The sequence below is a fragment of the Homo sapiens genome, chromosome 9, assembly GCF_000001405.40.
Source record: "Homo sapiens chromosome 9, GRCh38.p14 Primary Assembly".
In the NCBI taxonomy this organism is placed as follows: domain Eukaryota; kingdom Metazoa; phylum Chordata; class Mammalia; order Primates; family Hominidae; genus Homo; species Homo sapiens.
This window is the reverse complement of record NC_000009.12, coordinates 7,540,238-7,612,326: the sequence shown is the minus strand read 5'-3', so window position 1 is coordinate 7,612,326 and position 72,089 is coordinate 7,540,238. Positions and strand designations below refer to the sequence as shown.

The following is a 72,089-nucleotide window of genomic DNA, read 5'->3' as shown; positions in this document are numbered from 1 at the left end:
GGTAAAATTAATATTGTGAAAATGACCATACTGCCAAAAGCAATCTGCAAATTCAATGCAATTCCCATCAAAATACCACCATCATTCTTCACAGAATTAGGAAACAAAAATTCTAAAATTTATTTTTTGGAATTTAGAAACAAAAAGGAACCCACACAGTCAAAGTAAGACTAAGTAAAGTAAAAAGAACAAATCTGGAGGCATTAATTTACCTGATTTCAAACTACACTATAAGACCATACTCACCAAAACAGCATGGTCCTGTTATAAAAATAGGCACATAGACCAATGAAGCAGAATAGAGAACCCAGAAATAAATCCAAATAGTTACAGCCAACTGAACTTCAACAAAGCAAACAAAAACATAAAGTGAGGAAAGGACATCCTTTTCAACAAATGGTGCTAGGATCATTGACTAGCCACATGTAGGAGAATGAAACTGGATCCTCATCTCTCACCTTATACAAAAACCAACTCAAGGTGGATTAAGGATTTAAATCTAAGACCTGAAACTATAAAAATTCTAGAAGATAACATCGGAAAAACCCTTCTAGACATTGGCTTAGGCAAGGATTTCGTGACCAAGAACCCAAAAGCAAATGCAATTAAAACAAAGATAAATTTCTAGGACTTGATTAAACTAAAGAACTTTTGCATGGCAAAGGGAACAATCAGCAGAGTAAACAGACAACCCACAGAGTGAGAGAAAATCTTTACAATCAATACATCTGAAGAGGACTGATATCCAGAATCTACAACAAATTCAAGCAAATCAGTAAGAAAAAACAATCCCATCAAAAAGTGGGCTAAGGACATGAATAGACAATTCTCAAAAGAAGATAGACAAATGGCCAACAAACATATGCAAAAATGCTTAACATCACTAATGATATGGGGAATGCAAATCAAAACCACAATGCGATACCACTTTACTCCTGCAAGAATGGCTATAATCAAAAAAATAGATGTCGGCATAGATGCAGTGAACAGGAAATACTTCTACACTGCTAGTGAGAATGTAAATTAGTACAACCACTATGGAAAACAGTGTGAAGATTCCTTAAAGAACTAAAAGTAGAACTACCATTAGATCAAGCAATCCCACTACTCGGTATTACTCAGAGGAAAAGAAGTCATTATATGAAAAGGTTACTTGGACATGCATGTTTATAGCAGCACAATTCACAGTTGAAAAAACATGGAACCAACCCAAATGCCCATCAATCAACAAATGGATAAAGAAACTGTGGTGTATATATATATATACATGATGGAATACCACTTAGCCGTAAAAAGGAATGAATAGCACTCACAGCGACCTGGATGGGATCGGAGATTATTATTCTAAGTGAAATAACACAGCAATGGAAAACCAAACATCGTATGTTCTCGTTCATAAGTGGGAGCTAAGCTAGGAGAATGCAAAGGCATAAGAATGACACAGTGGACTTTGGGGACTCAGTGAGAAAGGGTGGGAAAGGGGTGAGGGATAAAAGACTACAAATTGGGTGCAGTGTATACTGCTTAGGTGATGTGTGCACCAAAATCTCACAAATCACCACTAAAGAGCTTACTCATGTAACCAAAAACTGCCTGTTCCCCAATAACCTATGGAAATTTAAAAATTGTGGTTGTAAATATAAATGGATATCAATCAATCAATCACATTATTTGTGTGTTCTTCTGCAGCTATATCTACTGCTTCAGTGCAGGAGGAAATAGGTTGTTTTCTTACCCTGAGCTAGCTCAATTTTTTCCAAGGAACATAACACTGCTCACATTAAAGTACGTCTCAATGGAAATTTATGGGGAAGTACAGATGTATCTTATGTGATAAGTGAACCAGGAGTAGAAGGTCAGGACTTAAGTAACTATCTCCATCTCTTCAAGACCGTTTGATCCTCATGTATGATTTTTGCATTATATATATTCTTTTCTCTCTGTGCCAACCGGATTTTTGTTCTTTTTTGTATAATTGGCAGAAAGTGATTGTCCCTGCCCAGGATAAGCTTCCAGCTCCAAAGCCCAGCAGTACCAATTCCAGATTTCTAAAAAGAAAAACCAGATTAGCTTAGCTTGGGACAGAATTTTGGAGAGCAAAGGTTAAGGAGAAAAGTTTCACAGAGCAGATAAATTAATTGATCTGAATTCCTCAACAAGAGTAATTTGGTATGATTCTGAATATTTATGGTCAATCCAAAATATTTAGCACTGCAGAAATAGAATACTGAAGTAAATTTATATTTCATAGAATTTCATATAATTAGATAATTGAGTTTTAGCAGGGAGAGGGCTACTAAAATAGTGATTTCCGCTTTCCCCTGAATCCCAATGGCCTTCTAATATTGCAGCCTTCGTAGAGCACCATATCTTTAGGATTTCCTCCAACACCAAAACCCATCTCAAGGAACTCCTGGAGAAAATGGTCCACAGAGCATGAGTAATCTCAGTAAGAAATGCCCTAAGGACTTTTGTAGTGTGCTTTATGATCTCAGTACTTATATATCCTGCTCAGACCTAATTCAGAGGGTTGCTGCATCCAGCAATCAGTCTCCAATAAGAAAAACAATCCAGAAGATGGGCTGAGGCAGCCGGGTGTGGTGGCTCACGCCTGTAATCCCAGCTCTCAGGGAGGCAAGAGGCGGGAGGACAGCTTGAGCCCAGAAGTGGAAGACCTGCCTGGGCAATATAGCGAGACCCCATTCTCCAGAAAAAGGAAAAAAAAAAAAAAGACAAAAAAAAAAAAATAAGCGTAACTCCCCTCAGAAGACGGGCTGAGGCATCCAGGACTTACAATGGCGTTTCTGAATGAACAGTAAATTTAAACTGGGAGAACACGTGCAGTTCATTTAGATTAATAGCAATGGAACAGCATTGTGTGTTTAGGAAGAATTTTCTTAAAAATGCAAAGAATTTTTGTTTGCTCAATATCATGTTTTTTATTGCAAATATTATGAGTACTAATAATACAAGAACTTTCGTCCAGTACTGTGAGAGTGGCAGAAGGACTTTTAGCAAGTGTGATACAGATTTATGAAGTAACAATACTGATTCTCTAAGGCATGTAAGAATAAACAAGGGAGATACCTTAGGGTCTCCAAAAATGTGAGATGGAGATGGTTATTGGATCCCAATACACTAAAAGAAGTATCTGTTTATACTACCTTTTATAAATGCAGATGTATCAGTATACTGTTTTTCAATTAAAAAAAAAAGATGATTCCTCAAGATACACTTGAAAACCAGACCATATGTGCTCTGAAAAGACTAATATATCATCTTGGCTATAAACAGATCCCAAACTGTGTCTGCCCAGCATCTTTGCTATTATTGAAGACAAGCAGGGTAAACCAGCTCCACAGTCTGCCCCAAGAAATAACTTCCAGTTAGAAAATATTCACTCACCAGCCCTTTCCCCGCCTTAAGACAAAGCTGGTAAAACTATTAGGTATCAAAGTTCTCAGGAAAAGTGGTCTGAAATATGTAAAGCACAATTCCAAAGTAATCTTAATATTATTTAGACAGATATGGCCAGCAACCTTATTTGGATTAGAGGCAGAAGGAATTAGACCTGTAAGGTGGTAGAGATGAGGAGGACCTAACCCAGAACTGGTAATGGTTGTCTCAAAAGGTACATCCCTTGGAAGGCAGCCAAGGCCTTGAGATGGGGAAAAAAAAAATGGAGAGGCTTCCAAGAACACTCCATCACAGTGGTAACTGAGGAATGTGTTGAAACATTAAATGCATGTCCCAGTCTTCTCTAAGATCAGGAGAAAAGTGAAGCAATAGTATAAACATTTGTTAGGATGACTTAAGTGAGCCGATAGATGATAAATGAATATAGGCAAGCCTTATGATGATCTCAAGTATGTATAGAAATAAAACCTCAAAGGATTTTAGCATTATAAAGCTGAATCAGTGACCACAAACCAAAGTATTGTTATTCTTGTGTGATGGTCCAACCATGTTCTGGGCCACCTCCATACATGTGAATTTAATCACCATTCATTGTCAAGTTGAGGAAGACCTTTTGTAATACTGGGTTAAAGGCAGGGAATTTCAAGGTACTGAAAATTGTTTCAATAGGCACTAAACTCTGAACAGGCAGGAAGGCCATTATAGTGATGATAATGATAAAACTCAGGGCTGTAGACACATACTAATGGACCTCTCCTGATGAAAGAGCCACATTTCGTATGCATGAAGGAGATGAACATCTAACTTTGTAATTGGCCTACATTTCAGGGATGGGGAAAGTATTTAAATGATTTCTGGTCATGAGATAATTTGACAGAAAAGAGGGAATGGAGATATCTATTTCCCAGTTTAGATTTTTTTTTTGGCAAGTTCATTTTTCTCAGTCCATAAGGGAAAACTATCCCTCTCTAGCCCCCAGTCACATCCTGACTTGATGTCCACGCTATCCGACTGCCTCATTCTTTAGGGGGAAAGTTATGAACCCAGCATAATCAATGACTTTACCTTGAGAAAAGCCAGCATGCAGTTGGATGGATTATTTTTTCCCCTCCCCACCCATGTGTTCTGTAAGAATTCCACCACCAGAACTGTGAATCATTTCCTACAAGTCTTAGGAGATATGGTCTGCAGTACTTTAATTCCTCTTCATTGTATTGCTTATTTCACAGCCTCTTGATGAGACGTTGGTTAAGCTCATCTCATTCTCCAATTCCAAAGGAAAGAGGTTAGAAAAGGATGACAGGTTACATCATTCACCACTGATTTCTCAAATTAATACAAGGTGAAGCCAAGTCAGTGGTAATGAGTGTTCCTTTCCAACCAGAAACTATTTCATTCCTGCATTCAGCAAGCATTTGCTCACTGTGATGTGAACACTATTATTTGATACTTCATTGGTTTCCCCTGCCAAGTCACTTTTTATCGCCATTTTTGGATTTGGATGTATTTCCTATCCTATTTGTTGAAGAATTTCTTTACTAGAAGTAACTGGGTAAAATATGCAACAGAGCTGTGGCAGCTGTAGCCCACTACCCTCTTCCAAGGGACAGCATTCAAACTCCAATTCAATGATTCCTAAGTGACCACAAAGAGGCTCTGTCACTGCCCCACAGAGTCCTAACTTTTCTTTGCCTCCACGCAAGCCTACACACACGCATGACCACATACACACTACTCAGAGCACTTTATGTCCATTTTCTAATTCACCCCTCCCCATAGCTAGGCACCATTTTTATCGTCTTTATAGAAGAAACAATAAACCAATGTGCCACACCCAGGATCACATGGCTAGCAGGTGGCAGAGCTGGATTTAAGCCATTATTTTTAGCTGTTTTTAACCAGCACACTCTCCTAATTGTCTCTTTAAAATCTTTTCCTCAGCCTCTTATTTTGTGAATGAAAGACTTGGGTACAGAAAAGTGAAACCAACTTTCACAAGAGCCCAAGGCTTCTTGAATCCCAGGCTGGATCTTTCTCTCTGATTTAGTATTGCTTTCCTCATGTTTGCTCAACCACTGAGGTTCTTGGAAAAGATGTATGTTGTTACCACAGCATTCCAGTGTATTCTACTGAAGACAGTTGCAGTGTAATTAAATAGAATGTCTATAATAATAAAAGCCATCTCTTTTCATGCACTATCCAGCCCACTTGCAATACAGAAAGGGTTTGATCCCAGGAAAAAAAAACATATGCAACTGTGTGATTCATGTCAAGGAAGGCCCGGCCAGTTTTTCTGATGGTCTTGGAGGAAGAAAGCATTTCCATTTCTTCCTCCTAAATAGCCTCTGAAATAGAAGTGCTGTTTTTCTTGAGTAAGACAAGGTACATTTTTTGAGGCCAATGGCCACATCTGAATGATATTGAACAGGACGCTGGAAATCATTGATGTAGTCAACCAGCCAAATGGCCCCATAGGCAGCATAGTATTTTCTGAGAGGTGCAGAGAGAGACATTGGTCATTTTCCTGCAATCAGGAGAGCACTTTCAGAGTTGACCTCCGCGTGTGTTTGTGTATGTGTGTGTGTGTCTGTCTGTCTGTCTTCGTGCAGGCACAGTCCAGGAGAAAAGGGGGTATAAAGAGAAAGAGGACAAGAACCATCTGAGGCAAAGAAGTCATCTCTGCCATGTGTTTGCCTTCAGGGAATACAGAGTTTGTGGTTCTCTCAGCATTTTCGTCTAGAATTTTATTTTGGTGTATAAAATTCTATAAATAAATGGATGGAGTGGGGTATGTGAGGGCAGGAGACAAGAATTGTCTTGGAGAGATAGAAATGTTTATATTACAGAAGCAATGACCTGTTTCACACATTTTGCTGATTTTTGTTTAAAAAGTGTATTTGTAATAAACACATTACTTCTACAGGTCATGCCAACTATTTTCCTGTACTAAACCACATTTTTTTCTGTGCTAACACCACACACTGACACACGCACATACACACGACATTCAAAACCCTTTATAAGACAACTGATCCTATCATGCCACTCCTGTAACACATGCCCCAAGCATCCTATATTCCAGCAAGACAAAACTTCTCACTGTTCCCTGAATGCCAAGGTTTTGGCCTTTCCTCTGCTCATGCCATTTTGGGCACTTTGGATGTCCTTTCCCTTTTTGAGGCTAGAAAATCCTACCCGTATTTCAAAGCCCAACTTAAGTACCACTTCTCTATGAATGCTTCCCCCGACCCCCATCTCCCTTGTGCTTTACCTCATTCCATATTTCCTCACAGATACAAGCATATGGCCCTGACAGATAAACTATGGCTGGCTGTACATGTCTGCCTCTCCATGCTACTGCAGCTCCATCCCTATTCTGCATATTTAAAATTCCTACAGAGCAAAGGCTGTGTATACATTCTTGTAACCTACTTCATTCACCCCCACTTATTTCTTGATACCTAATAAATAGGAAGTCTTTCAAGCAGACTTGTTGAATGATTGATTGGACTGATTGATTTGTATTAATAAATTTACATATTTACTCCCTAGCTATAACAATGAAAATATATTGAACTAATCCAATCCCCTGCCTGAAAGCAGTTATGGCGATGCTTCCTTTCACTTCCTCTCTTCTATGATAATGAGTGAAATCAAATGAAACACAACCATTTAAAACCTCCATCCTTAAGTTCAGCATCTATGCTGGTTGTTTTTTATTTGCCCCTATAAATCCATCTCTGCCCTTTTCTACCCTGCTCTGTACTCTAGAGGACTAAACTTTAGGAATTGCATCATCTAGGCTGTTTTGCCCTATAGCTTTTGGCTAATGGGTTCAGCTAATGGGAAACACTGCCAGGGCAGGGGAAAAAAGAGAGGTCAGAGCATTTATTTCCCTCCCTAACTGCTGGAATATAGCTGGGCAGTGGCGGCATTTCCTTATGTGGGCCCACAGCTCTTATAGGTAGCCTCTCTTACTTGTTGTTTTAGTTTTCTGTTGCTACTGAAACAAATTAGCACAAACTTGGTGGCTTAAAACAATATAAATGTATTATCTTACAGTTCTGTAGGTCAGATGTCTGACAGAAGTCTTGATGGACTGAAATCAAACTGTTGGCAAGGCTGCACTCTGAACTGGAGGCTCTTGAGAATTCTGCTTTACCATTCTCAGCTTGTTGGGTCTGCCCATGTTCCTTGGCTCATGGCCCCTTTCTTCCATCTTCAAAGCCAACAACGTTGCCTCTCTCTGGCCTTTCTTTCTTCATCACATCTCTGGCCATAGCAGGGAAACGTTCTTTTCCTTTAATGACTTAAGTGATTAAATTAGGCCCATCTGCATAATTCAGGATAATGTCCTTATCTGAAAGTCCTCAACCTTAATCACATGTGCAAAGTCTCTTTTGCCATGTAAGGCAGCATATTCACAGACCCTGAGGATTACGGCACAGACATCTTCAAGGAGCCATTCTTCTGTCTATCACACTTGGGTTTAGCTTACTGTTCCCTTTATTTGCCTAGACGTGTCAATGGCTTCTTGACGTTGTTAATCCCTGGGGCCTCGTTATTCTGTGTTGGTTCCCTTACGATACCCTCAGCTTTACACACAGTTTCTTCATTAAATTCTCTTCAGTCAGCCCTCTGAGCATGCTGTATGATTCCTGCAAGGACCCAAACTGAACCCACAATGCTCAATCACCCACCACAGATAAAACTGTGTAGCTGGAGTCCTACTGGAATCCCAGCAGGCAATATTAGGTTTTCTGCTACAAGGTCACTGATGATCCCCTTAGAGAAACCAGCTGTCTGGATAAACTGGGACCAGTTTCACCCACCACTTACTTTCCTTGTCATAACTGTGTAGGTGAAGAGTTGAAATGGGTTTTTGTACCTGGGAAATATGAAGAGGTGGCTCACTCAGCAAAGCTAATAGCTGGGCAGCTTCATTACTTTGGGGACCATTTAAAGACCAACTAGCTCCTCCTGCACAACCAGAAGAAAAAAATATTCAAATTTCTGCTGAAAAATCAATAAAGTCAGGGCCCTGAAATGTCTGAGAGCAAAGCAAGTAAGGTTCACTCCAAAGCATGCTTCATCCCCAAAGACTCTCTCCTCAGCTTTCCATCTCAGCACAATTAACTTCAAGGATTAAGAGCATCTACTTTGGCAGGAAATAAACCTGGGTTTAAATCCCAGCTCTGTGGCTTGGATAAATTATTTAACATCTCCAAGCCTCAGTCTTCTTATCTGTAAAATGGAGATAGTGTCTACAGGATTGCTGAAAGATTGAATAGGCTACATAGATATTCACATTGTGTCTAATAAGAATACATTACATTACATACATAAAAATATATTTTTACAATTAACTAGTAGTGTTAAATCCTGCCAATTCTTTAAGGCCAACTTCAAACCCTCACCTCTAAGAATTCTTCCTAGATCCCTCCAAACTTCAGAGATCTTCCTTTCCTTTAAATTCTTACAATCCTTGCAGATATTGCAGTAGACAATTTGGCAGCTATTTACAGTAACGACCATAGTCTCCTTCAGAGTGAGAACTGTGTCTTCGCTGGCATCTCCTTTTGTGCCTAACCTAATGGTGGGCATAGAATAGACGCTCAGGAACTATTTTTCAATTCATGACCTTCCAGATGGATTGCCATTATGAAGGGTATATTTTCTCAACTTTTATTCCAGCTTTTCCTGGCTCTATTTGCCATTCTGAAGTCAGAGGAGAAAGTAATACAGCGTCCAACTGTACAAGAAAACATAGAACCTTCCTCTTCTTTTAAACTTAGAGAGGTGTCTTCACAGTTTTCCAAGCCATGGAGGGTGTTCCTAATTTTACATGTTCTGCTCTAATAGACCATTTTTCAAGACATGTGCTATAATTCTGACTTCAGGAAAAATGACATCTTCTATACTCCTTATATTAATCAAGGTAGTCTACATTACGCTAAAGGAACAAATTATCCCAAATCTCAATCACTTAAAAGCTGAGATAATGTAACAAAAGTTTATTTCTCTTTAGTGAAACAACCTGCTGAAGGTTCAGGGAAACCGTCTCCACACAGCCCCTCATCAATCCAGGCTGATGCAAGATTCTCCATCCTCAAGCTGCACTATCTAGAACATGCCATCTCTTCAGTTGTAAACAGTGCAAGAAGACAACACTGGAGATTCTTGCACTAACAATTAAGTCCTAGGTCCAAATGTGACACACATCACTTCGGCTTAACAACCCCTTGGTCAGAACAAGAGTCACATGTCCCTGCTTAATGGCAAAGGGCATGGAAAATTGGTATCGTTGCACTGGCCTGGAAAGAGAGGAGAACCAGACTGAGGGGAGCATTGGAAGTCTTTACTACACTTCTTAAAACACTTGTTCAACTCTAGCTTGTATGACAATCTTCTCTCCTCCTGGACTGCAGACTCTTTGAGGGCAGAGATCCTAACCAATTCATCTCTAGTTCCACTCCCCTCTCCCTCAATGCCTCACTAGCAAAATCTCTAGCACACTATCCAAGTGTATTTATCAAGTACATTTTTTAAATTTACCAAATAGTTATTGAATGCTTCCCACGTGCCTGGCACTGTTCTAGGTGATGAATATATGGCCCTGAACAAAATGTACACCTATCTCCAAGCTCATAAAACTTAGATTTTAGTGTGAAAGGAAAACAAACCGAAGAAGTAGACAAAATGTATGATTAGGTGGCTGTTGATAAGTGCTATGGAGAAAAATAAAGCAAGGAAAGGGGTTACTAAATATGTATGTGGCAGAGGTTTGGGCAGATAATGACTGTGTGGAGCCAAACAGGGAGGAGAGTTGACCAGGGAGAACTGTGCTTCTTTTGGTGACATAAACAAGGAGAAAGGGTATAATAAGGTGAGTTTTCATGGTCTCAAGAAAGATGGCAATGGTGAGGCTGTGAGTATCGGGTGTGAAAAGAGGAAGAGATCGGAGTCTTGCCAGCTCATGAAGAGTTTGGGAGTTCCCTTTCCACTCCTGCAAATACTAATAAGGAGGCCAGGAAACAGTTGGCTTTTCTGATTGTCTTTTTGGCTTACAGAGAGAGGTATGGAGTCTAACAAGAGGGCATTTTAACAGGAGCTTGTGGGTGAATTTAAATGATTTTTTTCTGTCATACATTTTCAGGCACTTTTTAAAATTTCTTTTTTTCACTTAAATTAAAAATTCTAATAACATCTGTAGAGTTCATTAAAATGTCTCTTTTTAAGGCTATTAGCTGTTTCTCCGTGTTCTCTCTTCACCCTAGTGTGAAATTTCTGCCTTATGATTTGTTGGAGAAAAGACTTAAAAATCTGTGAATTAAAGACCTCTTTGAAGAATGCTCCTACTGTTTTGGTGTTTCTTTCATTTTTCTTTCATGCTTTAAAACTCTTTACCCCACCCAGATAATCATATGGACTATGGTACTTATGAATGCCACATTGATATGTGTTATTAACACATAGATAGTGTTAATTCAACTATCTATGGCATGTGGGTAATCTTTGTTAAGCTCCTAATAACTATAAATGTTTCATTAAAAGAATGGATCTTCAGAACTTCCAATCTTTTTTATTAACATCTATACTGCTTAAATCTTCCTCACAACGAGAGGGATAGAGTAGGAAGGCAGGTGGCTTAAGCCCTGTCTGAGCTCTATTATTGAAGTTTCTTGAATGTTCTGGAACTCACTTTCCTCTTCTGAAAGGTTAAGTTGGTGACTTTTACTCTGATTGGTAAATCATTATTATAATCAGTTTTATAGTAATTATATTTTTATTACTCTTTACAGGCATTGTACTAGACATATGAATTACTTTTTTATTGCGGTCAAAAACACATAACATAAAAGTTACCAACTTAATGATTTTTAAGTGCACAATACAGTAGTATTAATATAAACACATTGTATAACAGAACTCTGGAACTTTTTCATCCTGCAAAATTGAAACTATATATCCATTAAGCAACTCCCATTTACCTCTTGCCCCAACCCCTGGCAACCACCATTTTACTTTATGTTTCTAAGAGTTTGACTATTTTAGATACTTCATATATGTGGAATTATGTAGTGTTTGTCTTTTGTGACTGGCTTATTTCAATTACCATAATTTGTTCAAGGGTGATCCATGTAGAAGCATGTGACATTATTTCCTTCTTTTTGTGAGACTGAAAATATTTCATTATATGTATATGATACATTTTCTTTATTCATCTGTTGATGAACATTTAGGTTGTTTCCATCTCTTGGCTATTGTGAATAGTGCTGCCATGAACACCAATGTGCAAGTATCTCTTGGAGATCCTTTTTCAAATATTTTAGATACCCAGAAGTGATATTGCTGGATCACATATTATTTCTAACTTTTAAAATAACCTCCACAGTTTCCTATAGTAGCTACACCATTTTATATTCCCACCAACAGTGTACAAGTGTTCTAATTTCTCCACATTCTCACTACCACTTGTTATTTTTTGTTTTAGTGATGGCAGCCATTCTAACAGGTGTGAAGCAATATCTCATTGTGGTTTTAATTTGCATTTCCCTAATTATTACTGATGTTGGGTATCTTTCAACACACTTATTGACCATTTTTATATTTTATTTGGAGAAGTGCTTGCCCAATTCCTTTTTTTTTTTAACTGGATTGTTTCTATTTTTGTTAAGATATAGGAGTCCTTTATATATTCTGGATAATACCCCCCCATCAGACTTATGGTTTGCAAGTATTTCCTCCCATGCTTTTTCACTCACTTGTTTGCTTCCTTTGCTGTGCAGAAGTTGTTCCATTTGCTGTAGTCCCATTTGTCTATTTTCACTTTTGTTGTCTGTGCTGTTGGCGTCATAGCCAAGAAATCATTGCCAAATTCAATAGCTCAAACTTTTCCCCCATGTTCTCTTCTAGAAGTCTTATAGCTTCAGTTCTCATTTTTAGATCTTTAATCCACTTTGAATTCATTTTTGTATATAGTGTAAGATAAGGGCCCAGTTTCATTTATCTGCCTGTAAACATCCAGTCGTTCCAGCACCATTTTTTGAAGAGACTACCCTTTCCCCATTGTGTAGCCTTGACACTTTTATTGAGGATCATTTGATCGTGTACATGAGGATTTATTTCAGGGCTCTCTACGCTGTTCCATTGGCCTTTATGTGTCTTAATGTCATTATCATGCTGTTTTAAATATTGCAGATTTTAAATGTTTTGAAATCAGAAAGTGTGAGGCATCCAGGTTTTTCTATCTCAAGATTGTTTTGACTATTTGGGGCCTTTAGTAATCCCAGATTAATTTTTGAAATTTTTTGCAATTTCTGCAAAAAAAAAAAAAAAAAACGCTGTTGAGATTTTAATAGGGATTGTATTGAATCTATAGATCACTTTGGGTAGTATAAACATTTTAACAACATGAATTCTTTCCAAGCAGGAACACAAAATATCTTGCCATTTATTTGTCTTTTTCCAACTTATCAATATTTCAGTTTTGGATGTAAATTTTTCAGTTTGGTTAAGATTATTTTTAGGTATTTTAATTTTTTGATGCTATTTTAAATGTAATTTTTAAAAAAATTTCCTTTTAGATTGTTCATTGTTAGTTTATAGAACTTTAACTGTTTTTTTTGTGTTAAATTTTAATTCTGCAACTTTGCTAAATTTATTACTTCTGACAGGTTTTGTGTGAAATGTGTGTAATACCTTTAGGGTTTTCTACATACAAGATCACGTTGTCTACAAACAAAGAACATTTTGCTGCTTCTTTTCCTATTGGGTGCTTTTATTTCTTTTTCTTGCCGTACTGTTCTGAATAGGATTTTGAGTATTATGTTGAGTAGAAGTGGTGAGAACAGGGATCCTTACTTTGTTCCTGCTTTTGAGAAAATGGTTTTAGCTTTTTGCCATTTTGAGTATGATGCTAGCGGTGGGCCTTTTACCTACGGCATCTATTAAGTTGAAGTAAAATATTTCTATTCTTAGTTTGTTGTTATCATAAAAGAATATTAAATTTTGTCACGATTTTCTGTATTAATCTGTTAATGTAATGTATTACATTGATGAATTTTCATGTTCAAACTAAATCCCACTTAGTCATAATATATAATCCTTTTAATATATTGTTGGATTTCATTTGCTAATGTTTTGTTGAAGATTTTTATGTCAACGTTCATCAGGGATATTGGCCTGCAGTAGTTTTCTTTCTCATATCTTTTTCTGACTTTGGCATCAGGGTGGTGCTGCTCTTATAGAATGAGTTTGAAAATGTTCCCTCCTTTTCAATATTTTGGAAGAGTTTAAGAAGAATTGGTGGTAGTTCTTTTTTTGTTGTTATTTAGTTTTTATTTCATAATCATAAACTTAACTCTGCAATCCAGCTAGGCATGGAAGGGAACAAGGAAAACATGGAACCCAAAGGGAACTGCAGCGAGAGCACAAACATTCTAGGATATTGAGAGCAAATGGGGTGGAGGGGTGCTCTCCTGAGCTACAGAAGGAATGGTCTGTTGGTTAAGATAAAACACAAGTCAAACTTACTAGAGTTGTCTGCAGTCAGCAATGCTGATCTTCTTGCTGGTCTTGCCACTCCTGGACCAAAGCGCTCCATGGCCTCCACAATATTCATGCCTACTTTCACCTTGCTGAAGACCACATGCTTGCCATCCAACCACTCAGTCTTGGCAGTGCAGATGAAAAAACTGGGAACCGTTTGTGTTGGGTTCAGCATTTGCCATGGGCAAGATGCCAGGACCTGTATGCTTTAGGATGAAGTTCTCATCATCAAATTTCTCCCCATAGATTGACTTGCTGCCAGTGCCATTATGATGTGTGAAGTCACCACCCTGACACATAAAACCTGGAATAATTTTGTGAAAGCAGGAACCCTTATAAGCAAATCCTTTCTCTCCAGTGCTCAGAGCATGAAAGTTTCCTGCTGTCTTTGGAAACTTGTCTGCAAACAGCTCCAAGGAGACGCGGTCCAAGGGCCCGCCATCCACGGCGATGTCGAAGAACACGGCGGGGTTGACGATGGCTGATACTACAGGGCACCCGATAGCAGAGGCGTCTGCAAAGCTGGTGGTAGTTCTTTAAAAGTCTAATAGGATTCTCCAGTGATGTCATTCAGTCATGGGCATTTACTTTGTTTTTCTGGATTCTTGATGTGTGTTTTTTTGGTTTTAAATTTCAACTTTTATTTTAGACACAGGGGTACATTGGCAGGTTTGTTACATAGAAATTTTGCATGATGCTGAGATTAGGGGTCTGATTCCCATCACCCAGACAGTGAGCATAGTACCTAATAGGTGTGGTTTTTTTTTTTTTTAACACACGACCCCTTCTCCCTCCTCCCTGTAGTAGCCTGCTTTCTCTATTATTCCTATATCATGTTTATGTGTGCTCAATGATTAGCTCAATTGTAAGTGAAAACATGTGGTATTTGTGGTATTTGGTTTTCTGTTTCTGTGTTACTTTGCTTAGAATTATAGCCTCCAGCTGCATCCATGTTTGTGCAAAGGACATGATTTCATTCTTCTTCTTCTTTTTTTTTTTTTTTTTTTTTTTTTGAGATGGAGTCTTGCTCTGTCACCCAGGCTGGAGTGCAGTGATGTGATCTCAGCTCACTGCAACCTCTGCCTCCTGGGTTCAGGCGATTCTCCTGCCTCAGCCTCCTGAGTAGCTGGGATTACAGGCGCGCACCACTACGCCAGGCTAATTTTTGTATTTTTAGTAGAACCGGAGTTTTACCATGTTGCAGGCTGGTCTCGGACTCCTGACCTCGTAATCCACCCACCTTGGACTCCCAAGGTGCTAGGATTACAGACATGAGCCACTGCGCCCAGCTAATTTTTGTATTTTTAGTAGAGACGGGGTTTCACCATGTTGGCCAGGCTGGCCTTGAACTCCTGACCTCGTAATCTGCCCGCCTTGGCCTCCCAAAGTGCTGGAACTACAGGTGTGAGCCAGCATGCCCCACGTGATTTCGTTCTTTTTTATGACTGTGTAGTATTCCATGGTGTATATGTACCACATTTTCTTTATTTAATCTACCATTGATGGGCACCTTGGTAGATTCCACATATTTGCTACTGTGGATAGCACAGCAATGAACATAAGAGCATTTGTGTGTCCTTTGGCAGAATAATTTATTTTGCTTTGAGTATATACCCAGTAATGGGATTACTGGGATGAATGGTAGCTCTGTTTTAAGTTCTTTGAGAAATCTTAAGACTGCTTTCCACAGTGATTTAACTAATTTACATTCCTACCAACAGTGTGTAAGTGTTCCCTTTTCTCCACAGCCTTTCCAGCATCTGTTGTTTTTCTTGACTTTTTAATAAAAGCCATTTTGACTGGTGTGAGATGGTATCTCCTTGTGGTTTTGATTTTTGCATCTCTGTGATGATTAGTGATGCTGAGCACTTTTTCATGTTTGTTGGCTGCCACTTGTATGTCTTCTTTTGAGAAGTGTTCATGTCCTTTGCCATTTTTGATGGGGTTGTTTTATTCTTGTTGATTTAAGTTCCTTATAGATGCTGTATATTAGGCCTTTGTCAGATCTATAGTTTGTGAATATCTTCTCCCATTTTGTGGTTATCTGCTTACTCTGTTGATACTTTCTTTTGCTGAGCAGAAATTCTTCAGTATAATTAGGTCCCACTTGTCTATTTTTGTTGCAATTGCTTTTGGGGACTTAGCCAAAAATTATTTCTCAAGGCTGATGTGGAGAACAACAATTCCTTGGTTGTCCTCTAGGATTTTTATAGTTTGAGGTCTTACATTTAAATCCTGATCTATTTTGAGTTAATCTTTTAATATAGTGAAAGGTAGGGATCCAGCTTCAATCTTCTTCATATGGCTAGCCAGTTATCCCAGCAACATTTATTGAATAGGAAGTGCTTTCCCCATTGCTTGCTTTTGTCAGCCTTGTAAAAGATCAGATGATTGTAGGTGTGTGGCTTTATTTCTGAGTTTTCTATTCTGTTCCAATGGTCCATGTGTCTATTTTTGTACAAGTACCATGCTGTTTTGATTACTGTAGCCTTATCGTATGGCTTGAAGTTGGGTAGTATGATTCCACCAGCTTTGCTCTTTTGGCTTAGGATTGCTTTGGCCATTTGGTCTCTTTTTTTCTGTTTTATATGAATTTTAGAATCGTTTTTTCTAATTCCGTGAAGACATTGGGAGTTTGATAGGTATAGCACTGAATCTGTAAATTGCTTTGGGCAGTATGGCCATTTTTACAATCTTGATTCTTCCAATCCATCAGTATGTAATGTTTTTCCATTTATCTGTGTCATCTCTGAAATTTTTCAACAGTAATGTTGTGTAGTTCTCCTTGTAAAGATCTGCTCGGTTAGTTGTACTCCTAGGTATTTCATTTTCCTTGTGGCTGTTGTAAGTGGGATTGTGTTCTTGATTTCACTCTCAGCCTGAATCTTGTTTGTGTATAGAAATGCTATTAATTTTTATACATTGATTTTGTATCCTGAAACTTTACTAAAGTCATTTATTAGTTTTAGAAGCCTTTTGGCAGAGTGATAAGGATTTCCTAAGTATAGAATCATTTCATCCTTGAAGAGAGATAGTTTGACTTCTTCTTTATCTATTTAGATGCCTTTTATTTATTTAACTTGCCTTATGGCTGTGGCTAGGACTTCCAGTACTCTGTTGAACGTAAAAGGTGTCAAAATTATTCCAAGCACATTTTTGGACCACAGTGCAATACAAATAGAAATCAATACCGAGATCTCTCAAAATTACACAACTGCAAGGAAATTAAACAACTTATCCCTGAATAACTCTTGGGTTAACATCAAAGTTAAGGAATAAATTTTAAAATTCTGAAAATAGGGACACAACTTGCCAAAATCTCTGAGATGCAGCTAGTGTTAAGAGGAAAGTTTATGGTGCTAAATTCCTTCATCAAGAAATAAGATCTCAAATTAACAGTTTAACTTCATACCTATAGAAACTAGAAAAATGAAGAACAAATCAACCCAAAGCTTCCAGAAGAAAATAAATAACTAGAATTAGAGAAGAACTGAATGAAATTGAGATGCAAAAATCCATACAAAAGATCAATGAAACCAAGAGTTGGTTCTTTGAAAGAATAAGCAAAATTGATAGACTTCTGGCTACATTAACAAAGAAAAAAAAAGAGAAGAACCAAATAAGCACAATCAGAAATGACAAAAGCGGTATTCCAACTGATCTCACAGAAATACAAAAGATCCTTAGAGACTACTATGAACAACTCTTTGCACACAATTAGAAAATCTAGAAGAAATGTATAAATTCCTAGAAGCACACAATCTCCCAAGATTGAATCAGAAAGAGATTGAAATCCTGAATAGGCCAATATCAACTTCTGAAACAGAATCAGTAATAAAGAACCTAGCAACCAAGAAAAGCCCTGGACCAGGTGGATTCAGAGCTGAATTCTACTAGACATTAGTACAAGAAGAGCTTGTGCTAATCCTATTGAAATTACTCCAAAAAACTAAGGAGGAGATACTCCTCCCCAACTCATTCTATGAGATCAGCATCATCCTGATACCAAAACATGGCAGAGACAAAAACATGAAAAAAAAACTTCAGGCCAATATCCTTGATGAACACTGATGCAAAAATTCTCAGCAATTTACTTGCAAACCGAATCCAGCAGCACCTTGAATTTATCATCCCACTCTGTTCTGACCTGTAATGATTCTGCTGAGAGATCCAATGATAATCTTATAGAGTCTTTCTTGTACATGATGAGCAAATATTTTCTTGCTGCTCTCAATATTCTCTTATTGTTTATAACTTTTGACAGTTTATGATATGTCTCAGTATGGGCCTTTGGGGATTTATCCTAATTGAATTCCTTTGATCCTCTTGAATTTGGATGTTCATTTACTTCTTTTGATTTAAGAAGTTTTCTTCCATTATTTCTTCAAACAAGGTCTCTACTTCATTCTCTTCTTCTTCAGTTCCCAATGTGTGTGTTAGTCTGCTTAATTATCTCCTTTAGGTTTCTTCACTTTTCTTCATTTAGTCCTTTAGAATTTCTTCATTGTTATTTTCTCTTTTTATTTCTGACTAATTTCAAATGGCCCATTTTCAAGTTTGCTAATTCTTTCTTCTGCTTGATCAAACCTGCTGTTGATCCCTTCTAGTGAATTTCTAAATTCAGTTATAATATTTTTTAGCTTCATAATTTCTATTTGGGTTCTTTTTTATAGTTTCTCTTTGTTTATATCTATTTTGTTCATGCATCATTTTCCTGATTTTGTTTAGTTGTCTCTCTGTGCTGTCTTGCAGCATACCGAGCTTCTTTAAGATAAATATTTCAAATTCTTTGTTAGGTAATTTATAAATCTTTATGTCATTATTGTCAGCTTCTGGCAGTTTATATTGACTCTCATTGACTCTTATTGAGTCATGTTTCTCAGTTTGTGCGCCTTGTTATTTTTTGTTAATTTTTGCATTTGACAAGAACAGCCAACTCTCCCAGTCTATTTGTTCATTCTCATGCTCCAACTAAAGATATACTCAAGACTAGGTAATTTATAAAGGAAAGAGGCTTAACTGACTCACAGTTCAGCATGGCTGGGGAGGCCTCAGGAAATTTAAAATCATGTTGGAAGGGGAAGCAACCACATCCTTCTTCACATGGTGGCAGCAAAGAGAAATGCAGAGTGAAGGTGGAAAAAAGCCCCTTATAAAATTATCAGGTTTCATGAGAACTCAACTCACTGTCATGAGAACAGAACGGAGGTAACTGCCCCCGTGATCCAATTACCTCCCACCAGATCCCTCCCATGACAGGCGGGGATTATGCGAACTACAATTCAAGATGAGATTCGGGAGGGTGCGCAGCCAAACCATGTCACCCTGTATTTATAGAATGGCTTTATACAGGCAAAGGCCTTCATCAATCAGCAAACTGGAAATTCAGAGGGCCTCCAAAAACTTTAATGAGGATAAATTTTCTTGATGCTTGTGCATGTAATTTCCTAATTAAAGAGGTTTACTGTGTTTCATTTTTTGTTTTTCGGGAGCCTGCAGTCTTTTGTTCTCTCTAGTGTCTGTCTGAAGTACTGCAGGTTCTCTGGATCTGCAAGAAGCCACTGAGTTCTCTTTTTTTGTTTGCAATCCCAGGCATCCAGGACAGGCTTATTCCATTAGTGCTCCAGATGAGACAGAAAGCACTTCCTCAGGCAGCCTCCCCCAAAGCCAGAATATAGCACTCATGTTCCACTCTTCTCTTTCCCTCCTAAGAAGAACCCGCAGCTGAGTGCTTTCTCTGGATTATGGTGAGTGGTGCCAGCTTCTGAGATATTATAAGTTCTCTGGCACTGTCACAAGCCACTGAGCACTCTTGTTCTCAGCGGCCCCCACATCCAAACTATGCCCATTTCCCACGGCAGAGTTCTGAGTCAGGCAAGACAGAAATCAGTCCTTTGGGCAGCCCACCAAAGAGCCAGAACATGATATGTACATTCCACTCTTTTCTTAACTTCCTCAAACATAAGTTAAGAGTTGGGCTTTTCCTTCAGAACACAAGCTATGTCAGCTTTGAGGAGGGACTGATGTGGTTGAAATTAAACAGCTTTTCTTACCCATTTTAATGCAGCCATTCTTGGCTTGGAGCTTTCCTTGTGTACTGAGACTTTCTAACTGGCTTCTGGGGTTCTCATAAAGGTTTTGGACTTTATATATTTGTTGTCAGTGTTTTTGTGAGGAACACAGTCTGAGGCTTCCTATTCTGTCATCTTGCTGCCATCACTCTCCTATGTGGCATCTTTTGATCCTTGATTGATAATGGAGTAGGCAGAGGATGATGATGATGATGATGATGATTTCATAGGTGAGAAAACTGAGAGTCCCAGAAACTAATGACTTGTCCAAAGTTACTCAGCAAAGAAGTGATTGTTTTGCTCACAAATGCATCCCAAGGACCTGAAGTGCCAGGTATCAAATAAATATTATAGGGGTGTGTGTGTGTGTGTGTGTGTGTGTGTGTGTGTGTATACAGACAAACAAAATCAAACCCAGAATATTTGCATTTAAAATCTGTACTCCTATCCCCCTGAGTCCTTAGAAAAATGATAGTTCCTGCATAAACAATATTCAAGCTCTAATCTTTCCATACACAAGCCATTTGTTAACTGTTTTCATTCACAATTCGGTCTTAATTTGCTTACTTAGCAATAACGGTGAATAATATATTCAGGGTCTCTGACTTTACTATCCAGCAGAGTGTCACTTGGGACTATGTTACAGATTTTAATTTTTTAAATTGGTTGGCTTTAATATTCCTTAGCTTGCCCTAGGCTAGTAGGTTCTCCACCAGGCAATTTTGCCAAGAAGGGGATTTGGGCAATGTCTAGAAACATTTTTGGTTGTCACAACTGGAGGTGCTATTACCATCTAGTTAGTAGAGGATAGAGATGCTGCTGTGCATCCTGCAATGCATAGAACAGTCTGCGCAACAAAGGATTATCCAGCCTGAAATTTCATTTACACAGAGGTTGAGAAACCCTGCCCTAGACAAACTAAAAATGATGCAGAAGAGGTTCACCTTCTTTATCTATCTTTCAGCATCACCTTTATCTCTCCACCATAACTCTTATGTAGGCACAGATACACATGGTTCCAGGACCTTCATGCTCAGCTCTCCTCTGAGATGCCTTTATCTAACCACAACTGATTATCTGGATCTTTGTGACCCATTCCAATTATTTTTTCCTTTTTGATCCTACTCTCAGAGAGCTTTGTAAAATGATTGACTAACACCATATACTAAGAACCTGTAACTTGGTTTCCAGTTTACAATGAGTCATAATGGCCAAATACCCATTGAATAAATAGGAGTAGAAAATATTAAACTAACGTGTTTTCTATCATTCCTCCTCTATCTCAGGGTATAACATTTTATTTTCACTGGCCAAATGAAAGCCACATCCCGGCCTTATCATCTAAAATAAATGCATCCCATAGGACCTTCCAGGGTAGCAGGTGCATGGGTGGGTATAATTCAGACAGAAGATAAGGAAAGAAGTTTAATCTCCACAAATTGCCAAGAATGTTTCCCTTATAATTAGGAAAGTGCATTCTGAAACTCTGCATAATTTAAAATACACTTTATGGGCTAATGGAAAAGGACTGAGAACAGACATAAATCTTGCCTATAAATAATCAATGCTATCAAAATGCCATGGCAAAAACATTCCTCTGATAGAAACAAAGACAGATAGTTTTTAGGATTTTATCTAGAGAATGTCAGGCATATAAGAATGCCTTCTTATTTATTTGTTTATCAGTTTGGATGTTTCTCTCCAACTACTTCCATAAAAGACTCCATCCAGATTCAAAGTGAAATTCTACCTTTATACTAAATAATATAGAGAGTAAAACTAAATCAAAGAGATAAAGGAAAAAAGAAATAGCTGGTACTGGGCAATTAAAAGGGCTATACTCCTCCCAAAACCCTTATCAAGTGATAATCACAATTATTTATTTATATGATCATCTCAACAGACTTGCTACTCCTTGAAAACACCTTTTATCTTTTTCATCTTTGTATTTCTTTTGCCCAGCACAGTGGCCAGCATATAGTAGGGACTCAATAAATGTTTGTTGCATCCATGAATAAGTACACGAGCTTATTAATTTTAATTGAGACCTAATCTCCAACTTTACTGGAAGCCTGAGATTGAAAACAGAAAGACAAAAACACACAAGAAATGATGTGTTGTGATGAAAGAAAAAATGACTTGGTAAATATATGGTATAGCTTATATTAAATCTGAGGGAAAATCAATCTATAATAAGCCATTATTTCATTACTTGAATGAGTTAATGAATGAATGAACAAATACAGTAAAAAGGGAGTGAGTCTACAGCCACTGAAGTCCTTCTAAGCAATCCAAAATTTAGTGCCTACAATGAAATGCTGAGATTGATTCTGGGATTGTAAAGCTGAGGAAAAACTCCATCACTTACAATAATTTCAGGGATGGTTCTCAATCTTTAGCTGCACATTTAAATTACCTGAAGACATTTTTAGATACTTTGTCCAGCTATTCTTTTCCCCAGAGCCATTAAATCAGAACCTCTGGGGGTTGGGACCCATCCAAGCATGAGTAGCTTTTAAAACTTCCCAAGTGGTTCCAATTGCAGTCAAGGTTGAGAACCACTGGCTTCTAGTGGAGTGGAGAAAAGTCATCAAACAAAGTTCACTGAACAAATGTCTGTAGGTTACCTAGAGTAAAGGAATGAATGGGAATTAACTTCAATTCAGCATCTACTGCATACTAAGCAAGGTGTTATTGTTTAAATTTGTTGTCTCATTTTATTCTCATGACATCACTGTGAGGTAAAGATTGTTATCCACAGTTGAAAGAAGAGGAAATTAAGTCATGGATGACAGAAACACAGTCCCTACTATGAAGGAGTTTTTAAAAACATGAAAGGAAAAACATAGAAAAACATATAAATGTATATATATTATACACACACACACACACACACACACACACGTATATGAAAAAAAGAAAAAACTTGAACTCAGGAGATCTGGGTTCATCTCTAAACACCATACTGTCACTAACTATATCATTTGGGCCACTCATTTAACCTGCTGGAATTACCAGAATGAGAACAATAGGGTTAAATATAAAATTTTATAATTTCAGCAAAGGTACAGCTGACACAAAAGTAATTATAGCACGGTAATTAAAATTAAAGAGACATGACATGTGTCACAGAGGGAGGGCTAGCCAACAGTCTGGCCTTTAAGGGTATTAGAATCTGACTGATGCTGCTATAGTTTGCAGGAAGCCCTTGACTTTGCAGATCCAAAAATCTACTGGACGTTGATTTGTTTCTAAGGGACTGACACGTGATAACCCAATTTCAAATCATTAACGTGTAAACCATGCTTTCAAAGCATTTCTGTACAAAGAAAGAATTGTTTCTGTTAACTTTGTTTAAGCCCAAGATAGCTTGGGTGTATAAATTAGGTCTAGGGGAAGAAATGGTGATAAGGAATTTTCTTCCTGGTCCCCATGATATTAGCATTTACTTCTTTTCCCCTTCAGGTGCAGTGCAGATTATCAAGAAGTGAGCAGGTAAACACTACATTTTTTTCTCTTTGAGGTTTTTTTTACTATATTTCACCAATACTATACACTTATATTAATATTGTCTTTCTATAATACAATTACTATTTCAGCTTCTCATTAGTCAGCTTCAGCTATTTCACTCTAAAGCATTAGTTTACACTTCATTGTGTTACACCTCCAGTGATATAACAGAACTGAGAACATGAGGAAATGGTCCTTGTCCAGGCTCTGCCTCCGATTGCCATGCTGCCTTGGACAAATAATTTAATCTTTCTGAGCAGGGGGTACACTTTTTTGCAAAAGAAAGAGAAAAATGTTACTACATGCCTTTTTCATATATTTATTTTCATGAAAAATCATACAGTAATTTACCCATCATACAGTGGAGATTGAGTACTTTATTAATACACTTTTCCTTATTCTTTCACCTGATTCTCTTGATTGGCCTTGATTTTCTCACACACTATCTCCACCACTGATTTACAGCAACAAATCACTAATCTCACTGCTAAACTTAAGCTCTCCTTTATTGCACTTCTAGGGGTTAATTTTCTCTTGACATTCTGAAGGCATTTTGCTGTTTGCCTTAGGTTCTAATGATACTTCTATGTAGAGCTTTATACTTTACCATTATTTTTAAGGCCTCTTATGAACTTGATAATGTCTCCAGGAAAGGGACAGAATATGTTGTTTTTCCCACTTAACGGAAGACAGAGGAGTGACACAACAGGTAGGCAATGGACTCACACTCATTTCTTGATTCTAAGTATTCTCTCCACTGAGTATGCTCTGAGTTCTTTGACTCTGTCCTAGTTTACCAATCATTTTGAATCACTGGGCAGTTATTTCATTCCTGAGGTTTTACTTTTCTCCTTTTAAAAGAAAGCTAAGATGGCCTTAGGTCTTTCAGGGCAGTGCATAAAGAATAGGGCAGAGAAATTGAGAAAGTCTAAAATAACATATAGAATATCAACTGAAATTAATTACAGAGATTTTAAATTAGTCCCATAGAAGAAAAGTTTAAGTGGCTAGGTGTCTTTTAATTTAGAAAAATAAAAAAGAAGCCCAAGCAGCAACCTCATTAACTTACTTTCTCTGCATCAAAGATTAGGACAAGGGACATTGATCTGTTGTTCTCAGAACTAAATATTCCAGGATAGAGATGCAACCATAGAAATTTAAGCCAGACCTTCCTGACTTAGAGAATGATTAAACATGGCAACAAACTCAAAAGGGAAGCTTCTTATGTAGTCACTATTCCTGATGATGTTAAAAGCAACATTCTCATGGATGAGAGAAAAGGTGACATGAGTGATTCACAGGCATAAAATACCATCACTTTGGGGACATATCGGCATTTTGGAGTAGCAGAAGTGGGAGATGATAGTTTTTCAAGCATATTTATAAAATTTATAAATTTATAAAATTTATAAAATTCAAAGGGCTTTATTATTTTCATAAGGTAAGCTAAAAAAGTCAAGTGTAAGAAAGTCTTATACTCAAGCCAGGAAGGTTCTTAAAGGAATCAGAGTAAGAGTTATGGGAATATTTTATGTTTATAAAATGAGGGCAGGAGTGAACAGGTGTTGGGAACAGGCCCCGAAATCTACTGGCCCCAACACTGGCCATAAACAAAATCTCTGCAGTACTGTGACATATTCATGATGGCTATGTCGCCCACGCTGGAACGTTATGGGTTTACCGGAATGAGGGCAAGTAACACCTGGCCCATCCAGGGCGGAAAACCGCTTAAAGTCATTGCTAAACCACAAACAATAGCATGAGCCATCTGTGCCTTAAGGACATGTTCCTGCTGCAAATAACTAGCCAGACCCATCCCTTTGTTTCCCGTTTTAGTTAATCTGTAATCTATAGATACAATGCTTATCACTGGCTTGCTGTCAACAAATATGTGGGTAAATCTCTGTTTGGGGCTCTCAGCTCTGAAGGCTGTGAGTCCCCTGATTTCCCACCCTACACTCTATATTTCTCCATATGTGTGTCTTTAATTCCTCTAGTGCCACTGGGGAATTAATTCCTCTCCACAACTGAGCTGGTCTAGGCCAAAAGGTTGTTTAAAAAAAAAAAAAAAAAACTCTGATACACAGTTACATCATGTTGCAATGACTGAGCTACTATCAGCTTGGAGGCAGAAGACCAGACAAGAGGTCCAGAGTTCCATGTCAGGGGTCCTGCTACAAGCTTGAACAAACACCTGTCTTCTATCGTTCAGTTATCCAACATTTAATGAATGCTGAACATATGCCAGACCCAGAGTCAGGTATTTTTTAAAAAAGTAAGATCTCGGCGGGCCACGGTGTCTCACACCTGTAATCCCAGCACTTTGGGAGGCCAAGGTGGGCAGATCACGAGGTCAGGAAATTGAGACCATGGTGAAACCCTGTCTCTACTAAAAATACAAAAAATTAGCTGGGGGCGGTGGCGGGTGCCTGTAGTCCCAGCTACTCGGGAGGCTGAGGCAGGAGAATGGCATGAAGGTAGAGTTTGCAGTGAGCCAAGATCATGCCACTGGACACCAGCCTGGGCGATAGAACGAGACTCCGTCTCAAAAAAAAAAAAAAAAAAAAAAAAAAGATCTCTGACCTAAAAGAAAGAAGCAGCAGCAGCAACTTAGAATCTAATGTTAAAGGCAGACAATGTATTTATTATATGTAACAATAAGGGATGGAGAATACTAAGTGCAATAGGCTCCAGAGACCCAAGAAACAAGGAAAAGCGAAGCTTAACTTTTCTTGAGTATAGCAATAAAGAACGTAGGTTTGAAAGGAAGTAAAAGTAATCCCAAGAAAAACCCCAATACCAAAACTTAATTCCTTCCCTCCTGTGATATAGTATCACCAACCTCAAACAAATTTATAACGAGATATACAAAAATCCACACACTACGTATTAAATAGAGCTATTATGTATTTCCCAAACGTGGAATCATGGAAACAGTTCCTTAAATCCAGGCTCTGCATATAGAAAGTAAATTTTGGCCACTAGAAATTGCTCTGGATATGCATTTTAAAAATTTCAAAATGACCCTGTTTCTTCCTCTGCAAAAAAAAAAAAAAAAACAACAGATGCATGGAAACCTTCAAATTTCAAATTTATTTCCTATTGGAGTTATTCACATGCAAAAATAATCTTAAATGGTGTTTATGGCATAGGCTTTTTTCTTCTTCTTCATTGGCCCAAGTTCCAGAAACAGCTGAATAGATGTTTCTGTCAACATTCAACAACCAAATAACTCACCTTTGGGGTGAAATCAACTACGAAAATTTAAAACCCTAAGGATAATTTTTCAGCAAGTGAAACAAGTTAGGGAGACAATGACTTCAAAAATCTCAGGTATAAGATCTCTCTTGGTAAAGAAACTACTGATCAAGCCAGATTAAGTCACTGTTTACTCCGTATGCACAGTGTATATGTGATAAGAAGACATGGTTCCTGCCCTCAAGTGGCTTGCTTCCTAATAATTAATTCAAGCAACAATATCAACTAATGAAACAAATTCAGTTATGTCTTACTTTTTTATTATATATGCTTTTGAAAACTGGATGCAAATGAATGGCTTTTATTTCTAGTCATTTCTAAGTGGAAAGCAGAGTCAAGATATTATCTGTGTGTTGTGCCTAAATTGAGGATGTTTAAGGTACTATCTGTATGTTACAATTTGAAGGATAATCAAGATACCTCCTGTTTTTTGTACATAAGGTGAAGGATGTTGTGATGGTTAATTTTATGTGTCTTCTTGACTGGGCCACAGGATGCCCAGATATTTGATCAAACATTATTCTGGGTGTTTCTGGAAGGGTGTTTTGGATGACAGTATCATTTTAATTGGTAGAACAAAGCAGTTTTCCTTCTATAATGTGAGTAGGCCCAATCCAATTAGTTGAAGACCTCAACAGAGCAAAAAGACTGACCTTCCACTGAGTAAGAGAATTCTCCAACAGACAGCCTTTGGATTTCATCTGCAATATTGGCTCTTCCTCCCTGATGGCTTTTGAGCTGGAACACTGGCTCTCCCTGGGTCCCCAGCCTGCCAAACCACCATGCAAATTGGACTTGCTACCCTCTAAAGTTACATGAGCTAACTCGGTATTTTATATATATTATGTACTATATATATATATATCCTATTGGTTCTGTTTTACTCTCTTCTTTCTCCTGATGCCCCACCCCCACCCCACCATGCTTACTCATGGGCCAATTAGATCTTGTCCTCCTGCACTACCTAACATGGAATCCTCACAATTAGTCAATCTTTGGGGTCAAACAACAAGGTCAAGGTAGGTCTAATACAGTCTCAAGCACAATACACATATGGAAAAAGAACTCAACAAGCAATGAAAAGAACTGGGTTCTAGTGCCTGCTCTGCTATAATTCAGAATGGAATAACCTTGGGAAATCTATAAACCAACTACTATGGGTTTAAGTTTTCATCTTAAAATAAGAGTATTTGAATAAATGATATATAATTTCTCTTCTGATTTTTAATTTCTATGTCAATGAGTACAGGTGTGGATTGCTGACTCACCAACTGGTGGACTATTTACTTGAGCCATTTCTCACTGGCTTGATTAGCAGATAGCAACCTTGTTCCCATTTCCCTGTCTTGACCAAAGTGAGCCCTGGTTAGAATGTAATTTCAGAGATGCTATGTCTTCATTTATGGTTTATTTCAATTGACTGAGTCACCTTAAGCTTTAAGTTCTGTCACCTTAGCTTTCAGTTAATGGTAATAAACCACTTAAAAGGTTGGCTCTTTTCCAGACTCAATGTATTTAGAATGCAAGCAACTTTGCAACCACCCCCATCTCCAACAATCCCTCTTCATACTTTACCATTTTTTCATTTTACATTCTATGGAGAAAAGAGAAAAATGCTCCCCTTGACTATTAAGGATATTTTAGAATGAGACATTGTACTGGTACTTAGGATTTGCTATGAAAGAGCTTTCTAGGATAGGGGAGATTTGAATTGTAATTTAAAGGAAACAAATTCGATGACTTAATGGGAAAAAAAGTACTCTATGCATTTGATGAAAATAAAAGGTCCATGGGCAAGAAATGAACAGAATCAAGTTATGAAAAAAATAAATGAATAAATAAATTAAATAAGTGAAAACAAAGTAAAGAAGAAAGGTAGAACAAGATTGGCAAATAAATGGGATATCAGCACCCCTTCCCCTGCTGTTTACCCCTCACCAGTGGCAGATATTGCCAATTGCTTGGGATGGTTTTCCTGTTGAGCCCAAATACTTCCTCTCAATCCAGAACCCAAAGCACCCACTAGCAGTCTACTGCAGATGGCACAGTCAGGGAAACCTATATGTCATCCTAGATATAATGGAAAGTGGCACAAATACTAATCAAATATCTATCACTCACTAGGTAGGCAGTGAGATAGATGCTGTGGAGGATTAAAAAAAAAAAAAAAAGGAAACTCCTTGCCCTGTCTCCAAAATGCTCGTAATTTAAAAAGCAAGAACTGATAAGGAATTACTGCTTATAACAGGCAGAACGGGAAAGGTGCTTCATAAGAACAAAAAAGTAAGTAATACAGGTTCGGCTGGGTGCAGTGGCTCACGCCTGTAATCCCAGCACTTTGGGAGGCCGAAACGGGCGGATCATGAGGTCAGGAGATCGAGACCATCCTGGCTAACATGGTGAAACCCCATCTCTACTAAAAATACAAAAAATTAGCCAGGTGTGGTGGCAGGCGCCTGTAGTCCCAGCTACTTGGGAGGCTGAAGCAGGAGAATGGAGTGAACTCAGGAGGCGGAGCTTACAGTGAGTCGAGACCGCACCCCTGCACTCCAGCCTGGGCAACAGAGCAAGACTCTGTCCACCCCCTCCCAAAAAAAAGTAATACAGGTTCAAGGAGCCACAGATATTGAAGCCATCCTGACAGGCTGACAAGAATTGCATACTGGGTTCTGGACAGAAATAAAGTTATAATTAAGCATTAATCAAGCTGCACTTTAGCCCACTTCCTTGTTGCTAAAGGTCAGATAGCACTACATACTGACCATTTGCATCCCCATTGTTCCTGTAGATAGAATTTCTGACATGAGGGTCATGAGACAGGATCTCTGGTATTCGAATCATTAAGACGTTTAAGGATCACATGTTTTCAGACCCTGAATTTCAGCAACCAGTTTGAAGACCCCCACAAAGAAATGGGATTAGCATAAGTATACAGCTTTTTCATCTCCCTGTCCCATGACTTCACCCTGCACTCTTCAAATGATCAACAACCCACACTTTGCCCCACTTCAAAACCCTTAATAACCCTAGCACCAAACCACTTGAGGAAATGGATTTACAGTTTCATCCCACCTGCTCATTCAGTGACCCTATGACTAAAATGCTTTTTCTGCTGAAACCCAGTGTCTTAACTTATTGGCGTGCTATATGCGCCTTGGGAAATGATCCTATTACAGTTACAATATCATTTGTTTGTGAGAAACTAGACAGGCTTCTGCAAGGAACCAGCATCTGTGATAGACTTCGGATACCAGAGAGAACTTCAAAGATTAAGATGGCTGGAGAAAACATGAGAAAGGCATGACTGGCCTGGAAGGAGAAGGTACTGATGAGCTCTGTCAGGAGCTTCCAAATGACCCAGCAAGATGCAGAGAGATATGGTGTGAGTGCTACAGAGAAGGATCCATGAAGCTATCTAGGGGCCCATCATGAGTCACCTCATTAGCATAAATTCAGGTATGGTTGAAAAAGGTGTATTATAAATAACAAAGATGCTCTTCTTATCCCTACCACTAAGGAAATTACAAGAGTTTTAGGAGCTCTATGTCACAATCCAGGGGCAGAGATGAAATATATATTTCTTACTATGTCACAAACTGTTACAACAAAATACCATGCACTGGGTGGATTAAACAAAAGATGTTTATTTCTCACAGTACTGGAGGCTGGAAAGACCAAGATCAGGGTGTTGAACACTCACCAATGTCTGCTGAGGGTCCTCTTCCTGGCTTGCAGATAATGGCCTTCCCACTGTTTACTTATATAATGGCGAGAGGAAGCTCTGGTGTCTCTTTCAGTTGTTATAAGGGCACTAATCTTATTGTGGGGGCTCTACCCTCATGACCTCACATAAACCTTATTTCATCCCAAAAACCCAGCCTCCTAATACCATCACACTGGGGGTTAGGGCTTCAGCATATAGGTTTCGGAGGAGCACATTCAGTTCACAATATGTAGGAAGACAGTCCATGTGGAAATGTCCTCCCCTTGTAGGAAGAGAGGAAAGGTGAGGCAGACAAAAGCAGCCTGTGTATCCAGGCATATGCCACCAGCCAGACCCCAAACTATGTCAGGCACCAAGAGACCCAAGGAAAAATACACACTGTCTTTAATAGTAGTGGATTGTTAGTATACAACAAAAGTACCTGGCAGGGAAAGAGCAAGATACATGGGTTAATGAAGCTTTGCAGAGTTCTGAGATGCCCATGGGTGTGTAACCCTTCTCCTCCTGCTGTTGAGTCCAAAGCTCATACCATCTGCCACAGCACAGCCACTAAGTTGAAAGACAATGTGACTGGGCAAGGAAAGTGACTTTATTTGGGAGAGCCAGCAACTGAGAAGATGGTGGACTAGTGTCCTAAAGAACTATATTAAGCTAATATGAATTTGGGGCTGCTTTTAGGTTAGGGGAAGGGGAAAGAGGAAAGGAGATGAGGTTAAAAAGTTACTTGATGACCACAGACATCTGGGAGGCAGCAAGGATAAACTGTCTTTGGTCAGGTAAAATCCTCTTATACATTTTTAATGTAACCTTGTTAATTTTGTCTATACCCTCCTTATCTTCCTGGTGGTTAGTTTTGGCGATGGATTATTATTATCCTTGCTTTAAGGTTAAACTATAAACTAAATTCCTCCCATAGTTAGCTTGGCCTATGTGCAGAGATAAGCAAAAGTGGCTAACCTAAAAGATGTCATCGTGGAGGAGTGCTTAGGAGCATAATGGAGATTGATGTGATCGGCCTCCTTTTCACTGCTGCATTCCCACCCCCATCACTAAGTGAGTATCACTGCAAGTCTGGAGCCCAGCTCCTGCTTTTTTCTCAGGTGGTGTGATTCTGCTGCCTTCCTATCTCCCCATGGACTGGAAGATACAACTGTCTTTCTAATCCCAAAAGATCGCTTCCCTCGGAGAGAAAAATTCCTCCAATGCCAGGACCAGATTTTACCAGTACCTGTAACCCCACACTAAGATTACTGCCTGGAAAACAACAAATCCTCAATATGTTTCCTGGGAGTGATTCAGCTAGAAGAATCACCTTAACTATAAAGTCATTTCCTTGATTATTCAATCATGTATTTATTAAATACTTATTATAAGCCAGCCTCTTTTCTAGGAACTGAAAATACACAAAGATGAATGAGGAATGATCCACAAAGCTCACAGTCTCATGGGTCTAAGTTATATAGAGAAGCTTATATAAAGTTAAATGAGTTGCTGTTATGGCTGGCTTCATATAAAAATCCAAGCAGAAACTTTCTAATTCATCGGTTCATCCAGCTAGGCATTCATTAACAATTCAGCCAGTAGGTATTGACTGCCACCTGACTGGGAGCTCACACAGATGAAGAAAATATGTTGCTTTTACTGGAGAAGTTCACCATCATAATCACAGGGAAGTACAGTGTACAATATGGTAGGTACTAATAAATGTTTTCATAAATATCAGTGGGCATCGAGAGTAGGAACCAGGCTATAACAGGAGTCAACAAGAGACTTGGAGAGACATAAACACAGATTTCTAAACAAAACATAATTTTCAAAAGAAGCACTTAGCCTTTTCTTTTTCAAGGTATAGAATTCTTAACTTTAGGAATTAAAAAGAAAAAAAAGTGGTGCTACTTCTGGTTGAAGCATATGGGAGTTTTGGGGGAATGACAAGCCAGAATCTCCCACTTGGCATCCCCTGGGTCCCTGTGTATTTCCAAGATCCCTGTGCTCAATGTGGGGCTTCACGATGTGAAAATCACTACTGTCCAGGAACTAACATTAGAGGAGATGCTTCCTGGGTTCTTTCCCAAGTCCTATAGCTAACTTGCTAGGTAAAAACCCAAACATTGCTTGACCAACCTATGCTTTAGTGTACTCAACAGGAAGAGGAGGAGGCAGATACACCCATGCTGGCTTAACTCCCAGCAATCCTGGGAGGATAAATTAGGCACCACCTGCTAAGTTCCTTGAGCATCCAAGAAAAAAAGAAGGGAGTGGTGGGGGTGGGGAGCTACTTAAGACCTTATGAATAGGGAGGCTTTGGCAATTCCCCAGTAGAGGCATGCTGAGTGAAACACGCTGTCCCAATTACCAGAGGCAATGGTTCTCCTCTGGAATACAGGTTTACATTCTGAGATGTTATTTAAACATTTTGGTTCAAGGCAGAGCATTTTCAGATAAGAAGGATGATTTCAGAGTCAAGAATATAGTGATTTATTTGAAGGCAGAAAGAAAGAGTTGGAAAAAATGCCTTTTAAAAGATCAATTTATCCCCAGGGATGTACACTCAGTCCTTTCCCAAGCTGAGGAAGGCAATTTAATTGTTCATAACTTTATTGACTTGACGAGGCAAACCAGCTTTGCCAAAGACAATACTTTCGTGGGCCAGAGGAGATTAGCATCACTAGGAGTGAGCTCTGCCTTTTTACCCCAGACCTTTCTTTTCGCTTGGGTGACATCCTGCCCCATGTAATAAGGCTCTCCTGCTTCTCTCTGCTTGGCACATATTCCATCCAGCAATATCATCTTCCCTCCTGACTTGGGACTTATGGTATTATTTTGGCAGTGTGACATTTAAAATCACTAAAAATAAAAATTAATAACTAAAATTATACAACTGTCTCTGGGCACAGTTTATTGGTTCACACCAAGATGTATTTTCTTGGAAACTTTAATTTTAACTTTTAATTCTCTGAAAGGGATCTTCGGAAAAATTTGGAAGTCTACAGAATTATCAAAAGATGTATCTTATCAAAAGATGTATCTCTTCAAACAAAGATCACTGAATATACTGATAGTTCTTGACCCTCCATCTCCATTCTCTCAGCTCCATTTTCCTAGCTCAGGGGTCCATATGGCACTAATCAGGCACTCCACTTGCTTTGTAAATAAAGCTTTATTGCAACACAGCTATTCTTATTTGTCTATATGTTGGCTGTGGCTGCTTTCAACACTACAATGGCAGAGATGAGTAGTTGCAACAGAGACCACCAACAGAGACTGCCCGGTCCTCAAAACCTAAAATATTTACTATCTGGCAATTTGCTAAATCCTTTATCTGAATACCTCCTGAGGTCTCAATGTAGATGCCTTGTAGCCATCGTAAACTCCACGTGTTCTCAATTTAAGTCACTACCTTTCTTTCAGATATGTGCTGTCCTAGAGTTCACTATATAAGATGTCATTACCATCAGCCCAGTTGTGCACATCAAAATATTGGTTCATTCTTGCTCCCTTTCCTTTCCCTCACCTTCAATAAAATCAACCACTAAGTCTTGACCAAGCCAGTCTCCAACGTGAAGCCTTCAGGTCACTTTCCTACCAGCCTGCCTGGTTGCTGTCAGTCACTTGAAAACCTTGGGCAGGCTCTCTCTCACTCCTGAGATTTCTAGAGCTCCATTTCCTGGCTTAGACCAATCTACTCTCTGTAGAACACTCTGAATCATGCTTCAGGGTCCAGAAACAGAGGCGCTCCTTTGAGAATGCCTTGTCTCACATCTGGACTATATCTTTGACCCTCCTATTTGTGACTGTATTTTCCTCTGCTACAGCACTTATCATTACTTACTGTTAACACTTGTTAATTGCCTGTCTTCTCAGCAACATGTAAATCCCTTGAAGGCAGGTACCTTATCTATCTGGTTTATCATCAGAGTTCTTGGAAAGTAAAAAGTGCTGAGTACTTATTTGTTAAATGGGTGAATGGATTCATCTTTCCTCAGGAAAGAGATGCTTGAAAGAGGCAAGGGAACACAAAGAAACAGTCACAAAGAAAACTCAGATCTCACTTCCCTCCCATCACTTTGCCTACAGAGAGTAGAACTGTACAAAGTGAGGCTGTTGTGAACATGTGTATATTCTGGCAAGGAAGCATGTTTTCCTGGTTGTGAGAAAGAGAATACTGGAGAGGTAAGCATGGAAAAGTGATGGCATTGCATTGGCCAGGGACTTGAGCAATATTACCAATGATTGATGGTGCTATTATTACATTATACTTTACAGATTTCAGACTAGATCCCAATCTACAAGCCAAAAGAGGCCTTTACAATATAAGGCCAGTTAGTCTCTTCTTCCAGTTAGTCTCTTGCTCAAGTAACTCAAATTAAAAGCAAAGCTGTATCTCTACAGAGACACAAAAACCCTTCAAAAAAAATCAATGAATCCTGGAGCTGTTTTTTTTTGAAAAGATTAACAAAATAGACATCTAGCTAGACTAATAAAAAAAGAGAGAAGAATCAAATAGACACAATAAAAAATGATAAAGGGGATATCACCACTAATCCCATGGAAATGCAAACTACCATCAGAGAATACTATAAACACCTCTACGTAAATAACCTAGAAAATCTAGAAGAAATGGATGAATTCCTGGACACATACACCCTCCCAAGACTAAACCAGGAAGAAGTCATATCCCTGAATAGACCAATAACAGGTTCTGAAATTGAGGCAGTAATTAATAGCCCACCAACCAAAAAAAGTCCAGGACCAGACGGATTCACAGCTGAATTCTACCAAAGGTACAAAGAGGAGCTGGTACCATTCCTTCTGAAACTATTCCAAACAGAAAAAGAGGAACTCCTCCCTAACTTATTTATGAGTCCAGCATTATCCTGATACCAAAACCTGGCAGAGATACAACGCGAAAAAAGAAAATTTCCGGCCAATATCCCTGATGAACATCAGTGTGAAAATCCTCAGTAGAATACTGGCAAACTAAATCCAGCAGCACATCAAAAAGCTTATCCACCATGACCAAGTCGGCTTCTTCCCTGGGATGCAAGTCTGGTTCAACATATGCAAATCAATAAACATAATCCATCACATAAACAGAACCAAAGACAAAAACCACATGATTGTCTCAATAGATGCAGAAAAGGCCTTTGATAAAATTCAACATCCCTTCATGCTAAAAACTCTCAATAAACCAGGTATTGATGGAACACATCTCAAAAAGAATAACAGCTATTTATGACCAACCCACAGCCAATATCATACTGAATGGACAAAAGCTGGAAGCATTCCTTTTGTAAACTGGCACAAGACAAGGATGCCCTCTCTCACCACTCCTACTCAACATAGTATTGGAAGTTCTGGCCAGGGCAATCAGGCAAGAGAAAGAAATAAAGGGTATTCAGATAAGAGGAGAGGAAGTCAAATTGTCTCTGTTTGCAAATGACATGATTGTATATTTAGAAAACCCCATCACCTCAGCCCCAAAACTCCTTAAGCTGACAAGCAACTTCAGCAAAGTCTCAGGATACAGAATCATTGTGCAAAAATCACAAGCATTCCTATACACCAATAATAGACAAGCAGAGAGCCCAATCATGAGTGAACTCTCATTCACAAGTACTACAAAGATAATAAAATACCTAGGAATACAACTTACAAGTGACATAAAGGATCTCTTCAAGGAGAACTATAAACCACTGCTCAAGAAAATAAGAGAGGACACAAGCAAATGGAAAAACACTCCATGCTCATGGATAGGAAGAATCAATATTGTAAAAATGGCCATACTGCCCAAAGTAATTTATAGATTCAGTGCTATTCTCATCAAGCTACCATTGACTTTCTTCACAGCACTAGAAAAAACTACTTTAAATTTCATACAGAACCAAAAAAGCCTGTATAGCCAAGACAATCCTAAGCAAAAAGAACAAAACTGGAGGCATCACGCTGCCTGACTTCGAACTATGCTACTTTATTTATACTACTTTGATTTTCGTAACCAAAAGAGCATGGTACTGGCACCAAAACAGAGATACAGACCAATGGAACAGAACAGAGACCTCAGAAATAACACCACACATCTGCAACCATCTGATCTTTGACAAACCTGACAAAAACAAGCAATGGGGAAAGGATTCCCTATTTAATAAATGGTGCTGGAAAAACTGGCTAGCCATATGCAGAAAGCTGAAACTGGATCCCTTCCTTACACCTTATACAAAAATTAACTCAATATTGATTAAAGCCTTAAATGTAAAACCCTAAACCATAAAAACCCTAGAAGAAAACCTAGCCAATACCATTCAGACATAGGCATGGGCAAAGAGTTCAAGACTAAAACACAAAAAGCAATTGCAACAAAAGCCAAAATTGACAAATGGCATCTAATTAAACTAAAGAGCTTCTGCACAGCAAAAGAAACTTATCATCAGAGTGAACAGGCAACCTAGAGATTGGGAGAAAATTTTTGTAATCTATCCATCTGACAAAGGTCTAACATCCAGAATCTACAAAAAACCTAATTTTATAAGAAAAAAACAAACCCCATCAAAAACTGAGCAAAGGATATGAACAGACACCTCTCAAAAGAAGATATTTATATAGACAACAAACATATGAAAAAAAGCTCATCACTGGTCATTAGAGAAATGCAAATCAAAGCCACAATGAGATAACATTTCATGCCAGTTAGAATGTTGATCATTAAAGAGTCAAGAAACAACAAATGTTGGTGAGGCTGTGGAGAAATAGGAAAGCTTTTACACTGTTGGTGGGAGTGTAAATTAGTTCAACCATGGTGGAAGACAGTGTGGAGATTTCTCAAGGATCTAGAACCAGAATTACCATTTGACCCAGCAATCCCATTACTGGGTATACACCCAAAGGAATATAAATCATTCTACTATAAAGACATATGCACACATATGTTTATTGCAGCACTATTTACAATAGCAAAGACTTGGAACCAACCCAAATGCCCATCAATATAGACTGGATTAAAAAAAATGTGGCACGTATACACCATGGAATACTATGCAGCCATAAAAAAAGAAAAGAATGAGTTCATGTCCTTTGCAGAAACATGGTTGAATCTGGAAACCACTATGTTCAGCAAACTAACACAGAAACAGAAAACCAAACACCACATGTTCTCACTCATAAGAGGGAGTTGAACAATGAGAACACATGGACACGGGGAGGGGAACATCACATATCGGGGCCTGTCAGGGATGGGGGCCAAGGGGAGGGAGAGCATTAGGACAAATACCTAATGCATGTGGGACTTAAAACCTAGATGATGGGTTGATAGGTACAGAAAACCACCATGGCACATGTATACATATGTAACAAACCTGCACATTCTGCACCTGTATCTCAGAACTTAAAGTAAAATAATAAAAAAAGAAGAAAAAAGCAAAGCTATATCTCAAATTGAACTTATAGGACAGGAATGGGGTGTTAGGGGCAAGGTGTAGGCCTTGGAAGTGCATCTGCTAGTTCCACTTACAGTCTCCATGATGCTTCTGAGTGTTCATGGCTTCTTATAGGATATACTGCCAGAGGTATGCATGGAAATTAAAGCAGTTTCCCAAGGCATATGAAGAGGAGTATTTCTGAACTTTTCAAGTAAATACCCTAAGTGTACTTTGGTTTGCATTTACAGCTAGTCTTTTGGTTTGAGACAGACTGAATGAAGAGGAAAAACTAAGAAAAAATTAAACTGAACAAGATAGTGATGGCTCAAATATAATGCAAATTATCATTTGAAATAATGCAGAGGTATGTACAAACATGTTGTTTAAAGTTATGGAGATTACTTCTAGAACTAAAAATACCAACAGTTCCATGTAGCTGCCTTGTTTCACAGAGAAGCTGCAGAAGCCAGTGGTAGAACAAACCCAAAATTCTCCCTCCAGGTTCTCAGCTCCTGATAAGGTATAAACAAAATTAAGACAGGAGCTTTTAGATTAGAGTATGTATATATCTCTGAAGAGTAGGCAGCTGTGAGACAGAACCAAGGATGACAAAAGGTGATCTGATCTCAGTCTACAAAACACTTTCTTCACAAACATGAAGAAGTCCTAAGATCCAGAGTTTGTGAGGGCATATAGACCCAAGTGCAGGTGAGCTGACACACTAGAGGAGAGCTTTCGGGGAAAAGGGGGAATTCAGGATAGCAAAGATTTACACTTAATGTGAATATCATGGAAGCTCCTCTAGACAGTATCATCCTAGTGAAAAAGATCTTTGAGTTTCTGCAGATTAGACTTTTTTTCCCACTCACTTCTTACATTTGGAAGTACTTGCCTTGTTGAAAAAAATAGCTCATTTGAGATTATTGGAATGAGGCTGACCAATGATAAGCTGTGAGCCTTGATATCCTAGATGAAACAAGAATATCTTCAGGAGAATCTTATAAATATATGGACCTTCCTTCATACCCTGGATGTCGATGGCATCACATTTGTACTGGTGAGAGCTTATCTAAGCCAAGTGGCAGGTGAACCACACTTCCCGCACTGGCTGCTCAACATAACCTACTTTCTAAACCAGGTGGAGTCCACTCAATTTTTAGCTAGCTCTATGTCTTGGATAAATTCCCCTTGGAGTGCCAGCTGCTTGTTGGCTTTGCAATGTTCTCCTGCCTCATCATCATGGCCCAGGATAACACAGCACACATCTTTGATTCCCTGATTATTCTGGAAAATGTTGTTAGTGACCTGACTCAGCCTCAAATCCTGTGGGTCCTGGGAGAAATTGGGGCAAACTCTGGAGGGTCTTAGACATCATCATCGTCTCTCAGGGCATCTCTCCCCAGACAAAGAGCTTAGTCAAGGGGTATGCAGCATATTTGCACTTGAATACAGCAGAAGCAAAAGGGCACTCAAACAAGATGGCAGTCTCTGACTATAAAGGAGAGGCTTCACCCACCAAAGTAACAAGGAAGCATTCCTTTAACCTATTCAAGATCAGCATATGTCAAACTGAGGCTCATACCCTATGAGTAGGTCATGAAACCAATTTGCAGGGTTACAGCCAGGATTTTGTTATCATTTATTCCTTTAGTTTTGTATTTTAAGGACGTTTCTGTTAACAAATGCTTATATTTAAATTAATTATGTTTTCGCTTTTTAACAGAAATCTAAAATTAAGTATTACTTTATAATTTTTTCACTTATATATCGTGTGTATGTGTCTGTCTATCTACCTACTGGGTTGTAATACGAAGTATACTTTTATTTTATATGGGGGTCCTGGTGTTTGTGAAACACTGTATTTGTGTGGTTATGGTACTGCCTTATTTACTCACTGGGACCAGGCTACAGAAAGACTCAGGCTGATATGCTCATGATCACCTGTACCAAGTTCCTGGTCAGTTCAAATGAAAGCTAATCCTAAAACTCCACTGCCATGATCAAAATGACAAAGAAAAACGTAACAGCTAAAAGAAGATGCTGAATTGTCCCAATATCAAGGAGTAGAAAAAGGCAGAGGACCAGAGCATAGAAAGGGAAGCCTCAGAAAATCAGCCCTCTTGAGTTGCGCCAACTCTCCAGTGGCTGCAAGAAATTCATGGGGAGAATCCTGGCATACATACAGGAGGAATTGTGGAAAGTCTTACCAGGTCCTCGAGAGGATTTCTTAGTGCCCAAGTGATCACTGTAGAACTGATGAGAATATAATTTCTAGTCAATTATTCACATTCTGAAGTTTGGATCTAAGCAGAGAATAAATAGGTAATGGGTAGTGTCAGGCACTCCCAGAACTTTAAAAATATGACCTAGGAGGGTGAAATTATAGAGGATAAATATGCCATGATTGAGGCTGGTCAACTGTAGAAATGGAAGTGTCAGTAAGTGGCTACTGGGAAGATGTGGCCTGATGCTGTCCCCATGCTGTGAGCCTCCCTCAAACTCTGGATTATAGAAAATGGGTGTTTGAGGATTTGAAATAAATCGAGGCTGTCTTCCGGAAACCTTCTATTATACAGGCTTTTATAATAGAATCTTCTCTGGGAAGTCCTGTCAAGATTTTTGTCCAGAAAGTTTATTAAGACTTCGTAGCAGGTTTTATATCCTCACAGATATGATTTTACCCACAAATAAATACATCTCCATTCATTTAGGATAATCTGGCTCACAAGTGGCCAATGGTGAAAATTAAATGCCTAAGAAATGATCCGCAATGGCAATTATAACTGGAAAGAAAACCAGACCTTCCAGTTATCCACGCAATGCAGTGCCTGTGTGATCTGACTGGCAAGCCAGATAAACCACCAGAAGCTTTTTGGATGAGCTGATCTTGGTGCAGGAGATTAAGTTGTGGGATTTGATAGTTTAGTTTGCTCAGAGGAGGGGTTGAGAAGAGTGACTTGAATGTTGGCCTTGAGTCTCTCTCAATAAGGAATTAACCAACCAGATTCTAGCTTGTGAAGTCTGAGGACCAGAAACATGGCTGTCTCTGTCCATATGCCCATCATTTGCCATTTTCTGGCTCTGCCATCATCATTCTCTTTCTCTCTCTTCACACCACTTCTACACTAATAGAATTGTTTACAAGAAAAGGCTTCCAAAGCTGTAAATCTTTTGTACATAATTTAAAGAAGATTTTCAACAGACATCTATGATTTCATTACAAAGAACCCAATGGCATTAGGTTGAAACAAGTGTACAAAATTATATGCACACTAAGTTGTCATTGCATATTCTTCTCCCAAGAAAAATCATATCTATTTTCTACTCAAAACTATTTCATAATTTTGCTATTTAAATAATGACTTTGCAGCCAGGCATGGTGGCCCACGCCTGTAATCCCAACACTTTGGGAGGTCAAGGTGGGAGAATCACTTGAGCCCAGGAGGTCAAGACTAGGCTGGGCAACACAGCAAGACCCCATCTCTACAAAATATTAAAATTATAAAAAGCAAACAACAAATAATGACTTTGTAACTTTTTGTAAAAAAAAGTTTTCTCTAGAAAATATGGCTGAAGGTAGGATGGACGACTGTTATTATTTATTATAAGTCTTTCTGTACTATTTGCATTTTATCACGTACATTTATTACTCTAACAAAATATAATAAAAATTTCTTATTTTATTTTAATTCAACTAAGTGTAACTCTCACTTAACTAATTTTTTTCCTCAGCACTAAAGAGGCATATAAAAATATAAAAAGCTATTCATTTGAAAACTTGAACAAAACTAATATCCAGAGAATGGTCAGCAATGACAATTTACATCCATCACTAAATTACCGTATCATGGTTTTTGCATTGATTACCCTTAGGAAATGCAAGTGGACATTCCCTATTACATTTTGGTGATTCATATTTCTCATATAACCTTTTTTGAAAATTAGCTACACTTCACCAGCCCTTGACTTTTATAACCTCATTTCAAGGTTTGTCCTGTGACTCCCTCACAAATTCAGAGCCCCAGAGTCAATGTCAGTATTTTGCCTCACCATCTCATGTGTGCCACCTAGTGGTCAGAATGAGACCAGCTGACTGAAAGGTCAAAAGATGGTTATGATGTAAACTGTGGTTGCTGCCACCCAGGTGTCTTTAGTGTCTAGAAATCCCAGCACTTGATGACAATGGGGGCTTCTTGTGTGATACAATGGCATAAAAGTGTGAATTTTAGACTAAGAGTACTGGAAAATTAACTCAGAAAAAAAACCAATGTGTTTTAAGTAATCAGCGATTGACTAGTGCCAGGAGAGCCAATAACTAGTTACTTATTTTAACAAAAATGCATTATTGAAAAAAAATCCAAATACTAAAGGTCACAATTATTAAAATTATGTAATTCACCATAAAATTTTACTACTCAAACATAGCCACACGATTATGCTCCAAGATAAAGCTGTGGGCATACTCTCTATAATACAGACACCTGAGGCTGGGGAAGCATAAAAAGAATTACAAAGCCAAAGTTCTTCTAAACAGTTTTTCAGAAACATTTTTAGTGATTTTTAGTCCTTACCCAGTACCAATCCATTTCAAAGTGAGTTTCCATTCATTCATTCAGCAACTATACTTTGACAGGCATTCTTCCAGGAGCTAAGATAAAGCAAGAAACAAGGCAACTAAGAGTTTTCCCTCATGAACGTGATATGTTAGTGCAGGAAGATAGTTAAAAAATAAGTAGATCATAAAAATCACGAAATGATTTTAGATGGTGATAAGTGCTATCAAGACAGTATAGTTGAGTGCAATAGGATACAGAATGATGGTGGGAGTTGAGGGGATTCTTCCTTCGATCTGTGACTTGACCATTGAAAAGGAGCCACCGTATGTCGAGACAGGGCACAGAATTCCTGGCAAAGGGGACAGCACACATGACTGCCTTAAAGTTACACTGAATGTTTTCTGATTGAAGAATTGCTAGGGGGCCATTTTGGTTCAAAATTATCAAAAGAGAGGAGGTAAATGGTAAGAGATGAGAGTAAGGATGTAGGCAGGAACCATCATATTTAGAGCATCAAAGGCATGCTAAGGAATGCTACTTTAAACGTGAAACAAAACCAGGAAATCAAAGGACAATTTGAGAAGGAACAATAATACAGCCTAATATATGTTTTTTGGAAAATTATTTTTGCCATCATTTAATGATCAGACTGAGGGAGCCAAAATCAGAGACCAGCACAGGTAAGGATCTTATTAAAGTTGTATAGATGAGAGATAGTTATGGCTGGAAGTGAGGCAATAGCAGAGGAGGGATTGAGAAGAGTGAGATTCTGGGTGTATTTTTAAGATAGAGTCAATATGCCTTGCTGATAGGATGGAATCAGGAGAAGAAAAGAAGGCAATGTTGACGTCAAGGATTTGAGCCACAAAAAGAGACCTCTGGGGATGACTATATTATTTAAGTGGGGGGGGGGGGGGAGAAGGAAGAGGGTACCAAGCGTCCTGTTTGACGTGCAAAGATTGAAGGACTCCTAGCCTTCCAGAGGAGATCAGATGCCACCGCATTTTTTTCACAGATTTTAGTTTCATAGTTGTGTGATCATTACATCTTGAGGTAATTACTATAATCAACAACTTCTAAAAACCTAGGATATTTCTCAGCAGCTAACTGCTGAATTTGTGTCATGACCAAAAAGTGAATGTTAAAAACCAGGCTTAAACTTCCTTATATTACTGTTACCCTACTGCTTTACCTGGGAATCCTAATCACACGGAAGTGTAGAAGCATGCATTTATCTCAACAGTATTTATCGAGGAGATGTTTGTGCTGAAATCAGAAGCAAGAGCCACAGTTTAAAAAGCTGCAGAGAGAGAATCCTTCTTTATAAGGAGAGAAATAAGTTACTGCACATGTCTTTTGGGGGGAATTGACGGAGACCAATATGACTGGACCCAAAAGAGAAAGGGAAAATGTGGTGGGACAGGAGGCAGGAGAAATAGGAGAGAATGGAACATAATAAAGAGTTTTGGCTTTACCCTAAAGGCAGTGGGAAACAAGAAATGGCAAGATCAAGTCCTACTTTTAAAAGATTATTGTGCTGCAATATGGAGAATGAATTAGAGGCAGGGCTAGAATCAGACCTTTTGAGCCACTGTTCCCTAAAACATGATTATGTTCCTCAACATCAACACCCCCCAACCAAACATACACACACACACAAACACACACACACACACACGCAAATACCAGTCTGTGATGCAAAGTAAAAGCAATCATATAATATTTAAAACTGTATTTAATCTTTAAGTGACCCAAATGTACATGGGTGCTGATAGTTAAAGAGCTTTTTTCTACTTTGTTTCCCATTCCCTTTTGTACGTTTATGTGGGTGTCTGTCATTCAGTGAGACAGAGAAGTGGAGGAGGACTATGTCTAGAAAAGACTCTTAGTGATGATCTGATCTAGGGCCAGTAAATGGAAGGCATCACGTACTTCTCTTACCCCCAGTAGAAACTGATTGTTAACCACAATAAGCATTCTAACCTGCTGTGACTTAGAATCATGCTTCAGATAAGATCAATTTGTCATCTCAGATCAAATAGAAACCCCTCATTTAGAAGGTAAAAAAAAAAGATCCAATTTTAAAAATCCAGCTCTACAGAAAAGGCATTTTGAATAAATGCATATCCTTAAATTACTGTTTTAATTTAAAATTTTAATGAAAACATTTAAACAAAATTCTACATGTCTGTGTTATGCTCTACCATTTTCTTAGGCCTATAATTTAAGAATATTACCTGAGTTCATATCCAGGACAGCATTGGCAAACCAATGGAGAAATAAAGATAAATCGATATTAAATAAAAAGATGTTGTTTGGGTATATAAATATCAATCAACAACTAAAACTTAACAGTTGCACGCTTCCATCTGATGGTCTTGTATCTCATAGGAGTGTCCTTTGGTTCTAGAAAGAAAACAAGAGATCACCTGAACCATCGTTGGAAGATGAGGATGAGGATGAGGATGTTGAGTCCCAGGGTGGTAAAGCTTTTGGCTCGAGGTCACAAAGCTTATTAGTGACAGAGGTTAGGTAGAAACAAGTGCCTCCTAATTCCCAGACCATTGCTCTTACCTGTGGACTACACTGACTCCACAAACACACGTACCCTGGAACCCTAACTGGACGACAGATATGAAACGCAAGAGAAGTCAACATACTGGATTGAGTGCAATTATTACCAGTCACACTCATAATTTTTAAAATGACAATAGCGTTTTAACAAGAGAACATCTTTGATCTTCCTATTATCCTACCAGTACCCTTAGCCAACACTTGAGTGTCTAATAGCTTACTCACAGGATAACAAGATTTTTCCTTTTATCTCCCTATCAATTTGAAAGAGGGTCGAAGAAATGTAACACAATAATGGACGAGAATAAGACTTCATTTAAGAAAATTCAATATTCATGTATCCAAACCTACAAAGAGACAAATTAGGGGAAATTATTCAAATAATGCAGACTTTCTTATAGGTTTGCTTTAAATAGCTTGCTCCATTAGAACTTTCTAAATATTTATAGATCATTAAGTAATTGACATGAAGATTGGGGGTGGAGGAAGACAGCCTTAAAATCAGAGCATTAAAATATTCATCTAACTGATGGAGAAGAATTTTTTCAAAAAAAACTTAAAATACATTGCAAAATAATGCAAAATATAATCTTAAGCATCAAAATAATCTCATATGAATTGAAAATGCTGTTTCTCAGGAGAGAATGATGGACATTTTATTGTCTGATTCTTGCATTATTTCCATCTCTAATTCAGTGAGTTAAAGGTAAACATATGCATTGAAGGAGCTCTGGGATATGTGTTCCAGGAACTTACTAAAACGGCCATGTATTTCACTTTTGGAAGACTTTATGCTTTTGTCCTGACTGCTTCAAAATTAGAAAATAATGTTATTTTAACTACATTTATATTCAACACAGGGATGTTCTGATCCGATTATTTTTTTCTTGAGATTCCCTCTAATGTGTAACATGTATTCACTCTCAGAAACCACACTGAAACACTCATACTCCTCCAGAGTATGAGACTCAAGTCACATACTTGATCTCAAAATCATACTCCTCTGCTTTTGGCTTTGTTGATCTTACAAAGCTTTGGGGCAAAAGTCACCTAAATTGATCCAGAGTACTGACCAACTAAAAGTCATCTAAACTGATCCAAAAGTAATATAAATTGATCCACAGTTTATAAAGTTTTCCATTGAAAAGGTGAAGGTAATAAAAACTAACTTCGACTTTTTGATGATTTTTTTTTCTGATGAGTTTTAAGTGCTTGGAAGGAATAGTATGCAGCCACTTCAAGAAATCATATTTTAAAAAGTGGATCCCTCTCCAGTAAGGAGGGACTCTGAAGTTTAGGAATATCTGTAGCCCATGGTTCATGGTAAATAGTTCAAAAGCACTTGGAGACAAGGAAAGGAGAAGAGACTTGGAGCTCCAAATCTGAGGGATCCTAGCCTAGCCAGTAGAAACTGTAGATGTCTGGGGACAGTTAATGCTTAAAGTACATAACAAGGTGTGGCAACTGTATTAGTCCATTTTCACACTGCTGTGAAGAAATACCTGAGACTGGGTAATTCACGAAGAAAAGAGGTTTAATTGACTCACAGTTCTGCATGGCTGGGGAGACCTCAGGAAACTTAACAATCATAGCAGAAGATACTTCTTCACAGGGCAGCAGGAGAGAGAATGAGTGCAAACAGGGGAAACGCCAGACACATATAAAACCATCAGATCTCATGAGAACACACTATCACAAGAATAGCATCGGGAAAACTGCTCCCATGATCCAATTATTGCCACCTGGTCTCACCCTTGACATGTGGAGATTATGGGGATTACCATTTGAGGTGAGATTTGGGTGGAGACACTGAGCCAAACTATAACAGCAACCAAATATAACACATGATCTTGGACTAAATCCTAGATAGGAGGAAAAAAGAGAAAGATAAGAGGAAAAAAGAGAAAGACAGAAGGAGAGGAGAAAGGTGAGAAATGTAAGAAAGAAGAAAAGGGAAGGAGAGAGGGAGAAAGAAAGAGGAGGGAAGGAATAAAGAGAAGATTACTATAAAGGATATTTGGAACAATTGGTGCAATTTGAATGTAGAATGTATATTAGATTATAGCACCGTATCAGTGTCAAATTCAAAGAATTTGACAACTATATCATGGAAAATAATGTTTATGTTCTTCAGAGATACATGTTGACTCATTCACAAGTGAAAGGTCATGATGTCTATAACTTACTTTCAAATAGTTAGAAAACAGTAATAAAAGAATAATAATGGAATAAATATAAATGAATGTGATGAAGGAAACATAGTAAAACTGTAAACAATTGATGATTCTGGGTGGAAAGTATCCAGGGGTTCATTGCATTATTCTTGCAACTCTTCATAATCTTGAATTTGTTCAAAATAAAAAGTTAATTGAAAAAGCCTATAGCACAGAGGCACTAAGGAGTTCAGTAGCCCTTGTATTTTTAAATACACACTGGGGCCAGAAGAAAAACCACAATACATACATACATAGATTTCTCTCTCTCCTTAAAGAGATAGTTTTTTTCTACAAAGACAGAAAAAACAACGGTTATATAAATGCATTCAAACATAGGTCACATAGATATTGGCTAAAAATATTGAGTATTACAAGTAAAACTGTCTCGATTCAAACGGTGGCTCTTTTTCGTTGCATAATCTTGGACAAATTATTTAACTACTCCATGCCTCAGTTTCCCCATCTGTAAAAGACAGATAAGAAACTGTCAGCGTTGTTATAAAGGTTGAATGGAATAATCCCCAGTAAGTGCTTAGAATCCACCTGGCTCATGGTAAGCATTCAATAAATGTGCAGTACTCCTACTTTAAAATGTAAAGTAGACTATGGCTAAATCCAACTGTGGCTAAAAAAGATAAGAATAAAAGTAGAAAATCAATTCCAAGGTAAAGAAGACTAGAAGTCCCATCAAGTGGCATTAACAAAGATGTTAGACATATGCATTAAATTTGAATCTGGCAGTCGGCATTTCGAACTCCAAAGTAAAAAGAGGATGTAGACAAGTACATAAAATTAATTATCAGAAAATGGGGATTCATCCCTATTTCTCAAAGGAGGTAAAAGTTTTCCTAGTGCTAAATCTTATAAGAATTAATTTAGGAAACAATGAATATTCTAAAGAAAAATATTCTGTCAAGATTGCTACAAGAGATGTAGTTACAAATTTGATGTGGCTTTTAAAATAATACCATTCTCTGATAGAAGCTAAGTGAACGCCATTAAAAGAAAACTCAGTTAAGATATAATTTTGAAAGCAGCTAAGGTAAAAATTGTTCAACTGTGTATTGTCCTGAGAATACCCAACTTGATCCAAGAATAGAAACTATAGTATCTAGAGCAGTAGGTGAACAGCAGATCCTTTGAATGGTCCTTCATAAAATATTACGTCTCTTAGCAGGGCTTTGCTAAGGATCAAATAGCAGAGCAATAAAGATTTTACTTTGTCCAAGGCTGGGAATAGAGATGTTCTATGTTGCTTCTTGAAGGCCAAATCCTTTTGTTTAGGAGCAGCGCTGGGACATGCCTGACCCTAAGAGTAAGTATCTCCTTAAATGTTGTGCCCTAGGTGCCTCTGTTGCTTTGTCCTAATCCCACTCCTGTTTAGATGAAGCAAATAGAGAATATGTTAGTCCCACCACATTTTATATACGTGACAGTTGTTAGAAAGGGACAAAATAATGTCTTTCATTGCTCCTCACCAAAAAAATACATAAATAAATAAAATAACACAAGATCCATTCAGAGAGCTGGTGGGGAAGACTGTGGATGAAGAATATCACCTTGATCCAGTTCAATGATTGCATTGCAGTAATGCTTAGAGTAATTTCTGGGTCAAAGGTTCAATTGCTTTCTAACTACAGACCATTGTTACTCCTCTTAATAAAAGCTCAGAAAATCCAGTATTTCACTTGCGAAGAAGTTGCATCTCCATAAATGATATGGATGTCTACGTACAAACAGTATGTAGAAAAACACCTTTTAAACTTCAATACTTTTAATCTTGAGGTTACAGTTTGCCTGAGCTATTTACAAAATCAGTGCTTAAACAAAAAATAGAAATGCTTCCACCCCATAACCACGATATTCCCCAATCCAAAGCCTGAAATAGAGGCATTTTGTGGCCACCCTAATGACCACCTTGGCCTACCTATTCTAGGAGGCAACATAGACTCTATAAGCCTTATGCTCAGGGTCAGGGGAGAGAAGTGCAGGCTACTCAGACCTTTCCCCAGTTTCCCAGGGGCTTCTTCCCAAGACTCACAGACCTTCCAGTATTAAAGAAATAATTATTCTGATACTGTTGAATGGTAAGTAAGGCTTTATTCAAGACTATTTCAGTAGGGGTATTGCAATAGGGAGAGAGATTAAACTCGATTCTCAATACAGCAAAGGCAGCTGAGAATTTATAGGCAGAGTGAGGATGTCATTGGGTGGGAAATAACTATGAGGAGACATCAAAGGATGGGGGGTTCTTGCAAAACTGACCTAACCGGATTCTTGCTAAAGCCCCCAAAGATTTTTCCAATCAATGGTGGAAGATAAGGGACTTGACCAGATATTAAGCATGACTATATATCAAGTGCACAAGATTCTCCCTAAACTGACTTAGCAGGATTCTTGCTACCACTGGGTGAGGCAGGACCGAAGCCCACGTTGAGGCTTGTTGAGAATGAGGCTTAGAAGAGCCTAACTGAAGTTTGGACAAGGGGAAAATCTCTGTCAACAGATATGCTGAAGCAGCAGGCAGAAGCAAATTCTAGTTCTTGGTTTTGCGGTCCTAAAGGAAAAAGAGGAAATCAAGAGCCATTACAGAAAGAAATTAAGTTTTTACAACTTTGGAAGACCATGCATTTTTCCCAAAATAAAGCATTCTAATCCCTCAGCGTGTTCAATAAAGATGATATCTTTCATATCTTATATTTATTCCTGATTCCATTAAGACAGATTTCAATGGCACCAAGAAATGTATAATGGTTTACTGACCTCATGTTTGTCCTGGATGGCAATCAGAAACTATCAATTTAGAATTCCATTTTCAGCAGATTAGCTTTTTAGCTAGAACGTATGTGTGTGTGTATGTGTGTGTGTGCACATGCATGTGTGTTTATGTGTTTGTTTGCTTTCATTTATTCAGATCATTTCTAAATATTGCCATATGGTAATTGAGTTGTAACGTTGCAGCCTCTTTAAAAGGAAGACAGAGTATGAAACAGGTCTCCAAACAATTCAGCCCAGCCAACATGGGCCATAAAGGGGAGGGAAGAGGAGGGAAATATTCTATTTACCATCTTTCCTCTTGGAAAAATGTCGTTTCCGGGGAGGTCAGAATTCCACACTCCAGTGCCAGTCAGAATTAGAACAATCTATTCCAATGTCCTTTATGAGCCCAGAACAACTGTCAAAGCTCTGTAGAAATTGAGTGGATCAGCAAGTATTTGGAATAAAACAGCTGTGCCTGGTGGTTGCTTTACTTGGTTAACACCGTTAATGGCTCAAACACAGAAAACAGGAGAGCCTGGGAAACACCTTCCTGTCCTCACTGGCAAGGCTCCTTCAGCCCTCAACCTTGAGGCGGCTCTTTTCTCTCATGGGCTTGGCAGGGACATGAGCGTGTGTGTGTCTGTATCTGAGTGTGTTGGAGGCGCATGTTCTCCTGGAGTGGGGTAGGGGGCAGGTGGGGAACTGTGCAGGTTTTTCTGCCCTTTCTCAGTTTTATTTCCCTATTCCTTCTCCACCCTGAAAACTCAGAGAAGCATATATGATGCCTTTTGTTTAGCAGAAAACACAGCCAGTAGAAGATAATACATATTTTTAAATCTTGCTTTCTTTCTGATACATTCTTTTTATCTCACAGTGGAGCCACCAAGTTCTCCAAAGACTGATAGACTTCAAAAGTTACCATCAGCTTAAAACAAAAAACAAAACAAAACAGAGAGCAGTCTTGGTGCTTTTGAAATAGCAACCACAAGCAAGCAGCAAAATCGATAATCCGAAAAACAACAGCTGGGGGCAAAGGAGGGGCAAAGAGGCTGGGGTAGGCCAGGACTTATGTTCAGGGAAGATTTCTGAAAGGCCCCTTTGTATATACACCAACGATTCTGGGTGATAAAATGCTGTCTGCAATAAAAGGCATTCTCCCATGGCTTCTGCATGCTAATGACCTCCTGATCCACATTCTCTAGGCTCAGAAGGGGGTGTGGAAATGTCTCTCCAAAACCAGCTGATCCTTCTCAGTTGCTACTGACAAATATTTTAGCTAGAAGACCAGATTAAATAGTAATTGTTAACTGGCACTGCAAGCCTTAATGTTACTTCCAGAAACAAACAGGAAAGCAGTGGTAAGACTGCTCCTTGCTTAACAAGGCAGCCAACTCCACCTCGCTGAAAACTGGGATCTCCAGAAGGACCCCTAGGACCTGGCAGCAGCCTTTAACTATTTCCTTCCCACAGCCCTTGGAACAGGCTTCAGTGATTTGAAGAGTATTTGGTAAACATGCCTCTAGTTTGTCATTCCTACAAGGGCACCGAGGACCCAGAAAACACTTATCCCCCAAGGGAAGTCATTTGGATAGGTGTCTGTCAATTTATATGGGAATACTCCACCAAAGGACATAAAAAGGCTATGAATTAATCTAGAGTGATAGAAGCAGGGATCTTTTCTTTCTCTCACCAAATATATTTTTAGCAAAAATCACCATCTCCCCACTCACAAATATATTAACCTTGCCATCTGTGGCCTCTTGCTTTCTCTTTGAAGTTAAACACGTTTAGGGAAGTGTATTTATTTGTCCCCAACTCTCTTTTTATATATTTGTTTCCCCTTCCTGCCTATTTGCCTCCCCAACTTTCTTAGACAATGTCTTTAGAGGGTAAGAACATTGACTTTGCAGTACGCTCAAGTCAGGGGCTATGTACTTGCCAGGACCTGGCTAAGATCACTCGTGAAAAAGAGTCCTACTGGATCTATTGTTTTGCTTTAGTAAATGAAAAACCTGAAATGATTATAGATTTAAAGAGGTACTAACATCAGTCTAAAAAGAGGAGCATACCTTATATTCAGGATAAATAAAACTGAACGAACCATTACCCCAAGTCCTGCTCCTCTACCCACAGGCTTCTCATCTCTGCAAATGGAACCATCACCTGCCCAGCTGCCCAAGTCATCAACTTGCTAGTCCTCCTCATTTTATCTTTCTCACTCACCTTCTATTCAGTAGAATAGATTCTACCTCCTAAAAGTCACAGTCGTGTTACTTCTGTGTCATCCCACATGGGTGAATTTATGCTTGCATAACAGTGCTACCATGTGTCATTGATAACTGTTCAAGTTATTGAGTATTTACTACGTGTTCAATGCTACATGGAAAGCTACAAGAAGTGGATAGTGCCTTTATCTTGTCAAATGCAATTTGTTTGCTAGGGCTACCATAACAAAGTGCCAAGCTGGGCAACTTAAATAACAGCAGCTTATTTTCTCACAATTCTGGAGGCTGCAAGTCCAAGATCAAGGTGTCAGCTGGGGTGGTTCCTCTGAGGCCGATCCCCTTGGCTTGTAGATGGCCTCTTCCTTGGGTCTTCACATGGTCATCCCTCTGAGTGTGTCTGTATCCTAATTTTCTTTTATAAGGGCACCAGTCATATTGAATCCACCATAATGACCTCATTTAAGCAGAATTACTCCTTAAAAACTCCATGTCAAATAAAGTCACATTCTGAAGTACTAGGGGTTAGAACTTTAATATATGAATTTTGGAAGGAGAGACACAAATCAGCTGGTATTAAGGCTCTTCATGTTTGTTACCTATTTTTTGTTCTCAGAAGTCTTCAAGAAAATTTCTGTGGACCAGGACAGGTGTTAGTACTGACATGAGAAAAATGAAACCCAGAAAGACTGACTGATGTCCCAACTCATTAAGTTGTTGCTAGTCCAGGCCCAGCCCTGACTTTCTCAAACAATGCCATCTCTCTCCCATTGTAGAGTAAATTTCTGCTGCCATGATTACACTATACTCTACAAAATTGCCTACGTTATCCTTTACTTTTCAAGTGCCTTCTATGTACCCCATTATTTTTCTTATTAATTCTAATTCTTGGGTGGTCCTCAGTCTTTTTCAGTTAATTTTCTTTTTTCCATTTAATGTACATGAACTCTTCCCACTTTCCCTCCTATCAAATTTCGAGTAGAGCATAAAGTCAGCATCATTTTATCTGTTGTTCGGCTTCTGTGGTGTTATTGTTGGGGACAGCAGCCTATCATCATAGTGTGTCATCCACTGAGAAAGTCTACATCCTACATGCATAATAAACTTTAATCTAGCCCCCGCATTAATCCTCCCAGCTCCAGGAGGAGGAAGAGGTGACATGCGTTATGATTTCCATTTCCTGATTGGAGAAACAAACACAGAAATTTTAGCTAATTTATCTAAGGCAACGTTTCCAGCCAAGGTGTCTGTCAGTTTATTCTTGGTATTTTACAATGGCCTAGATTTCTTTATTCTATTTCCCATTTTGTACAGGAATCTGGGGGTGAAAATGGCAGGGTTCTGGAGTAAAAGGAGACTGGCATGAGATGGACAGTCAACTGGAAAATAGCTGCCAAAAACTCACCTAATAACTAAGATCAATATAAATTATTGTGTGCTCACTTGAGTCAGACATTGTGCTGAACTCTTTATTTTCTTTTCTGCCAGCCCCTCTAATACTAAAGTATACATTGTTATAGTACCAGAATATAAGCTCCCTGTAGGCTAGGACCATCTGGTTTTATTTACCGCTTTAGAGACTCCTCTGTTCTAGGTGATTATCAACAGCTTTACCTCGAACCTATTGTACAAAATGGGGAGTGGAATAAAGACAAATGGGCCATTGTTAAATACCAGGAATAAAATTACAATGCCCCTGAATAGACTGACACTTTGGCTGGGGAATATATCCTTGTAAAAATTACCTTAGATAAATCCCTTGTACTTCACAGTGTCTGACACATTATAAATGCTCAATAAATATTTGTCAACAGTATGAACAAGTGAATGAATGCCTACTTTGTGCAGCTGCAATAGTAGTAAGACATTGTCCTTGCTAAGAAACAGTACATTGTTACAGGAGGTATAGAGGACTATGGGCCATAGGTACATGGGCAAGTCAACATTTAATTTAATATGTTCTAATTTCCATCCTAATTCTTTCTCATATGAGTAAATAGCAAGATTAGAATGAAATTCAAAAAAAAGTCAGAAATGTAATTATTAGAGAAAGGTGATTATGACTGAATGTTACACTGGAAAGAAGCAACTTACTCATTAAGTCTGCTTTCTGCTCAGCCAAGAAATATTCTTTTCCAAAGTAAGAACTAATCACTGATCCTTGCACAATTAGTTCTGCACCAGGAGAATGGGGACAGTTCAAGAGCCTCAGAAACATTTGCAAAACTTTCCAGTTTAATCTATTAACACCTCAGAAAGGAACATATCATAGCAGAGTTACAAAAGTCTGGAAGTGAGGTCTCCTTTTGGGATGTGGTAGCTAGCGGATTGCTGTTTGGCAATTTAAACACAGTGAGGAGGAATAATTTAAAATATCCTGTGTGCATTGAGGAATAAACATCTCAAGATGGAGTAACTATGTTGGAAACAAAGTCAAATGCCAAGCCAGTGTCTCTCTGTTTACTTTTCTCAACAAGATTATCTAATTCAAGGTAATATATAAAATATTTAATAATTCGTATGGCATAGGCACTGAGCTATCAAAACTGACTCTACCCATGTACAAAACAACAAAATAGTCCACACATTGACTGACTATCCAACCTGCTCCCAGCAACTCTTCTTAATTTGATTTCTGGGCTTATCTCTTATCTCCCTAGGTGACTTGGTGACATCGGACAGCCTCTCCTACTGTGGTGAGTGCAAACCTCTGCCCTGGGAGTCAGAGAATTTGGGTTTCGGTCTTAGCTCTACGCGTTTTATGACCTTAGGGAAATTGTTTCATTGTTCTGTGCTCAACTTGCTTCTTTGGGAAAACAAGGAGATTAGGAGATTGGGCTGACATTTTTCAATGTGAGTGCTATGGACATTGGCAGGCAAGGAACAGTTGTTTATGATGTAAGTCTGTCCAGCACATGGCAGGGTATTTAGTACCCATGTCCTCTGGACACTAAATGCCACTAGCACTCCCCAGTGATTGTGATAACCCGAAATGTTCCATGAATTTCTACTGTTGCAAAACAAATTGACTAGACAGTCTCTAAGGCCCTTTTCACTGTTAACCTTTTAATATTTCTTGCATATCCAGTAAACAGTTCTATATAAGTAATGTCTGTTTTGCACTGGGTGTTTTCTAATTCTCTACAATGACAAGCTTACTGTAATATTCCAGGTCAAACATTTCTGAACAGCTCTCTGACTTAGAAAGCCAGGAAAACTTGCCATCTAGATAGATGAAAAAAGAATCAGCAACCCCATTAGGCCAGCAGTCCAGCAAATTAGCAATTCTCAACTTTTCAGAAGTGCATCGGCAAGATCCAGTTATGAGAAACAGACACCTGATTTAGTATTTTAAGTGAATGAGATTCAATATGGGGAACTAGGTCCTTTCAAAATTTTAGAGAGTTTGGAGGAACAGGTTCTAGGCTGAGCCTCCAGAAATGACTCCTAGAAAACTATTCAATGATTCATCAAGGGAGCTGTTATCCCCACCTCTAACAGGAAGGTAGGGAATAAGAAGGCTGCTTCTGGAACTGTGGTCTTCATGAACATACTCTTGCAATGGTGATCTAATATTACAATACCAAGGCCTTCATTGCCACTGCCACCATACTGCCTCTTACCACCCATGATGCTCTTGAGTGGTCCCTGGAAAGGTAATATTGAAAATCCAATGTTATACCGGCAGAAAACAACCAAAACAGCAGAAATATGGTCCGTGCCTCACTTCAGCTTTATAAACCTAAAGCATATACTTGGGAGAACTAAATTTATATCCATTACAATAACTATACAGATAGTTTCTAACCATCAAGTTTCTACAGTGCAGGAAGGGACAAGAGAAGAAGCTTGATATTAGGTATCAAGATACCACACCTACCGTGGAAGGCATGAAGCTGTCATAATCTGAAGAAAGCCATGACTCTCCACAGAAAAAAAAAAAGTACATGCTAAATATATATAAGTTTGCATATGTTTTCATGGTATGTACAGATGTCCCAAAAGCCACAGTGAACCCTAAGGACACTTACACTAGAGCAGAGTTTCTGAACCTTGACATAATTGACATTGGAGGTTATCTAATTCTTTGCTGTGGGAAGCAATTCTATGCATTGCAAGATGTTTAGCCACATCCTTACCCTCTTCCCACTACATGCCAGAAGTACCCTCCCACTTCAGTTTTTACAGCCAAAAATGTTTTGCAAACATGGCCAAGTGTCCCATTGAGGGGCGGCGGGTAAAAAAAGACCAAAACAACCAAACAAAAAGTCCTTAAGTCTGGCCGGGCTCTGTGGCTCAAGCCTGTAATCCCAGTACTTTGGGAGGCCAAGGCGGGTGGATCACCCAAGGTCAGGAGTTCAAGACCAGCCTGGTCAATATGGTGAAACCCCATCTCTACTAAAAATACAAAAAAAAATTAGCCAGGCGTGGTGATGTGCAACTGTAATCCCAGCTACTCAGGAGGCTGTGGCAAGAGAATCACTTGAACCTGGGAGGTGGAGGTTGCAGTGAGCCGAAATTGCGCCACTGCACTCCAGCCTAGGTGACAGAGCAAGACTCGGGGCGGGGGGCGGGGGTGGGGGGTGGCCAGGGGAAGCAAGCCCTTTAGTTTTATTTATCTGTAAAGGATCAATATGAACATAAAACTTTGTGAAGAGAAAGACTTGATCGACAGAGTCATGCATACAAACATCATGAACTACGATAGGTAAAACTGTTGAAGAAATATGTACATAACAAGAGCATGGACAAGAGCAGCTTCAAAAATGGATTCAGAAAGGGGATTTAATATTGTAATTAAACCAACAGAACCTGGAATTTAGACTCAGAAGACCTGTGTGGTGGTTAATTTTATGTATCAACTTAGCTGAGCCGTAGGATACCCAGATATTTAGCCAAACAGAATTGTGGGTTTGTCTGTCAGGATGTTTCTGAATGAGATTACCTTATGAATCAGTAGACTCAATAAAGCAGATTGCTCTTTCTAATGTGAATGGGCCTCATCCAATCAACTAAAGACCAAAAGAGAACAAAACGGTTTTGTCAGAGGAAATTCCCACTGCCTGGCTATTGTGCTAGGACATTGGTTTTTTCTGGACTTTAGAACTTGGACTAAAACATGGGCTTTTCCTGGATCTCAAGCCTGCTGGAACTTACATCATCAGCTCTCCTGGTTCTTAGGCCTTTGGATTCAGACAAGAACTAAACATTGGCCCTCCTGGGTCTTCAGCTTGCCAATTGCAAATCCTGACCCTTGTCAGTCTCTACAACAATGTGACCCAATTTCTTTTTTGTTTGTTTTTTGTTTTTAAGTTCCGGGATACATGTGCAGAACATGTAGATTTTTTACAAAGGCATACGTGTACCTTTGTGGTTTGCTGCACCTATTAACCCATCCTCTAAGTTCTTTCCCCTTGTCCCTCCACCCTCTAACATGCCTGGGTGTGTGTTGTTCCCCTCCCTGTGTCCATATGTTCTCATTGTTCATATCCCACTTATGAGTGAGAACATTCAGTGTTTGATTTTCTGTTCCTGTGTTACTTTGCTGAGGACGATGGCTTCCAGCTTCATCCATGTCCCTGCAAAAAACATGATCTCATTCCTTTTTATGGCTGCATAGTATTTCACGGTGTATATGTACCACATTTTCTTTATCCAGTCTATCATTAATGGGCATTTGGATTGGTTCCATGTCTTTGCTATTGTAAATAGTGCTGCCATAGACATACATGTGCATGTGTCTTTATAAAGATTTATATTCCTTTGGGTATGTACCCAGTAATGGAATTGCTGGGTCAAATGGTATTTCTGGTTCTAGATCTTTGAGGAATCGCCATACTGTTTTTCACAATCGTTGAACTAGTTTACATTCCCACCAATGGGGTAAAAGCGTTCCTATTTCTCCACAGCCTTGCCAACATCTATTAGTTTCTTGACTTTTTAAAAATTGCCATTCTGACTGGCGTGACATGGTATCTTATTGTGGTTTTTCTCTGCATTTCTCTAATAATCCATTATATTGAGCTTTTTTTCACGTTTTTTGGCCGGGTTGTTTTTCTCTTGTAAATTTAAGTCCCTTGTAGACTCTGGATATTAGACCTTTGTCAGATGGGTAGATTGCAAAATTTTCTCATTCTGTAGGTTGCCTGTTCATTCTAATGATAGTATCTTTTGCTGTACAGAAGCTCTTTAGTTTAGTTAGATCCCATTTATCAACTTTTGCGTTTGTTGCAATTGCTTTTGGTGGTTTTGTCATGAAATCTTTGCCCATGCCTATGTCCTGAATTGTATTGTCTAGGTTTTCTTCTAGGGTTTTTATGGTTTGGGGTTTTACATTTAAGTCTTTAATCCATCTTGAGTTAATAATATTTGTATAAGGTATAAGGAAGGGGTCCAATTTCAGTTTTGTGCATATGGCTAGCCAGTTTTCCCAGCACCATTTATTAAATAGGAGATCCTTTCCCCATTGCTCATTGTTGTCAGGTTTGCTGAAGATCAGATGGTTGTAGATGTGTGGCGTTGTTTCTGAGGTCTCTGTCCTGTTCCATTGGTCTATATGTCTTTTTTGGTACCAGTATCATGCTGGGCATGCTGCTTTGCTTGCTGTAGCCTTGTAGCATAGTTTGAAGTCAGAGAGAGTGATGCCCCCAGCTTTGTTTTTTGTTTGTTTTGTCTTTTGCTTAAAATTGTCTTGGCTATACAGTGTCTTCTGTGATTCCATATGAAATTTAAAGTAGTTTTTGCTAATTCTGTGAAGAATGTCAGTGGTAGTTTGATGGGAGTAGCAGCGAATCTTTACACTATTTTGGGCAATATGGCCATTTTCACGATATTGATTCTTCCTATCCATGAGGATGCAATTTTTTTCCATTTGTTTGTGTTCTATCTTATTTCCTTGAGCAGTGGTTTGTAGTCCTTCTTGAAGAGGTCCTCCACTTCCCTTGATAACTGTATTCCTAGGTATTTTATTCTTTGTAGCAATTGTGAATGGGAGTTTATTCATGATTTGGCTCTCTGCTTGTCTGTTGTCCGTGTAAAGGAATGCTTGTGATTTTTGCACATTGATTCTGTATCCTGAAACTTTGCTGAAGTTGCTTATCAGCTTAAGAAGTTTTGGGGCTGAGATGTTGGGGTTTTCTAAATACAAAGTCATGTCATCTGCAAATAGAGATAATTTGACTTCCTCTCTTCCCATTTGAATACCTTTTTTTCTTTCTCTTGCCTAATTGTCCTGGCCAGAACCTCCAGGTTGAACCACTATGTTGAATAGGAGTGGTGAAAGAGGGCATCCTTGTCTTGTACTGGTTTTCAAAGGGAATGCTTCCAGCTTTTGCCCATTGTGGGTTTGTCATAAATAGCTCTTGTTATTTTGAGATATGTTCCATCAATACCTAGTTTACTGAGAGTTTTTAACATGAAAAGATTTTGAATTTTATCAAAGGCCTTTACGGCATCTATTGAGATAATCATGTGGTTTTTGTCTTCGGTTCTGTTTATATGATGTATTACGTTTACTGATTTGCTATGTTGAACCAGCCTTGCATCCAGGAATGAAGCTGACTTGATCATGGGAGATAAGTTTTTCGATGTGCTGCTGGATTTGGTTTGCCAGTATTTTATTGAGGATTTTCACATCAATGTCCATCAGGGATATTGGCCCCAAAATTTTTTTTTTTGTCTGTGCCCATTTTTGGTATCAGGATGATGATGGTTTCATAAAATGAGTTAGAAAGGAGTCCCTCATTTTCAATTGTTTTGAATAGTTTCAGGAGGAATGGTACTAGCTCCTCTTTGTATTTCTGGTAGAATTTGGCTGTGAATCTGTCTGGTCCTGGGCTTTTTTTGGTTGGTAGGCTATTAATTACTGCCTCAATTTCAGAACTTGTTGTTGGTCTCTTCAGGGATTCGACTTCTTCCTGATTTAGTCTTGGGAGGGTGTGTGCGTCCAGGAATTTATTCATTTCTTCTAGATTTTCTAGTTTATTTGCATAGAAGTATTTATAGTGTTCTCTGATGATAGTTTGTATTTCTGTGGGGTCAGTTGTGATATCCCCTTTATCATTTTTTATTGTTTCTATTTGATTCTTTTATTAGTCTAGCTGGTGGTCCGTTTCGTTAATTTTTTTCAATAAACTGGCTCTTGGATTCATTGATTTTTTTGGAGAGTTTTTTGTGTCTCTATCTCCTTCAATTCTGTTCTTATCTGAGTTATTTCTAATCTTCTGCCAGCTTTTGCATTAGTTTGCTCTTGCCTTTCTAGCTCTTTTAATTGTGATGTTAGGGTGTCAGTTTAAGATCTCTCTAGTTTCTGATGTGGGTATTTTAGTGCTGTAAATTTCCCTCTTAACACTGCTTTAGCTCTGTCCCAGAGATTCTGGTACATTGTCTCTTTGTTCTCATTGGTTTCAAATAACTTACTGATTTCTGCCTTAATTTCATTATTTACCATGGAATCATTCAGGAGCAAGTTGTTCAATTTCCATGTAATTGTGTGGTTTGAGTTAGTTTCTTAATCCTGAGTTCTAATTTGATTGCACTGTGGTCTGAGAGACTGTCATGATTTCAGTTTTTTGCATCTGCTGAGGAGTGTTTTAAATCCAATTATGTGGTCGATTTTAGAATAAGTGCCATGTGGCACTGAGAAGAATGTATATTTTGGTGATTTGGGGTAGAGAGTTCTGTAGCTGTCTACCAAGTCTACCTGATCCAAAGCTGAGTTCAAGTCCTGAATATCCTTGTTAATTTTTTGTCTCATTGATCTAATATTGACATTGGGGTGTTAAAGTCTCCCACTATTACTGTGTGGGAGTCTAAGTCTCTGTGTATGTCTCTAAGAACTTGTTTTATGAATCCGCGTGCTCCTATACTGGGTGCGTATACATTTAGGATAGTTAGTTCTTGTTGAATTGATCCCTTTACCATTACGTAAGCCCTTCTTTGTCTTTTTTGATCTTTGTTCATTTAAATTCCATTTTGTCAGAGACTAGGATTGCAACCCTGTTTTTTTTGTTTTGTTTTGTTTTTGTTTTTGTTTTTCGCTTTCTGCTGAGAGGTCCACTGTTCGTCTGATGGGCTTCCCATTGTAGGTGACTTGGCCTTTCTTTCTGACTGCCCTTAACATTTTTTCCTTCATTTCGACCTTGGAGAATCTGATGATTATGTGTCTTGTGGTTGATCCTCTCGTGAAGTATCTTAGCAGTGTTTTCTGTATTTCCCGAATTTGAATGTTGGCCTGTCTTGCTAGGTTGAGGAAGTTCTCCTGAAGTGCGTTTTCCAGCTTCTTTTCATTCTCCTCATCTCCTTCAGGTACTCCAGTCAATTACAGGTTCGGTCTTTTTATGAAGTCCCGTATTTCTTGGAGGCTTTGTTCATTTCTTTTATTCTTTTTCCTCTAATCTTGTCTGCATGCCTTAATTCAGCAAGGTAGTCTTCAAACTCTGATATCCTTTCTTCTGCTTGGTGGATTTGGCTATTGATACTTGTGTATACTTCACAAAGTTCTCGTGCTGTGTTTTTCAGCTCCATCAGGTCATTTATGTTCCTCTCCAAACTGGTTATTCTAGTTAGCAGCTCCTCTAACCTTTATCAAGGTCTTAGGTTCTTTGCATTGGGTTAGAACATGCTCCTTTAGCTCAGGAGAGTATTTTATTACCCACCTTCTGAAGCCTACTTCTGTCAATTCATTCATCTCATCCTCCATCCAGTTCTGTGTCCTTGCTGGAGAGGCTTTGCAATCATTTGGAGGGGAAGAGGCACTCTGGCCTTTTGGGTTTTCAGCGTTTTTTCATTGACTCGTTCTCATCTTGAGTTTGTCTCATTTCAATCATTGAAGCTGCTGACCCTTGGATGGAGTTTTGTGGGGACTTTTTTTATTGTTGATGCTATTGTTGTCACTTTGTTTTTCTTTCAATGCGTCAGGTCCCTCTTCTGTAAGGCTGCCATGGTTTGCAGGGGGTTCCCTCCTGTGCCTGGAGATGTCACTTCAGGAGGCTGGAGAACAAGAAAGATGGGTGCCTGCTTCTTCTTTTGGGATCTCTGAATTTGAGGGGCACCAAACTGATGCCAGTAGGATCGCTCCTGTATAGGGTGTCTCACAACCCCCGTTGGAGGGTCTCACCCAGTTGGGTGGCACAGAAAAGAGGACCCATTTAACAAAGCACTTTGATGACACCTTGGTGGAGGGGGTGTGCTTTGCTGGGGGGAAACCCACTCATCTGGGCTGCCTGGATTCCTCAGAACTACCAGGAAGAAAGGGTAAGTCTGCTGGTCCGCAGAGACTGCGGCCACCCCTCTCACTAGGGGCTCAGGCTCAGGAAGATCTGGGTTGGGTCCCTGAGTCTCTGGCTGAAGTTGTTGGAGTTCCTGCAGGGAAACCCCACCCAGTGAGAAAGGATGGATCAGGGTCAGGCCTGAAGAGATGTTCTGCCTGCAGTCTGCCACAGCCCGTGTGTTTGAATGGTGGGGGACACCTCTAGGGGCCAAGACGTCCAGCCTCCCTGGCTCCAGCAGGGGAAAAGCACAGCCTGGAGCTATGGAGATGGATGCCACCCTTCCCCCAGCCAGGGAGCTGTGTTAGGCAGTTAAGAGTCCCAGAGCTGGCTGCTGTCCCTCCCTCAAGGAGCTCAAAAGGCTTAGACAGCAGGCAGCCACAGCTGTGGTGCTGGTCACCCCTCCCCCCAGGAGCTCAGCAGGCTTAAGCAGGAAGCTGAGAGGCTGTTGAGAATCTGCTCAGCTCCAGGGTTGAAACCCTAGGCCCTGGTGATGTGGGTTCGTGAGTGGGATCTTCTGATTCATGGGTTGCACAGTTCCATGGAAAAAGCACCGTTTCCCAGGCTGGGTAGCACATTCACTCACCGCCTCCCTTGGCTGGGGAGTGGGGGCTTCCCTGCCCTGTGTGGCTCTCAGGTGGGCTGTCACACCACACTGCTCTTCCTTCCTCTCCATGGATCGTGCCAGCCACCTCGCCAATTTCTTGTACTAAATCTCTTTCTATACATATACTTTCTATTGGTCCTGTTTCTCTGGAGAACCCTAATACAGTTCGATTTAAGTGTTAGTTCTATTGCCCAATCTGTGAACTTGGACAAGTCAGTTTAACTCTCTGAGCCTCTGTTTTCTCACCTATAAAATGGAGATTATGGAAACACTTATGTCACAAGATTACTGTTTGATTGAGGCAAGGTGGACTGAGTAGCTCTCTTTACCTGTATTTTACAAGAACTATGTGTCTTTTAAGGCATTTCCTCCTTCCTACCACAGCCACCCTGAGTCACTGGGAACAAGTATCTACAGATGTACCTGTGCCCCTATCTCAAAAAATGGAACCAGGTGCACTCTACTCCACTTGGTGAAGGTTCTTCCTTCTGATCCATTTGAAAATCATATGAAGGTTGTTTCCGTATCATTGGCATGATTCTTAAGGATGAATTTAGAAGAGTTAAACATTCAAACTTTAGCAAGTTTTTATCTTTTGGAATTTTTGTTTTGTTTTGTTTTTGAATTTGAAACATTAAAGAAAACAATTATTGGGGATCAAAAAAATCTTATTTCCCTGCCAAACCATATGCATCGAAATTGTTTCTATCAATGGAAACAGTCCAAGAATTTGAAAAACAAATCCCAGTGAAAACACGCAAAATTAAGTTGGCAATTTCTTCTTTTTGATTTTTTTAAAAAAGAAACCATAAACTAGAAGACATAGAGTTTTCTTTTTTAAACGAATTTCTCATCTTCCAGCAGGAGCCATTCTTTTCACAAATCAATGCTTACTGCTAAAAAGAGAAAGCTTAATGGATGAACATTGTGGTAAAAGTGAAGGCCCCTCCGAACACATTTTAAAAGGAAATTACAATTCAGTAAATTCTCCTTCCCCTCTTGTTCTGTTTGTATTTCCATTCTGTGCTGTTGCTAATTCGAAAAGCCAGATTTTCACTCCACTCCTCATTCTGTTCAACTTTACAACCTGGATAAGCCTTTCTGACACAAAAGACTTTATGTTGTGGGACAAGAGGTTCTGGATCCTGGATTTAAAGTCTAATTTGGAGCCTTCCTGTGTCAAATTCATTCACCTCTGCAAATACATTGTAATAAAATAGTGACGGTCTGATTAATCTACAACCGTTCAAATGTATCTGGAGAAGCAAGTGCTTTTCCCTTAGGCTCAGATTGGCATAAGGGCACAAATATTGCCCTAAAGCAGTAATAAAGATCCTTTCCTATTAAAATGAACAAGTCAACAAAAATATCCCTGTGTCTCAAAGAAAATATCCCTCTAGAAGATGTTTATCAAAAGTTATTCACAGAATTATACGGTCATCCCTCTGTATCTGCAGGGGATTTGTTCCAGGACACACTGCCCTCATAGCAAAATCTGTAGATGTTCAAGTCTCTGATTTAAATCGTACAGTATTTGCATATAACCTATGCACATCCTCCTGTATACTTTAAACCATCTCAAGATTACTTATAATACCTAATACAATGTAAATACTATGTAAATTGTTGTAATACTATATTTATTGTTATATATATTTATGTATATATATATGTAATATATATATTGTTTTATATTTTCAATCCATTGTTAGTTGAATCTGTGGATATGGAACCCAAAGATATGTAAGGTCATCTGTACTAACTACTATAATCAATTTCACTAATGTGAAATCATAAAATTTACAAAGATTGTTTAGAACAGTATGCTCAACCTGTGTTATCCATGGCATTATTACTTAATAAATGTGCAAATAATAATAGGTGCTGGTATTAATTACCTTTGAAAAATGCTAATCCCCTCTTAAAGTGTCATATATTACATAGTATATTAAACGAACTGAGAAATTCTTCGGTAAAGAAATTTAATCTTATTCTCCAAGATTCTTCTAGACTTACTTGACTACAGACCTCTTTTTTTCATAAAAATATGTCTTAACAGATGTGAGATTAGAAATCTTTGCAGAGCAGTTTGAAAAATGTTGGTTGAGGATCTCAACCTACTATATCACTCACCTCACCCTGGCACATATATGTGCGTGCACACACACACATACACATATCAGTATCATAATTGCTCCTTTTAGAGGCACTCACTTTTCTCTAATACAGCTCTCCAAAACTAGCTTCCTCTCACCATCAAAACATGTTTATCTTCTGTATACATTCCTAGGATCCTGCTTTCTGCTAACAGGCAACTTATGTGATCAGCTATTTGAAAATTTGAAGGTAAAAATGAGAGCTCTGGAATGAGAATACCTAGATTTAAATTAGGGTTTCATAATTTATGAACAGTATGATCTTGGGCAAGTTACTTGACCTCACTAAGCTTTAACTTTCTGCTCTATACATTAAGCATGATAATGGTGCTTATTTCATTAAGTCACTGTGATGTTTAAATGAGATGATTCCTACAGAAATGTGTCTGACACAAAGTGTTCAAAAACATTTTAAAGAAACAAATATATACATGAATTATAACAATTAATCTCATGTGGGGCATTTTTCCTTCTGCTTTATAAATGTTTCCTTTAGATAAGGTTGTTGTGTAAATCCTTCAAGGGAAGCCTGTGAGCCTTGATAACAAGACCACACCAGACAAACTATTTGGTCCCAACTGCCCAACTCCATCTCATGCCTCCCTCCCTCTGGCTGTCTGTGCCAGTCTCAATGAACCTCTTTCAGTTCTTGAAACAGGGCTATACTTTGTCTTTTGCACATGCTGTTCCCTCTGCCTGAAACACTCTTCCTCACTGCTGCCTTGCTTTGACGTAATCAGGCTTTTGGCTGAAATGATATTTCCTCTAAGAAGTTTTCTTGATACCACCTCCCCACCAGACTAGTATAGTTACCCCATGTGCTTCCCCTATAATAATATTCATCACACTTGATTGTAACTTTATCTGCCTCCTCAGCTTTAGGGACTGACTCTGTGTTTTTCTCTCTCTCTTCTCCTCTCCCCCCAGCCCCCGCCACAATTTATCACAGAACAGAACATACTGGTGGTTTTATGAATACCTAGCTGGTACAGGAATCCTTACTCAACCCTCCAATCCCATCCTCCATTTTGCACATACCACAAATGTATGTCTTCCACACATAAGTCTTACGCAACCCTAACAGGGGAAGCCCTTATGATGTCTGAGGAAAACTTTTTTCATGCGCCAGGTAAAAGGGAGCTTAGAATCTGATATATTATAAATTAACTTAAAGAAAATAAGGAAGCGTGACTTTATTACAAAGTAAATTCTGCCACAAAGGTAATAGGATTTCCATTTTGAGGATGCAGCTTAGAGAAGTAAAGCAACTTCCCATAATCGCACAACTAGTAAATGACAGAACTGGAATCTAAATCTTGGACTTTCTAACTCTTAAGCAAGCTCCCTTCAATTTTCACAACACCATCCTGTCTGCTTTAGATACCATGCCAATCAAAAATAGGATACCCAGAAAAATGTTCTGAATATAGACATCCCAAGACATATGGGGTGCAGCAGTGCCAGCAGACCAATGCCAAGCAGCATCCATAGATAAGAGAGATTAGCACTGCATGCAAGCAGAAGTCTCCTCCAGGCTGAGTTCTTAGCAGGCACAGGAATTCTGTGTTCCATAGTGCCCTTTCAGCATGACAACTTGGAAGGATGGGAAAAGCCCAGACTTTGAATCAATCTTCAATTTTAATCATTGCTCTGCTACTTTAACGTTGTGTGATTGTGGCCTGGTCACTTGCCCTTTCTGAACCTCAATATTTTAATCTATAAAGTAGTCATAATTCTACCTATTTGTCAAGGATAATGTGAGAATCCAGTAACAACCTGTGTAAAACTGCCTAACACAGCTCTGGAGCCCGTCGGATACTCCCTCTGTTCCCTTCTCTTTGACCAGTGGTTTCTGATAAGAGAAAGCTGTCTTCTTGAGCAAAAACTACCTTTCCCTATGGATAATCTCCCTGTTCACTGATGCCACCATAAGGACTAGCTCTGGGTGTTGGTATCTTGGCCCTGGGAAGAGGTGGGGAGGTTGACAGAGGAAGTCAGTGGATCCCTTTTCCAAGTTGGCCCTGGACCCATGGACCAGAGATAACAAGGAGTTCTGTGCAAAGAGAACACATTGGAAGCCCGTGTGCTCTGATGTGGGAGAAAGCTGGGTCATGCTATTTGAAGTGGCCTCCAGATTGTGAAACTCAACCCTGCTCATCCTCCCCACAAACATCCTGGTGGCTGTGTGGTAATGGACAGCTATCATTATAGCATTTATCCATCTCTGGCCTCAGACCTCCCAAGGCCATCTGAAAACCAAACTCCTAGCAAGGATCAAATGGAAAGGACAATAAGTTTGAGCCCAGAAGTTGGAAATGGGAGGCTTGGTAGAAACCCAAAAAAAAAGGAACAATCAGGAGCTACTCTCATTTAATGCTCTTTCTACTGAAGGAGTATCTTTGTCACTGCAGTTCTCCAGGGCAATCTAATGAAGTCTCTGTAAAAGAATCTGGTTCCACGCATAGGCTGCCTATTGATTTCATCAGTAGTTCTTTAAAGGGTTCAATTAAGGGTAAGAAGGAAAGCAAAGCAAAGTTGTGTCTAAAGAGTGGGAAAACCCAGATCCAAAAAATGTGAAGCTGGAATTTTTCAGCCCTTCTAAAATGTGATAAGGATCAGAGTGTAAGAGAGGCAATCAATTATGTCATTAGGACAGGTCACAAAAGGGAGAAAGAGAAGAAACACAGAAAATTATTGACAAGTGCATGAAGACAGTGCCTAACAAAGATGGTGCTTTCTCAGTCCTCCAGGAAAATAATACATCTTTTCTCCTCAATATTCATATCTTCCTCATTTTAAAAAAATTATAGCCAGCCAATTCCTATTGACTGTCATTATTCTTTTATTTAATCAAAATGTGTGCTTGGATATTAGTTTTAGACCCTGTGCTAGACAGGTGGAAAAAAAGGTGAACAAAAATAAACACAGTCTTGCTCTCAGAAGATTCAAAATTTAATTGGAAAGATAGACATTAATCAAATAATCACTTCCATTAATGTTTGATTACAAACTGATACATAAGTGTTCAGGAGGAAGAGAACTTGGTGATATGAGAGGGAAATTGACCTACACTGGATAGGGGCACCATTGAAAGCTTCCCTAAGTAAGTTATTCATGAGTTGATGTCAAAAATATGAATAATAAAGCAAAAGTGTACCAAAATAGGAATGAATAAGGAAGATACTGGGTGATGCACCAAATTACAGGAAGACCGGAGGGAGGAATAAACTCAGAAAATGTCAGGAATCAAGAGAAGCTGGCAGCAGAAACTCTCCTGGACTTGCTCCCAAGCACATAGCCACTCCTGCTCCATGATGTGGCTGCTGAGGTCAGTAATTAAGTCCCATTGTCCCTTTGGCTTTTTGTCACTAAGTCAAGATACAAAGCCTGGAGTGGAAACTCCCAGCTGTACAAACCTAGGTCAGGTGCCCAAGAGATAGGCTTCCCTCCTTTTGAGTCACATAATAGGATTTCCCAAAACCAGGAAGAGGAGTGGAACACTGGATGACAAAAAGAAAAAGAAAAAGAAAACCTCTACCATGGGAGAGAGGGGGAGAAAGGCATGGCAGAGAGTGAGAACTGCATGCACAGTAGCCCTTGCCTAAGTGTAGAGACACACTAAGAGAGATAGAGATAGAAGAGGCTGAAATCCAGGCAGAGTCATACTGATTCAGTTCTTGCAAAGCTCTTAAGATTTGGATCTTTACCTTGAGGCAATAAGAAATCATTGATGACTTTATCAGCAGAAGGAAAGCATATTCAACTGCATTTTGGAAAGATAATTCAGAATACAGGAGAGAGAACAGACAGTGAGGGCACAAGAGCAAATGGGGAGCAGTCCACATTTGTAGATACCGTGATGCGTAGATAGTAGACACCGTGATGTGTATCCCAGGTCCCCACTTCAGGACTGAGGCACATCTCCCCAGCTACAGAACTGTTGGTTGCTGACAACTCACAGTTAAATCCCTTTTTGAGACTAGCCCTTGGCGTAAGGAAGCTGCCACAGGGAGGCTATGTCCCTCCCTGGAGACAGCTGGCATCAGATGACTAATCAGCATTGCTACAAAGGCTTTATTTGAGGTGGCTCTAAAGGGCTATCTGAGCTCCAGAGCTCCCTGTGGGATCAGCTGAGGTCTCATGGCAACTGCATCACAGTTTCAGTTCTCCTCCTGCCCGATCCTGCTACCCTCACTCCTCATCATTAGTGACTCCTGAAGCAGTCCTCAGTAATCTTTCTGCATACAAATCTCCATCTCAATGGTTTTTTTCTCAGGAATCTCGACCCGAGACAGCATGACAATCAGAAGACTATAGGAGCCTAGCAATGAAAACAGGGTAGCCTCGACTATGGTAGAAGTAGATACTAGGGAGAGAAGTGTGCTGATTAAACTTTTCAAGGCCCAAGGACCTGAGAATCATATGAGAGAAGAGACCATTTGCAGAGTTAAGGAAAGAAACTCACCCCTTCCTAGATTAGATGTTTCTAACTTCCCTAGTGGTTGAATGGAAGAGAACAGTCATTCCTTCACACACTGGCCCAAACACAATTTCAAACCTTATCCCCATTCTAATAACCACTAATGCTCCTGCTGCAGTCGGCATCTGCCATAGTGTATGATGTGTTGGGAGCTGGCTGCCTCCAGAGCTGAGACTCTTAAGACTGGAGCAGCTGTTACAGGTCTGGCTCTCCTGCCTGATTCTTTGTAGCCATATCACTAAATTTCCAACAGTCAGTTCATTTTATGGCCTTTTCCCCCTTCTCTTTGTAATGCTGCTACCGCCCAGTGCAGAGGCTGCCAAGAGGGTTGATTTCAAACACAGGGCTTTTAAAAGGTGACAGATGAGATGATGTCATGGCATGGAAGGTAAAAAGCCCCCTTCTTCCTCCAGAGTGGTTTAACCAATAAAATTAATTTGCCTGTTTACAATCTAAAATAAAGACAAGATGGTTTAATTTTTCAATAAAAAGTTTTGGCAGGAAGGAAGGGAGTTATTAGCATGCTGATCAGGTTGAGGGGGAAACCAAATGTAGACAGATCATCCTGAAGCCACACTGAAGGGCCTCACCTCTCTCCTTCTGTCTGCTGGTTGCAGAGGGAGCTGCCATGATGCAGCTCTAGCTAAGGGACAAATGGGCAGGCAGCGTAGGTGCTGGCAGGAGCTGGTAGAAGCTGTGGGCATTGCACAGTTGGCCCGCTTGAGCCATTAAGAGAAGTGACCAGTTCAGAACCATTCTCAAAAGACATTCCAGGGCTTAGCAATGACAATCCCCCGTCAGCCTCCCTCTCTGTAGCTGAGGCCCAGCTCTCTTTGCCATTTGTGGCAATCATCAAACAGATGAACTTTGCAAAGCCTCATGAATTCCTGGCAGCTCTTCTGCAGTGCTTCCGTCTCTTGCTCTTTCTCCCCAACTGGCTACAGATGGATCGGCATTTCCTCCATAGCTAGGATGGCAGAACCAAGTTCCAAAGGGGCAATTTCAATATCTCACCTTCTGCTTCCACCTTCCAGCCTCCCCATGACCCACCATTCAAAAGAATGACTATAGCTCTCCACTGGAGGATGACGTTGACATTGAATCTGTATTCAAAGTTGGAGAAACTTGAAAAACTCCAAAGATTTCTAAGGACTTTTGAAAGACTCTGCTTACTCCTAATAGCCCATGTTTTACCAGGGTATACTTAATACTTGCAAGATTATAAGATTCTGTTTTACAAAGTGCTCTTGCATACATTATCACATGTGATACACATATGATTATCCCATTTTCTAGGTAAGCAAACTGATGATCATGGGGAAGGTGAGGAGGATAACAATATTTTTTGAGACTAATTTATGCATTAGAAGCTATGTGGAAGCTCTACCCCATAACTCAGCTAAATCTTCACAATCAGCCCTGAAAGGTAGGAAATTATATCCCATTTACAAATGAGGAGATGGAGACAGAATTTACATGATCACCCAAAATCACGTAACTGGCCTTGGATTTGTAGTCAAGCCAGGTTACCTTCAAATTCTTTCCCTGCACTGGCTGCAGGTTTACTTCATTTTCCTGGCAGATGGATAAATCTGTCTGGTCCATTCATTCCTCAGCTGCCCTTCCAAGCTAGAATGTCTAGCAAACTCTCTCCCCAGTGAACATATTTTTGTGCACCTGTTAAAAAACGCAAAATGCCTTCAATACACCTGGAAAGACAAGTTACACCACAGTTCTCATCTTCATTCAGCATCCAAACAGGGAATAAATCCAATACTGCCATCACCATCACTGCCATCTCCATTACCCTAACATTATCATTATCATCATTATCTTCATCAAATCCTGTCTTTGGAGCTCCCTCAAGCACTTCGCCTTCCTTAGGGGGCATTTTTTAGAGGACGAAACAGACACAGCCCTTGCTTTTGACTTGCATTTTGCAGTAATGTTCAGTGAGAATTTAGTCTCTAGAGCTAGTGGAATTAATGAACACTTAGGATCAGTGACTAAAGAAAATTCAATGGTTGAACCAAAGTAATAGGAATCTGTTTACAAGACAACCCTCATAAATAGCATAAAATGAATATGCTTCTCAAAAAAGGAATTAATTAACATTTAACTACTGTGCATTTTCTGTCTATTAACTAAACATCTCTACAAATGGCTTGTGGAATGGACAATTTATTCCCACCCTTTGGGTTTTCAACACTAATGGTGGAAGTGAGAAGAGGAAAATGCTTGACGTATCAGCAAAATAACCATTCCATCAAGGTTCAGAAGCGTTCTGTAAGGATGGGATAACAA

At 39.0% G+C, this 72,089-nt stretch overlaps 1 pseudogene, besides 1 other annotated feature; it reads right to left on the bottom strand.

Moving 5' to 3' along the window:
- Positions 1-13,743: 13,743 nt before the first annotated feature.
- On the bottom strand, positions 13,744-71,676 carry PPIAP33 (peptidylprolyl isomerase A pseudogene 33; annotated as a pseudogene).
- Positions 62,776-63,371: an enhancer, noted in NCBI's record as "NANOG-H3K27ac-H3K4me1 hESC enhancer chr9:7548956-7549551 (GRCh37/hg19 assembly coordinates)". NCBI's record gives its function as "activates a minimal SCP1, AML or CMV promoter by ChIP-STARR-seq in naive H9 embryonic stem cells {active_cell/tissue: H9 hESC(naive)}" and the evidence as "EXISTENCE:reporter gene assay evidence [ECO:0000049][PMID:30033119]".
- Positions 71,677-72,089: the final 413 nt, after the last annotated feature.